The sequence below is a fragment of the Pollicipes pollicipes genome, unplaced genomic scaffold, assembly GCF_011947565.3.
Source record: "Pollicipes pollicipes isolate AB1234 unplaced genomic scaffold, Ppol_2.1 Scaffold_7262;HRSCAF=8765_pilon_pilon_pilon, whole genome shotgun sequence".
Lineage (NCBI taxonomy): Eukaryota > Metazoa > Arthropoda > Thecostraca > Pollicipedomorpha > Pollicipedidae > Pollicipes > Pollicipes pollicipes.
The window spans coordinates 17,659,993-17,730,831 of NW_023597055.1; the positions used below are offsets into that span (position 1 = coordinate 17,659,993).

Below are 70,839 nucleotides of genomic sequence, written 5' to 3' on the forward strand. Positions count from 1 at the left end.
CTGCGACTGTGACCGTTACTAATGACTATGACTATGACCGTGACTGCGCCTGTGACCGTAACTATGACTGTGACTGTGACTGTGACTGCGACTGCGACTGCGACTGCGACTGCGACTGTGACTGTGACTGTGACTGGACTGTGACTGTGACTGTGACTGTGACTGTGACTGTGACTGTGACTGCGCCTGTGACTGTACCTGTGACCGTGACTGTTTCTATGACTATGATCATGACCGTGACTGTGTCTGTGACTGCAACGCGACTGTGACTTGGACTGTGTCTGTGTCTGTGTCTGTGCTGTGTCTGTGTCTGTATCCGTGTCTGTGACCGAGACTGTGCCTGTGCCTGTGCCTGTGCCTGTGCCTGTGCCTGGTGCCTGTGACTGTGACTGTGACTGTGACCGTGACTCGTTTTGCAGCGGGCCGACCTTGACCCGTGAGCCGAGTCCACAGCTCATCCGATCAATATATATGACTATGCGTGACCGGACGAAGCGGCCGGCTCTGTTTACGGACCAAACTTCTGACCGCGGGCCCTCTCAGCGGTGAGCCAGTCACGACCGGTCTCTAATCAGATCTGGTGGCCGCACGCGCCGCCGCCGTGCCGCGACGGCCCCGGGCGCGGGTCCCGGGCGGCGCCGATCGGACAGCGTGTCCGTCGCTGGCTCCAGTCTGGTGACTTACGCTTCGGTCGTGTGGCGGTGTGCTGAACGTTCTGGGTTAATTTGCTGTTATGAGTCGGTGTGTGATGAGCGTGGAATGGACGCGACGAGTGAAAATGAAATTGCTGAATGCGTTCAATCGCAGAACAAGTTTCGGGTTGTGTGAACTGCGGGATAACATTTATTAATATGCCCAGGCAGTTCGCAAAATGCGAAATTTCTCACATTGCCCATTGCGCATGTAACGCGTATTCCTTTGGTCGATTCAATGGTAAAAGTGCATACTGTTTTTATCAGTTTTCGGAAGTCAGTGTACCTGCCCTACAATCTTGAAGACTTGTGGAAGAAAAAGTCTCAAAAATATTTGGTTTCGCTGAAGCGCAACAAGCACAAGCGTTGGTCGAGCACATTGAACCCCGCGCAAGCAAGAATGCAGTGAAATACGGTGCAACGCATTGCCTGGCGGAATATGCCTTGCCACTGGCGGCCACTTTCGGTTTTCGTTTGTGTGCGCGTCGCCATGGCAACAGTCAGGCTGTTGTCACCCTCGTCGTTTCCTGCGCTGCCCATCGCGGTAACAAGCAGAAAGACAACGAAAACTCACTAAATTAAACATTTACTCATGAGGAGCAATCCATACTCTATGCGAACAATCAAGAAGTGTCCGCCCCGGCTGACACTCATGATTGGGCTGACTGTTCAGATGATCCGGTAAAAAACAATACGGAGCGCTAACACGGCTCAGAGTATTGGCAGCGCTCCAAGGCCAAGCACTAGAGCAACTTTGCATCGACCCGAAGGGGCAGGCAGACCGCCTTCTGACCTAGACGACTTTGATAACATCACAGTGTGCAGTGTCTTTGTGCACAAGCGTCCGTATTAAGCGGTTTACGTGCTGAGCAAATTGAATCACACAACGCGTGACGAGTCAAAGCCCTGAACATGCATCTAAGTCAAATACCACTGCCAGGTCAGTATATCGTATTCCCAGCAGTATGGTAGGTCGCGTGACCGGTGCGAAATGTTCAGCGCTTTAAACACCCATTCAGCGAATCCTTCACGGTAAATATGTCGACGTATATCATTTAAAATTTTATAAATGGGCCTCACGCTATCGGCAGTCCTCCGACAATTTATTTTGGGGGCCGAGGCGGCGAAATAAATGGGTTACTGTGCATCGGATTGGCATGGCCATCCTCGGGTATTTCAAAATTCGGATGGATGACTTGACGAGCCGAACTGAGGCACAATGCGTGCGTTGGTAGCAGACAATAGTTGCCCTTGTCGCACAGCCGGCACTGTCGAGCAGGTTCGAATCAGCGAAATAATGTCAAAACTTGGTGCTAATGAAATCTTGTTTTATCTCGAAAGCCTTCACACACCATTGGACAAATAAACCGTTTGCAAAAGGTCGGCTAGGATCCTGCCCCAGGATCCTGTAAGTCTGCACTGAAATGTGAATTCGTCCTGTCTCAAAACTGGCTTGTCACCAAAAACTGCTCCCACGTGCCATCGCTTGAACTTGGAAATACCACACACGTGCTTGCTTTTTACAGCTCTTTGCTGTAAGAACAGAGCAAGGCTACAAACTGTGCTTACCTCAATGTCAACTACCGGACATTCCAAAATTTCGGCGGCCTGACACGTGTTAGCCCTGCCAGTCAGGTTTTGACATGCTTGTATCATTTCAACGATATATGGTGCTGCCATGCGGCTTCGGCGAGAAGAAGATGAATTTTGTGAGCTACACTAAAGGCTATGCTAAAAAGTTGTCAAGCATTTTCCGTGCAAGTAATTTGACCAGAGATGATGTTTCACACAAATCGCAATACCACAGACATTCAGCCATTCCTCCTAATGAGCATTCATCACGTAAAATTTGCAAACTGCAAAACTATGTCATCACGGATGGAACCTGACACAGATTTTTCGGCACCGCAACACAGCGGCAATTAGTCAGTACCGTTTGACCGAGGAAACAATGGGTGATTGTTTTGAACAAGGTGTGGAGCGAACCGTGCAGTCAGTTACGAGCGCACGGGCGTAAACGACAAAGCTGCCCATAATTTGGGACGGTTTAACCCTCGCTCTGAAAGAGGAAAGGTTCGGTGCACAACCAGCGGCTCCAGAATGCGTCTCCAGCATGCGACACAATCGGGCCCAATTTTTTGGTACTAATAAGGCATCTATTTCGTGTGGTGTGGCACCAAAAAATGTGTTCATAGCTTTTCTGGTTTCGAAGCAGCTGCGGTTTTTAGCATCACTGCATGGCGATTTACGTCCGGCGAGGATGCGCGTGGCAACCGACCTTTCCGTGGGTCACGCGATGCGGGCCGAAATTGTTATATTCGTGGAGCTATACATCACAAATATGGCCAAAATACATGAACCACAAAAAACTGCACTCATAGTTGAACAAGGAACACGCCTATTTAAGGTTCGTGTCACTGCAAGACATGACATTATCCAGGAGAACATGTAAAGCTGGAAAGTTTGATATTTGAACCTTTTTTGGCACATTGAGCCTTTGACCTCGCATAATGGGTTCATTTATTCACTTAGCACTATACAGTTAGTACTAATCGCGATGTTATCGAGACCACCCCATTGATGTTTTTCCTAGGCGTTGTCTTCATTAGTTTGGAAACGGCAGGGGGTCACATCGCCCCCTCCCTACCAGTCCGCATTGTAAAGAACAGGCAAATCAGGGCGAGGGTACTGGAATGACGACAGAACTCAGCAGCGGGAGGAAATAATAACTGAAATCGGCTACATGGCGTGGGTGGATGGGGATGCAGTCTTGTGACCAATGCCCTTCGCGGGCCGAGAGAGAGATATATATATATATATATATATATATATATATATATATATATATATGCATATATACGGAAGGCAAATTTCGTCGGCCCGCGAAGGGCATTGGTCACAAGACTGCATCCCCATCCACCCACGCCATGTAGCCGATTTCAGTTATTATTTCCTCCCGCTGCTGAGTTCTGTCGTCATTCCAGTACCCTCGCCCTGATTTGCCTGTTCTTTACAATGCGGACTGGTAGGGAGGGGGCGATGTGACCCCCTGCCGTTTCCAAACTAATGAAGACAACGCCTAGGAAAAACATCAATGGGGTGGTCTCGATAACATCGCGATTAGTACTAACTGTATAGTGCTAAGTGAATAAATGAACCCATTATGCCAGGTCAAAGGCTCAATGTGCCAAAAAAGGTTCAAATATCAAACTTTCCAGCTTTACATGTTCTCCTGGATAATGTCATGTCTTGCAGTGACACGAACCTTAAATAGGCGTGTTCCTTGTTCAACTATGAGGGCAGTTTTTTGTGGTTCATGTATTTTGGCCATATTTGTGATGTATAGCTCCACGAATATAACAATTTCGGCCCGCATCGCGTGACCCACGGAAATGTCGGCTGCCACGCGCATCCTCGCCGGACGTAAATCGCCATGCAGTGATGCTAAAAACCGCAGCTGCTTCGAAACCAGAAAAGCTATGAACACATTTTTTGGTGCCACACCACACGAAATAGATGCCTTATTAGTACCAAAAAATTGGGCCCGATTGTGTCGCATGCTGGAGACGCATTCTGGAGCCGCTGGTTGTGCACCGAACCTTTCCTCTTTCAGAGCGAGGGTTAAACCGTCCCAAATTATGGGCAGCTTTGTCGTTTACGCCCGTGCGCTCGTAACTGACTGCACGGTTCGCTCCACACCTTGTTCAAAACAATCACCCATTGTTTCCTCGGTCAAACGGTGCTGACTAATTGCCGCTGTGTTGCGGTGCCGAAAAATCTGTGTCAGGTTCCATCCGTGATGACATAGTTTTGCAGTTTGCAAATTTTACGTGATGAATGCTCATTAGGAGGAATGGCTGAATGTCTGTGGTATTGCGATTTGTGTGAAACATCATCTCTGGTCAAAATTACTTGCACGGAAAATGCTTGACAACTTTTTAGCATAGCCTTTAGTGTAGCTCACAAAATTCATCTTCTTCTCGCCGAAGCCGCATGGCAGCACCATATATCGTTGAAATGATACAAGCATGTCAAAACCTGACTGGCAGGGCTAACACGTGTCAGGCCGCCGAAATTTTGGAATGTCCGGTTAGTTGACATTGAGGTAAGCACAGTTTGTAGCCTTGCTCTTTCTTACAGCAAAGAGCTGTAAAAGCAAGCACGTGTGTGGTATTTCAAGTTCAAGCGATGGCACGTGGGGAGCATTTTTGGTGACAAGCCAGTTTTGAGGACAGGACGAATTCACATTTCAAGTGCAGACTTACAGGATCCTGGGGCAGATCCTAGGCCGACCTTTTTGCAAACGGTTTTATTTGTCCAATTGGTGTGTGAAGGCTTTCGAGATAAAACAAGATTTCATTAGCCCAAGTTTTGACATTATTTCGCTGATCGAACCTGCTCGACAGTGCCGGCTGTGCGACAAGGGCAACTATTGTCTGCTACCAACGCACGCATTGTGCCTCAGTTCGGCTCGTCAAGTCATCCATCCGAAATTTTGAAATACCCGAGGATGGCCATGCCAATCCGATGCACAGTAACCCATTTATTTCGCCGCCTCGGCCCCAAAATAAATTGTCGGAGACTGCCGATAGCGTGAGGCCCATTTATTAAAATTTTAAATGATATACGTCGACATATTTTACAGTGAAGGATTCGCTGAATGGTGTTTAAAGCGCTGACATTTCGCACGGTCACGCGACCTACCATACTGCTGGGAATACGATATACTGACCTGGCAGTGGTATTTGACTTAGATGCATGTTCAGGGCTTTGACCGTCACGCGTTGTGATTCAATTTGCTCAGCACTTAAACCGCTTAAACGGACGCTTGTGCACAAAGACACTGCACACTGTGATGTTATCAAAGTCGTCTAGGTCAGAAGGCGGTCTGCCTGCCCCTTCGGTCGATGCAAAGTTGCTCTAGTGCTTGGCCTTTGGAGCGCTGCCAATACTCTGAGCCGTGTTTAGCGCTCCGTATTGTTTTTTACCGGATCATCTGAACAGTCAGCCCAATCATGAGTGTCAGCCGGGGCGGACACTTCTGATTGTTCGCATAGAGTATGGATTGCTCCTCATGAGTAAATGTTTAATTTAGTGAGTTTTCGTTTGTCTTTCTGCTTGTTACCGCGATGGGCAGCGCAGGAAACGACGAGGGTGACAAACAGCCTGACTGTTGCCATGGCGACGCGCACACAAACGAAAACCGAAAGTGGCCGCCAGTGGCAAGGCATATTCCGCCAGGCAATGCGTTGCACCGTATTTCACTGCATTCTTGCGTTGCGCGGGGTTCAATGTGCTCGACCAACGCTTGTGCTTGTTGCGCTTCAGCGAAACCAAATATTTTTGAGACTTTTTCTTCCACAAGTCTTCAAGATTGTAGGGCAGGTACACTGACTTCCGAAAACTGATAAAAACAGTATGCACTTTTACCATTGAATCGACCAAAGGAATACGCGTTACATGCGCAATGGGCAATGTGAGAAATTTCGCATTTTGCGAACTGCCTGGGCATATTATAAATGTTATCCCGCAGTTCACACAACCCGAAACTTGTTCTGCGATTGAACGCATTCAGCATTCATTTTTCACTCGTCGCGTCCATTCCACGCTCATCACACACCGACTCATAACAGCAAATTAACCCAGAACGTTCAGCACACCGCCACACGACGAAGCGTAAGTCACCAGACTGGAGCCAGCGACGGACACGCTGTCCGATCGGCGCCGCCCGGGACCCGCGCCGGGGCCGTCGCGGCACGGCGGCGGCGCGTGCGGCCACCAGATCTGATTAGAGACCGGTCGTGACTGGCTCACCGCTGAGAGGGCCCGCGGTCAGAAGTTTGGTCCGTAAACAGAGCCGGCGCTTCGTCCGGTCACGCATAGTCATTATATATTGATCGGATGAGCTGTGGACTCGGCTCACGGGTCAAGGTCGGCCCGCTGCAAAACCGAGTCACGGTCACAGTCACAGTCACAGTCACAGGCACAGGCACAGGCACAGGCACAGGCACAGGCACAGGCACAGTCTCGGTCACAGACACGGATACAGACACAGACACAGGCACAGACACAGACACAGACACAGTCACAGTCACAGTCGCGTTGCAGTCACAGACACAGTCACGGTCATGATCATAGTCATAGAAACAGTCACGGTCACAGGTACAGTCACAGGCGCAGTCACAGTCACAGTCACAGTCACAGTCACAGTCACAGTCACAGTCACAGTCACAGTCACAGTCACAGTCTCAGTCGCAGTCGCAGTCGCAGTCGCAGTCACAGTCACAGTCACAGTCATAGTTACGGTCACAGGCGCAGTCACGGTCATAGTCATAGTCATAGTAACGGTCACAGTCGCAGGCACAGTCACAGGCACACTCATAGTCACAGACGCGGATACAGACACAGACACAGGAACAGTCACGGTCACAGTTCCAGTCACATTCGAAGTCACGGTTACAGTCACAGGCACAGTCACGGTCATAGTAATAGTCACAGTCACAGTCACAGTCAGTCACAGACGCGGATACAGACACAGACACAGGCACAGGCACAGGCACAGGCACAGACACAGGCACAGATACAGTCACATTCACAGCCACAGTCACAGCCACAGTCACAGTCACAGTCACAGTCAGTCATGGTCACGGTCACAGTCACAGGCACAGTCACGGTCGCAGTTACAGCCGCGATTGTAGTCACGGTCACGGTTGCAGACACATTCACAGTCACCGTCATTGTCATAGTCACAGTAGGTCGGTCACTAAGTCACAATCGGAACCCGCTCTACCGCCCCAGCCAGCAACGTGCTTTGTTAGGGAATGTCGAGAAAAGACGAAGAGAGGTTGGGAACTCGAGGTTTCCCCAACCATTTGTTCCCAGTGCTTGGGCTTCCCAAGTTTTCCCCAATCGAGCTCTTGCCACCGGCAATCGTTTGCGGAAATTTCAGGTTTCCCCGAGGCACCCCAACCGCCAGATTTCAGATTTGCTTGAGGCGGTCATTTCCGGTGCGTAATCGCCCCCGGCATCTGGGGGAAAACTCGATAAAATTCCCTGATCTGTCTGGGGAACATTTGGCTGTTTGGGAAACATTTTGGCGAATTCCGATCGGCATCGGCCATTTTTTAAATAAATCGTCATTATGGAGAGCTCGGAGACAGCTCCGGATACGCCGCTGGTTGGGAATTATGGAAACGGCCCGGAATAGATTTAGAGCACCGACCTAAGTGTCTCACTTTCGTAGCTGGTCCCAAGCTTTCCCCAACTGGAGAGTTGGAAACAGTAGGGATGCCTGGTCGAGATCGGACCGAAATTGTTGGCTCGGGTCGTCCAGTGACATCAGAGGGCCTCTGGGCTCATGACCGTGAGTTCTATCTTTACCCGGGACCATGTCTAAAGAACCAGAGACGGTTGACAGGTGCGACATTCATGGAACACGACTGACTTTTCTGTCGCAACTGCAGATTTATCACGCAGGAGTTTTTCTGACTACTGAATCGTCAAGCACACGGTCATCCAACTATTGGACCGTCCAGAAAATATTAATTCGGGCGTCTGAAAAACGATTTTACCCCATTGAAACGGACAGACGCATTTGCCACGAAGGAGTTTGGCATTGGCATAATGAATCCTTATGGTCGCTTGATGTGGGTGTTTAGCCGGTACCACCCGATACATTGAAAGTCAGCTAATTCAGGATAAGAACTCGTGATGCACCATTTCAGTACAGCGCCACCTTCCACATGAACAGGGTCACGTCCTACACTGCACTTCGCCAGTGCCATGTGCGCACACCACCAACGTCTGCAGAGTATAGGCTACAGTGGGTCGGCACATACCCCAACGCATGAGGACATCTGACGTCCTTGTGGACGACCGCGCCTGTACCTCGGCGATCTCTGCGTCCACTCGGGCGTCTGTGCGCCTCGCAGACGGGCAGCTAGTTTGCGACCGGCGGCTGCTGCCGAGCCGCGGGAGGCCAGCGCCATGCGAACACCTGGCCAAACGCCCCGTCATATCGACCTGACCCGGGGGCGCCGCCGTTCGATGCCTGGAGCGAGACCCGAGGCGACCCAGCAAGTTTAAGCAGTCGCCAGCGTCCCTTATGGCGCCCCCGCAGCTGGGCCTGGCGTTTGTCAGGATGGCGCCGCGGCTGGGACTGCTGTTGGGATAGGGTAGCCTCTGCTGCGACTGCGGTCAAATCTAGGGTCGCTGTGACGTTACCGGGACGGCGATGCCTGGAGGAGATGAAGATTAAACATGCGGGAAAATCATGCGAGATGTTAAACAAAATGTACATTTTGAAAACTGTCATCCATGTTAAGAAGAAAAGTATTTTGTACAAATTCGTGCTGCTCTAGGCAGATATACCCAATAGGCCTATCACCCTGTCTTATCACTATGTAATATTTCACCCACTTTTGTATTCGCCATTTTCGCCGTTATGTCCAGCAATAGGACTGGCTCTTTTATTCTGTGTCCTTGGGCACACGTGGTAGGTCCTGATGCGTTGCAAGCGTTTTGATAAAACACTTCAAGACGTGTTGCAAGTGCCGCACGCGTTCTTGGACATGTGGTGCAAATGATGCAAGCATTTCTGACCTCTACGACTGGTTTGCATCCCTAGTTCGAGACGCCCTGTCTAAGAGCATTTCAACGTGTCTTCAGCCCAGGTGTCTAGGGCTATTCGACCCCTTCAGGGCGCCTTGGTTACTTTGGGTTAGCACGGGTGTCTCGGTCCCCTCGGCATTTCACGTCTTTGGCCGTACCGTGTCTTTTGGCCGTTTGACGGTTCAGACCGATATGGGCCTTTCCGCACGCATATGTCGGTGCGCCGGCTCAGGAACAGCCAAGCACTTCAGAGCCCCTGGAGAGTCTCGGGTCCCGTTGATTTTCTCGAAATTCGGAACTTAAGCGTCCTTTGATCCCTTGATGCCATGTGTGCCGTGGTATCGTTTCGAGCCCTATAGCTTTTGGGGGTCTGGTGACCGTCCAGGTACCCTAATACCAATCACGAGGTCAGGATTTCACGCAAAAGGGAGCAAAGCCCTTTCAAGCAAAGCGCCCACTTTGTTGATGTGGAGACCTGTCTTAAATCCGGGTGACAACTTCGGCTTGTGATCGTATCGTGATGTTTCGAAGGCCCGCTTGTTTCTAGGGCCGCTGCAGGCGTCTTAAACACAGTCAAAAATGTTGTTGGGTCTTTTGACCCGGGGGTCCCTCGCCACCTCCAGCAGGGAGGGGGGGGGGTCATGGCCACAAATTTCCTCTCCGCCATTGGATACATCACAGTCCACGACCCATGATCGTGTTTGTCCTATTGACAGTTTAGAGATCTTTCCGAAATTCAGAGTTCTTGTTCATCACAGGGAACCTTAACCGTCCACCAGCCGCTATCCCCTGTCGGACCCCAAAGCATTAATGATTCCTGAGCGCATTGGGGTTATCTGATCATCTCGGGGCCTCTGACAGCGTTGCAGCTACCTAAATAAGTCAGTTACTAGACCTCCCACCACACCAGGCCGTTCGGCACTGAAAGTATCATCGGGACCTCAGTCCCCTCGCCCAGTCTCCCCTCAGTCCCCTCGATCCGTGGTGGTGTCGGGGATTCAGGACCGTTTCGGGGCCTCTTGATCACTTCACCTCTAGTATGCAGTTGTCAGGTGACCTGTCCTGAGCTCAGTCATCAGGTGACCTGTCCTGAGCTCAGTCGTCAGGTGATCTGTCCTGAGCTCAGTCGTCAGGGGACCGGCCCTGAGCTCAGTCGTCAGGGGACCGGCCCTGAGCTCAGTCGTCAGGTGACCGGTCCTGAGCTCAGTCGTCAGGGGACCGGTCCTGAGCTCAGTCGTCAGGGGACCGGTCCTGAGCTCAGTCGTCAGGGGACCGGTCCTGAGCTCAGTCGTCAGGTGACCGGTCCTGAGCTCAGTCGTCAGGGGACCGGCCCTGAGCTCAGTCGTCAGGTGACCGGTCCTGAGCTCAGTCGTCAGGGGACCGGTCCTGAGCTCAGTCGTCAGGGGACCGGTCCTGAGCTCAGTCGTCAGGGGACCGGTCCTGAGCTCAGTCGTCAGGGGACCGGTCCTGGGCTCAGTCGGCGGGGTACCGGTCCTGAGCTCAGTCGTCAGGTGACCGGTCCTGAGCTCAGTCGGCGGGGGACCGGCCCTGAGCTCAGAGCTCCGCACTCTGAGCTCCGTTCCGTTACGTGATCGGTCGGTCCGTCACGTGACGGGTCCTAAGCTGATCTCCCTCTGAGCTCTTTGACCGTCTAGGAGTCCGGCCAAGGGCCTCCTCTAAACCTTTGACCCTCCTAAGGTCTGCGTCACATCGGGGCCACCTGGCGGCCTCGAGACACCGAGATTCTCACCAGCTTGACGGCCTGCATCGCATCGGAGCTCGCTAACACTCTTGACCGTCTCTGGTTTCCTGAGTAGCGCGTAGGGCTTGGTTCATTTGCTGAACACCTCCCTTGGGCACGATTGGACAAGAGTAACACACTTTTTATACGAAGCACGACGATTACTCTCCCATCGGTATTGCTGGTAATTTCGAAGACCGCTTTCAGCCCCAGTCAGTTTCTGGAGCTCGTGACAGTCAGACATCCATGCCAACTGCATCAGCTTGTAAATTAACCCTCCACCCCTGGCCAATGGTGATGATCCATTGTTCGCGCATGTCAGATGGGGTCGTTTCTGACTGTGCCTGCGAGAAAGACTGCAATTGAGGCGGACGACGCCAGTCGGGGTGCTTTTAGCTCCAGGTGTCCTTTCACCGGAATCCCTCGACTCCGGCACGGCGCACATGAAACCTCGTTTTGTGCGAGTTCTCCACCATGCTCTCCGTAATCCAATGTGTTTGTTCCATGCGTATTACAGTTACCCACCGACCACGATTTTCGGAACCTTGCTTAATTCTGCGCGGCAAGTACTAACGCAAGAGATCACTCCAAGGGTGCATACATAAGTAAACTACACGATAAATCTGCGTTAACGCGATGGATTCATTTCCTATTCGCCTACTTGTTATGGGGTCTAGCAGCCTAGTCCACCCAGTCTCCGCAGCTTTAAGGCTGCTCTATTTTTGGAGCTAAGTCGACTGAACCACACGTTATGTTAATCTTCGTGCAATAATTTTGATCCCCTGGCCACCGTACAGAAGCACGTGAGCTCAGAAAACGACGGGCAGGTGTTCTTGGCGCCATGCTAACGGTACGTTTGATCGCATTGGGGCGGCCCGTTCGTACGATGATAACTCGTGCAAATGGACTGTGTCGCGAAAAGCATCGTTAATTTATCACGTGAATTATAGCGCACGAGAACCAAGATGGCGTCCGTCACCTGAAGTAGAGCCTCCACGAGCAGCGGACTGACGGTGGTAAGGAGCCTGAACCTCACGGACCGCGACTGTGCTGCCACGCATCGGAGAAGCCAAAAACCAATGATGGACTGGTAATGCCACCTGTGGGAAGGAGATGGAAGCTGAAGTTCCGCGTGCGCCATGCATGCTGCAATCCTCGTTAGGAACACTCGGAAGACTCGAAAGAAGAAGAAAGGCAGCGGCAAGTTCGACCCTCTACCCCGGCACGTGGCTACGCGGGAAATCCCCCCGTTTCCACCACACCCGCCGTTCAGAGCGTGGGGCACCGAACCTCCACCTCCGAAACCAAAGGTGAGATGAAACCCATTGCACCCAGGAAGCCGGTTGGGGTCGTCATGCACGGGGGCGTTACAGTGGTCCACGCCAGGCGCCAGCTGACGACGCACGGCAAGTGAGGATAACTAAAGAGGACGATTCAGGTGCGTGTGCTCCCCCCCACCTATTGGAACGCCACAGCCAAAACGAAAACCGTCAATATTTCCCACTGGGGAACGAGACCACCCCGTCCTCTTCGCGCTGCCCTACTCTCTTGAATGGCATGACTGTTTGTATTATGCGCCGCAGGCGTGACCGTGAACGTTGATGTTACGAATGAGGTAGGAGATTTTTGTCCACCTCCCGCTGGCGGCGCCTGGGAGGGGAGGGGGGTCGAGTCCCTTTTCCCTCCCAATTCTTCCATCACCCATCTCTCCAAGCTAGAATAGCCGTAAGAAAGCTCATACTTCGTCTGCTTTATGCGATGCATCTAAGGCCCTTTCGCGCAATGCGCAGCCCGCTCCAGTAAGCGGAGTTATTCCCCGTTTGCGGCAGGGGTGCAGCCAGGATTTTCTTAAAGGAGGGGGTGGAGCTCGGTTAGTACACATCATGCCAACTTTTCTTATTTTCTGTCGGGAGTAACCTGAGGTGACAAACGATGAAGTCCGGGGAACAGGCATCCCAGCCATCCCCCTTGGAGCGCCCCTGGTTTGCGCTAGGATTCCTGATCACACTTTATTGCTTAGTAGCTGCTGACTTAGTTCTTAATTGCTTAGTAATTGCTTTATTACGTAGGAATCACTGTTTGTGCTAGTATTGCTAGACGCACTTTGCTCCTAAGTAATTGCTGTCAGCAGACAATGAAGCCATAGCTCAGTCGATAACCGACAACGTTATAGCGACAATACCATCTAGCGAACTTATGTGCGATCGCACTGGTCTTGGCCACCAGCTCATCCAGCCCAGCCACATTAAAAATCCAGGCTAGCGACATGGAGGTACTGCAACTTGCTTTAGACTTTTGAAAACAAGTTATTTTCCCGTGATTTTCACCAGCCCATAAAGCACGTTTCAGTGGGTCTGTGTGTCTGATATCGTTAGCATTACAACATTATTTTAAGTTTCAAAAACTGTATCTTTGAAATGTGCTATAAACTATGTTGTGTGTGGTCATTGCAATCATACGTCACGCATACATGTCTGTGTTTGTTCACTATGTATTCATTCCGAGTTAATGCGCTTCACGCCGTAAAACGAGTAGATTCTGAGTAGTTCTACTTAAACTGTCGTCCTTTTCTTATAAAGACGCATTGTTGAGAAGTGCCTGTGCAATAACCAACGGAGCAAAAACAAACCTTAGTTGTCGCTATCCGCTCGATCCATTGAAATTATTATTAAGTAAACAAAACAATGGCCTTCACAACTATAAGCATTATCCTTTAGATACTCAGAAGGTTCATGGCAATGAGAGCATGACTGTGCCAAAAAGAAACTAATAATAAAACATGACACTTATACTGGTGGTTAATTAGTTAGCATGGTTCTGCTGAGACAATGCTACGGTATTTTCCCTATCCAAATGGTGGTTGGGTTACAACTTTCAGGAGTACATTCGACAATGGCTTTTCCTGGTGTCCGCGGCCGACTACTTTCAATCAAATTGAAGGCAAGACCTCGCTCTTTTTCCGTTTACTGGAAAAAGCAGAATGAGGTTTGAAATGGTGTGTGAATTGTTGTATCATAATGGTATCATCATGGAATTATATGATAATGGAATCATAATGGACACGTGGAACTTAAATGTCTGTCTTGCATCCTTTTTCATTGGCACTGCCCTTGTTCTCATCTATATCGTCTCTGAAGTATCATTTTGCGTCATATTATTCATATCAATACACACTATGATATGATATTTTGTTATTGTTGATTATCTTAGCCTCTCATTATATTATTATTGTCTTATTACAAATATTATTATTCATGGCGATGATACCAGCGTTCAGCAGAAAAGAAAACTCAGATCGTATTCCTTAACGGTGTAAGTCAGAATGCATGTCTGGTACATTGTGCTGTACAGGTGGCTATCGCGGTCGTCTGTTCCGTAATTAATTAAGCCACTCGATCACACTGAACTACTTCGTGCGTTTCCTTGAGGTTACGTTTATAGCATGCCGTAGTCGTGCGTGGAGCTTTATAAACCTTGTGTTATCTAGCTGTATGCCTGCTTGATTGAGTGCCACATACATGTTCCATTTACATAGATACCAGGACTGTGGAGTCATTTGCCACATCATGATGGCCACCAAAATGATTAATATTTTGATATCTCTTGTGTATATCGTCTTCCCACGTGTACGTTATCAGTAGAAATGCAGCAAAACAATCGCTAACATTACTGCCCTCCAAGGCTTGGCATGTTTGACCTACAACTATGCGATCGCGGTCAAGGTCAGATGTCTGGACATACTGCGATGCGCACACTGAACACGGGGTATATAAAGCTTATTTAAATGTATCCGGTTGCCGATTCAAAGAGTCACGTCGGTAATCCCCACTCATATGTCTTCAGAATTAATCATGATTACGTTAGCACGCCCCCTGAATGTGATTATAGACCTGAAATGGGTGAACAAGCATGCAAAAGGGTACAGTGTCGCTACAGTGGCCCTTGCAAACACTACCTGCTGAACATTTTGTTAAGCGTGGGAGTTAGCAACACAGCTACAGCTGCTGCCAAGCCAGCTCAAACCCGCACAATATCTTCCAAAATTGGCTGCCCGCATTGTCCATTCCAAAGGACGGGGCCCATTCTATTAACCACTGCCTGCCAGCTCCAAAAGAGCAGCACAGTCAGACATGTACGGCGCAAGCCCGCGACGGGCAACAACAATGGGCTGCTGCCCCACGCTGCCGGCGTGATCGACCCTCTCTAGCCGGCCGCCCTTCAAGTCGACTTACACTCCTCATAAGCCGCCCGGTCCGCGGCGACCACAGCTCAGCCAGGCTTGGCCGGTAATCGATGGCGCCGTGCCGTGTCGGAACCCGGTATCGGCGCGCTCGTGAGGCGTGCGCACGGCAATAGGCGCGTAACGGGTGCGCGCCAACTGTCGCTGCCGTCGGTGTGCTTCAAGGGTCGTCGCTGTGCCCGCCCGTGATTGCTGCCGCCAGCGGCGGGTGTGATATGGTGCGCTGAGTGGTGAACGGAGCTGCGGCTGGGCTGGACTGGAGCTTAACTGGACTGGGCTGAGCGGAGCTAGAGGTGAGCCGGACTGCACTGGATCTGATCTGAAACAGAACAGGTGCTGGGCTGAAGTCGGACAGGAGACAGTCTGAAGACGAGCTGAAGTTCTAGAGATCTGGAGACCTGGAGCTGATTTGAGGCTAATCTGGAGCTGAACTGAGCTGGAGCTGAACTAGAGTGAAGTGGAGCTCAACTGGAGTGAAGCGGGCCGAACTGGACTCGAGCGGAGCTGAACTGGACGCCCGGGATGTGGCCGTATATGTGATTGCGAATCTGGACGTCAGAAAGGTGTCGCCTGCCCCCTGACCTGCATCTTTAGCCTGGCGGCTTTGTCGCGAGCACCGCCCCTCTCGTCTTACCATCTTCGAGCTCGTCTCGTCCTGTCGAGATGGCTCTGCCTGGTAACGTTCGATGATGCGGGGTGCCGCAGTGCCCGTGTGAACACAAATTCGGGAGTCGGACCACCTACAGGTGGACGCCTGAGAGCACCAAGGAAGTGGGACACCGAGAGCAGCCAGCTTGAGGATGCTGAAGTACAGACCTCGCCTGCCGGGGGTAGCGCAGAGACGTCAGTCGACACATTCGAACTCCGCCGCGAACTCCGCGGCGGTCTCAGACCCGGTACGCTGTCACCCACGTGTCCGGGCTGTAGGAATAATTGCTATTGGCCACTCATATCTGTCATTGTTTTGTGGCATTGCCAAGCTGATCGCTGCTCCCGACCAGATTTGCCATTGTCCGTCTGGCAGCAGCTTCAGGTAACAGGCGGGCATTGATCTTTTCACCGCCGTTGCAATCGCGCCAAAGTCTACATCAGCGCGGTCTTATAACCGCATAATTCAAAGTTTGTAACTTGGCACGTATATTGCAGCGGTTGCAAACTAACTGGAATACCCAAATTACAAATGCAATCAATGTATGTACGAAAATCGTTGAGGTACCCCTGATTTATGATGCATTCTTGTCTGTCGTAAGGTTGTTCCTTACCTTAACAGTTCTGCAAGGTTTTAGCCTTACCCTGGTTTGGAAAGCCAGCAGGCGTTAATATATTTTCATAGTAGAATTGTTTTGGCCGTCATGCGCAGAACGTGTAAGGTGGTAACATTTTAGTTTCTGGGGATTCTGTGGACGGATGCGGGCTGAGAAGATGATTTGGGAACAATTATTTTACCCTTTCCAGAACAATAGACTCAAGCTACTCTCAGGAATAGGGCATAGCACGACTTTCAGTTAAAACTGCTTAAGGTAACATTTGCAGTGCCAACAACTATGATTTAAATTAATACATACTTGTACTATGCATGACTGCACTTGTGAGCGCGCTTTTGGCCGTATTACAACTGGCTCCTGAAACACGTGACAGAGCTGTCATTTGCTGCAATTTTAAAATTTAAGGTGGCTAGGGCGGTCCATTTGTATACCATGATCCTAATAGCTTTGTGGTAAGAGAGTGGTATTGTCTACCGCACTTTTCCTGGATATGTCCCTGAGGTCAGTTTGGGCCCACAGTTTAAGTTTAATGGGGTGTTGTGTACAGACCCACTACCAGAAGCAGCGCGTTTCGAGGCCAAAGGAAGGCTTTACTCACAGCCTCTTGACCAGAAAGGACTGCGGATGGATGTTTCAAGAAGATCAGAACACCTAAAACAAGTACGGTAATATGCCTGAGGCTTAAATTCTGCTTCATGCCTGTTTCAGCTGGCGTCAACTGGCGTAGCGTCCTCAACAGCTCTCGTTCAGCTGGCCGCTTTCTCCAAGCGGCCTTTGTTGTAGTGGTCATTCTTCCCCGACTATGAGTCTTAGGATGCCATCGAAACCGTGCTGGGTGCATGAACAGCATCAACGGTTTTCAAGTCTTGCAAAATACCTGCCTTTCTGACATCAGCTTCCGCAAACTGAAATATGTGTTTGCAATGTGTTTGGGCATCGGCCGGATGGCACGCTTCCAGTGTCCTGTTGTGATCGCCTGCCATGGCTCAAGCGTCGACCTCCCATATGGGTGATTAAACGCGGCTGGGGTTTCCACCCGGACTATACGTAGCCAGACCTTCGGAAATTCCTCCTCTGAGACCATGTGCAAGGAATGCTTAACTGGCAAATGATCCTAACAATTTCGTTTCATTCCTAATTGAACCTTGGCCTGGTTTAATGAAGCGAGTTTACGCACCCATAAACTTACGCCACGTAAAAGTACGAGGCGTAAATAATTCAGCTTCGTTACAGTTTGTAGGCTCGTAGGGTCGTAATTTTGTATTCGTAATTTTTTATTCGTAATTTCGTCGTGCAGCGTATGTTTAGTTTTAGTGCTGTCTTGGTACCGCTTAAGTTGGGAAGTAGTTGGAACTGTAGAAGCCAGTTCATATTTACATGTAATGTCGAAAGTGAATCGTGCATTACAGGTTAAATGGTTCCAAATAATTGGACGAATTAATAGTTAGCAAAAATTCCTTGAGCGTAACGTAGGGAAAGCAAATTATGGACAATGTTGACCGGAAGTTTTGGAGCGCAGCTCAGAGAATTAGCCTTAAAATTTGTCTCAAACCCTTTTGGAAGATGGAGGATGGCTCCTCCACGACCCCGCGTGCTTAAGAAAATAAACGCCGACAACTCGCCGAAAATCGCAGCAACTTAAGAGATCGGAATCGGAAAGCAATGGAGTGCATCGGATCGCAACAGATAAGTTCTAAATTATTTCGAAGGGGCTGCTATCGGTCTTCTTGTGAGTTTTCCGCACCCAAAGTGTAACAACGGCCACATTTTTGTTTTGTTTTACAAGCAACCACTCATGGAACGGAATTAATTCATAATACACCTCTTGAACTGAATTTTTGTGTTTTGTTGCATTAGGTTCCTGCATTTTTCTGCTAGAAATGAGCGAGCCCTTAGCTAGTCATTTCTGCTCCTCCGGCACCAATTCCTGTAAATCAATGCAAGATTGTGTTACTGCAGTACGGTTTCAGCTTCGACAGCACAGGAGCCATATTCTGGGTGGCGACACTAGCCTGAATCAAAACCATGGCAGGTCGGTTGATGTCTGGCCCTCTTTTCCTGAGATTCACAAGAAGCAACAGTGGAGCAAATATACGGTATAACGAATAGAAACGACGAATATAACGAATTGTGAGCTGACAAGTTGAACTGACGTAGCTTGTGCATAATTTCAGACCCAGTTTTACAGACCATAATCTTGTATTTCGCATGCATCACCTCTTGTAATCAGAACTTTCCAGATTGAGACTTTTCTGTTCGTTAGCTGTTTCTAAAGCAGTCACCAAAAAGCCGGCAGGTGGCCGGGTGTAACCGTCAATAAGGTATCAGTTCACAAGATCAGCTGACGTGGCTGCCACAATTTCAAACTTTTTTCTAATGCATATTATCACATTATATTCTGCGCAGATGAATCCAGTCAATGTGAACGGTTTGAAGTGAGAACAATTTACTGTGAGCAAGTGCCCGAAATGTCCCCCAATTCCCGAAAAAAACCGTAGTTGACCCAGCCATCAGTCGGGTATATGTTGTCTGGGTATGTTGTAGCCTCGGTTGACCGTTACGTGGTGTTTCTGTTACCTGTGCCGTAGCTGGACCGAACTTGCAAAATCTGCACATACTGGTGTCGGCATGACAAATTACTCGTTTTCAATCTCTTCGCCGGCTTGTTGGGCCTATGACTTACTGTATTTGCTATTCATGAGTTTGTTTTTTTTAAAGATTTAGTCCGAGACTTCTGATTGAATGAATTTCTGGGATCAGTACCTTCGTAAGCAGCTATGCTTGTTGCACGAGCTCTGACCCCTCCCCCCTCGTCCGATCAAGTTCCGGGTGAATGACAGGGTTTTGCGGCGAAAGGTTGACGTGCTGCAATATTTGGCGCGGCACTCTGACGTCATTTGGCCTTTAGCGCGGCCGCTGCCACCAGCCGCAGGCAATCCCAGTCAGAGACAAAAGAGCCTCGCGTCTGAAGAGAATCGAACCCACCCCGTCACAGTTGGGTGATCGGAAGGCAGGCACTCTAACCCATTGGACTATTGGCGACGGGTTGGCCGGCGGACGAGCGGAATCCTTTTATCCGGCTTTGTCCCATTTTGATTGGCTTAGGGCAGAGCGGTCCCCATGACTGAGGGATATTTTTCCTAATCAGCCTGTTGTAACCAGGACTTGGTAGTTAATGCCTCCCGACAAGCTCGGCCGTGTTCAGATCAGCTAGTAGATGCGCAGGAAGATCTTGTGTAAAGACGACTTGACCTATTTCCGTTTTTCGTGAGGGATTCCATCATCGTCTTCATATCGGAAACAGCTCATTAGGGCGATGTTCCCAGCGTCAGTACCTGTGTCACACCACGCCCGCGCCCACAGTCCTCAATAATGCACCACCACCGCCCGCCTGTACCTGTGCACTGCCCGACTGTCAGTCGCCTGACAGCTACACTGGTGTCAAGCACATCGCCCAACACGGTCGCCGCAGTCCGCGGTCCGCAGCTCGTGCCCGTGTCTGTGCGTCAGCGTCTGACGCTGTGCGGGGCGGCTGATGGTGCCCGGCTAGAGCGGGCCGCCGCGCTGTTTCGACTGCGTAATGGAGCGAGGAGGAGGAACTGTGGTGAGTTGGCCAGCTGTTGCGAGGAATGCCGCGAAATCTCAGCGGGACGTTTCGTGCAGTTGTGGTGATTTGCGCAGCTTTTGCTGCAGTTTACCGCTTTGACAATCAACGGATTATCAGAGACCTCGTTCTCCTCAGTAAATGCACTTCGCGCCTTCAAAAAGTGCAGGAGTCTGCGGTTTTTTAACATTGGTATTGGCAGCATTATTGGCAGCATTGGTATGCATTCTGAAATGTATGCAACCTCGCAACCCAGCCCGTTATCGTCTTTGCACTGACAGTAGCTCAGATACGCATTGCGTCCAGAGATCAAGTTACGCTTGTGTACAGTACCGCATTTATTCTAAAGATCTTACGTTCAGAATTATCATTGGCTCAGTTTTCTCGAACAATGTATGAAGCTTATTAATTTCTCTTCCTTTGGCTTAGTATGGTCACGCAGCGAGATGTCGTTATGATGTATATTATGATTGGGTCGAGTCAGCCGAATCCGAACCAGAATAGATGTGGCAAGTCAAAAAGATGTGGGATGATATTAACGCGTTGTAATCACACTTTATGCAGTGTTACGGAATGATTGGAGGAAAGGCGTACAGAACGTACGAAGCGATTAGTACGACTTAACATGGCAATAATCGCCACGCCTCGGGCAAGGTCGACATTATGCAAACGCCAAGGTAACTTGCAAATTACCCAGCCATGTTGTCGTAACGAAAATCGTCTTTTTGGGAGTGATCTCACGTGATGCGTCAAAGCCAAAACACTTGAATAGTCCCAACGCCTTTGGGACCATCTGCTAATAATTTGAGTGTTTGTGAATGAGCAATCCAACCTCCGTTAAGCGGGCACCGTCAAATCATTTGTCTTAATCCACACGACGGCATTACGCTATTTCTAAATAGCCCGCATACTTCACTGACAAGTTCCACATTCATCAACAGCACCGTGGAACAGCCTTCCATCAAAGCAAAATAAATTACCACGAACGTGCGCTTGTCACGGCGCATGATAACTATCATCATCCGCAACAAACAAACAGGCATCCGCAGTCCTCGCACCAAATAACAACCATCTGCTTGTCAAACATCTGACATTTTTTAAACCCCACCCACCAGCAGCACATTCCACGTCGGAACGTGCGAGGAAGTTAGCTAGTCCCGCCCTCATGAAACGCTCGCTTTACAATATCCGCTCACCAGCCTCGGGTGCTTGAGCGCGTGTTGCTGCCGTCGTTGTGCAGGATGTGCCCCTCCCCACCAAGCCCCATGGTACCGATGCCAGCTGGGTATTGACCCGAAGTGCATGGGGTCGTGCGGGCAACACGAGCACACAAACGCTGACGTCATACGGAGAAATGTGGCCGTGACGGCGGCGGCGGCGACGGCAGCGCCCGTCCACAGGGACGTGACGTTAATCTCAAGTCCTCACGCTCGGAGCTAGGGGGTCTTAATCAAGGTCAGTGTAGCATATCCGCGGCGAAGTTGTGTCATGCAGCCAGTCTGAACTTTGGTGGCTCACCGTCTTTGCGGACCAAAAATGTGGCATGCCCTGATCGTGTGGAAATTGTACCGGAGGCCCCCGAACTCGATGCCTGGCTTTGCCCATAACTGCCGTCGGCTTCGGAACACTCGGCATGATAAGCCTGTCTAGCTTTCCAGTTCCTCAGGGCGAAGCTTGCACTTTGTCCGTGGTGTGAGTACAGGCGATGAGCGTCATCAGGCCCCAATAGCGTTGTTCTGTTCACGGTCGCACGGCATGCACTTAAGGCTGGCTTAGCGTCACGTGACCTTTGTTCATGAGTGGTGGACGTAAAGCCGGACTGGTCAGGTGAGCGGTGCCCCTTTGATCAGGCTGGGTAGGGTATAGCCAGCATAAACCCACCTCTGGCGTTCCGTCGCTTGCCTTCAACATGAAACTGGGATTTTTTTTAAATGTTAAAAAGTTAGGTAAAGTTAAGGTTAAAAAGCTAAAAAAGTTTAAAAAGTTACACAAATTGAAAAATGTAGCCGAGGTTGGCTGGATAACATCGACAAATTTAAAATGCGTCGCGTTCAGTCTAAACATTCTTGGGACAGTCTTTGCTCGCATTGGCTCGAACTGGAAATGCAGCCCAAGCTAAATGGCCTGTACCCTTCAGTCGAAACCAGGGCATCTGTGGGCGCCATGGATGACGGGGTTTGTTCAGCTAATGGGCGAGCTCTTTATGGCTCTTGAACATGCGCTAGATATCGCTTGAGCAGAATCGGCTTCAAGTGCGATTCGTCCCAGACTGAACAACACATCGCCGTTTTCAGTCGACTGAGATTTAGAGTTAGAGGTGTTTGCTTCGCGGAGTGTAGCAACAGACGAAAGCTTTAATAAAGTTGACATTAAAAGCACTGCGTGACATCTGTGGATGCACTGTTTGCCCACTGCATGGCCTTGATTGTGCGGTCACGGAAAAGACTAAGTAAACATATGATGAAACGCTTCACAAAATATTATACGATAGCTCGGTATGTAAGCTCCAAGGTCACAAAAACTTGACTGACCACATACGAAATGTCAATGCAGCGGTCAAATACCTTTGAGATATGTGTACCAAATAAGGTTCGTTGTTTGTCTCTTAACATCATGGTAAAATACTTATGCAAAATGATATATCTGGGATGGTCTGTGCGAAAATTTGAGACATTTCTACTCATTTACTTTGGGTCAGTTTTCAGATGAGCTTTCAGACCCTTTTAAAAGGGAAAAATACACATATGATGCACCCTTGCGTATTTCACCGCGTGAGGATAGGGTATTTATTTGTTGTGTTGGTGACAGTTCAGCACCTGCTTTTCTTTCCCCAAATACTTTTGGTGTACAACAACAAGAGTACAACAATCGGTTAATGCTGGGAAAGTGCTCATCGTGCGTTTCAGTGACAATTTACATAATGGTATGAAACAGTGGTTTTCCTGGAACCGCATTTTATCCTGAAGCACGCCAAGGAGCCGACAAAACAGCTCATCGGCGTGTGATAAACTCTGACCATGCTACGACAACACTAACCATCGATCCAAACCAAGTCGCCATTGCAATCGCCCGAAGTCATTATGACACAGCACTATTTGTTGAATGGCGAACCAACGTCAGTCCCCCATGAAGCCAAGGCTGGCGTGATACACTTAAATAGCCTGTAGCGGTATTCATCATCCCACTCCGGTCAAGAATAGAGGGCTAGTTGCAGCCGGGTCTATTACTGGCGTAAATTGAACTAACGTCAGTGGCGTTTACGCTCGGCCGAGACCGTTCTGAACGACCGTTGTGTCCATACCGTCCACTGCGTGCATTGCGCTCGTTACGCTCACATTAGTCAGCTTTTGAATGTGGCTCAATATTTGCTGCAAAGAACGCGTTGTTTAGAAAAGGGACCATGACCTACCAATGCGGCACCATTTCCACGCAATTTATAAACATACAGTATCACACGGTCATCGGAACGGGTACTGGCACAGGCAGATGTTCTTCATGTACATTCGTAAGAAATAGGGACCCTAAATGTTCGATTCTTCGAAGCATGACCCCCGCTGCGGTCATCACCTCATGTGAGTTGTTGGGTGATCAACAACAGCCCGGGAGAGGTTGCAGCTGCAATATCCTCCGGTGCTTGCTGCATGCACAGCTGTACACGCTGTGTCTGCCCTGTTGCAGAATGCATTATGTTTGTTCATGTTCATCAGGTATGTGACAAAGATACAATACAGAATTTCTTATCATTCATTCAATGCTGAAGACACGCGGAGATCATGGCTTCTAGTTGCATATGGTCTGTGGCGCCTTCTCCTGCTGACCTCACCTTCCAGCGTGTTCTTCACGGCTGTTGTAACGCTGGCCTAACATTTCGGTCTGTGACTGTGTCTGACTGGACTGTGTCTGTGACTGAACTGACTGTGTCATGTACGCCTGTTTGGCCGCTAACGTGACCTCTCAGCGCGTTCTGACCCTTTGCTTCGGCTCCGACCTGACCTCCCAGCGCGTACTGATCCTCTGATTTGGCACCGACCTGACCTCTCAGCGCGCCCCCTCCTGATCCTGCTCCGACCTGACCTCTCAGCGTGTCCTGCCTCCCGCTGATCCGGCTCCACCTGACCTCTCAGCGTGTTCTGTCTCCACCTGATCCGGCTCCACCTGACTTCTCAGCGCGTTCCCTCCCCCCCCCCCCCCCCCCCCACCCCCCTGATCCGGCTCCGACCTGACTTCTCAGCGCGTTCCGCCCCCGCTCCCCCCCCCCCCCTCCCTGCCTGATCCGGCTTCGACCTGACTTCTCAGCGCGCCTGCCCCTTGATCCGGCTCCGACCTGACCTCTCAGCTTGACCCGGCGCCCTCCGTTTCAGCTCCCGAACGGCAAGCAGGCTTGGGAAGGGACGCTCGAGCCGGGCACCGGTGGCGAGGTGAAGGAGTACAAGTCCCTCGCCTCGGCTGCACACAAACGCTGGCTACGGAAAAACCAGGTCAGCACAGCCGCTCATGCAGCTCCGAGTGAACAGCTCCACATCTGGCGACCCAGTTTTTACCTCTCTCTGTAGATGACCACGGTGTCTTGCATACTGAAAACGTTTGTTGGTGCTTTGCGCGTCACCGGCCGCCAAGGCCGTTTCCAGACGGGATGGCTTCATAAGGTGTCATGTGGGATGTAGTACTGGCGTGGCCGGGACCCGAACCACGGACCACAAAGTCCAGAGGCGAGAACCCTAACATTACACCGCCACGGCTCTCGCCTCTACCAAACAAGCCCCACACCATGCACCGTCAGGGACGTACAAGCAGCGTATGTGTACTCGGACGGCCGGTTTTATGCTTTGTTCAAGTGTGAGTGGACGCACATGCATGGTGACGCCATGGTAGCCGCGTGGGTGACGCCGTGAGGGCGGCATGGGTGACATCATGGGAATTGCGTGGGTGGCGATATGGCAGTGGCATTGGCCACGTCATATGAACCTCTTGAGTGACGTCATGGCAGTCGCATGGGTGACGAAATGGGAGCCTCATGGGTGACATCATGGGAGTCTCATGAGTGACGCCATGTGAGCCTCATGGGTGACGTCATGGGAGCCGCGTGGGTGACGCCTGACGCCGCCCGCCAGGTGGAGGACGTGGAGTCGTCGCTGCAGAAGGATGGCCAGGGAGGCTTCACGGCCTCCTCCGCGGCCAACATTGTGCTGTATGTCGGCCTGGGCATGGTAGCCGTTGGCCTCATCATCACCTTTGTCGGCCTCGGGGAGCGGGGGTGAGTACACGTGGATAGCGTGCTAGGTAGGGGTAGCGGATGGTACAGGCGGGGGCGGTTTCAGATAGGAAAGCGGGGGTAAAGGTGGGAGTGGGTGCCGACCTCGGAGCGGGGGTCAAGTCAGGTGCCAAAGAGGAAGAGCGCGGAATAGGGAACAATGGATATATGAATTTGAGGGGAGGGATGGGCTGCAGTGGTCATGAGCCATGGAAAGGAGCGAAGCAGGCATGGAGTCGATCTGGCTTGCTGTTGATACCAATGTTGGACGTCTTGCCTCACATACCCTGATCCTCTAATACTGCATCTGGTAGATTTACACCCCGCATGTGAATGGTGCAGCTAAAAGGTTACCCTTTCACGCAGTGAAGTCGCGGGTGCAGGTGTCCTACATGCTGAAGAGCAGGCGCCGGTGCAGCGAAAGTTTGCTGTAGTGTACCGCGGAGTGGGCGTGGTCGGCACCTGAAGAGATTTCAAAAGGCAACACGAATGATTCAGCCGTGGCCAGCGAGGTAGCATGCAAGCATCAGTCTGCCTGTGACCTGTCTATCTGACACGACCACAGGCCAGCAGCGGCGGTTTGGCAATGACTCGTGAGGCAGTCGCGTTCCGCGCGCACCAGCAGCAGCATCTGCTCGTTTTTCGATGCTGGGGGTCGCCGACTGGCCGCCGGCCCGGTTCCCCCCTTTTGCATCGATCAGAACACTGTCGTGTGTTACGACACGCACGACAATCGCGTCGTAACAGTGGACAGAACCGGCACATGCAACGGCAATATCTGACTGCTGGATGCCTCGCAGTAAACCGTACTGGGTCGCTTTTCTGAGCAAGGCTGTCCACGTAAACAACGTCTGGTGAAACAAGCCGATAAAGCCACCGTTGACACATGCGTGAGCCGCGCCGTTCCGCCGCGGCTTGTTTGCCGCGACCGGGCTCGACCGTTGTCCGACTTGACACGCCACGGGGGAGTGTAGAAGAACGCCGTCGCGGTAGTGGCGTTTGACGCCCCGATCAATGCCTGCGACGTCACGGCGCGACCGGGGCAAATGGCATCTAGCACTGGCATTAAATGGCATGGCATTAAATGGCATGGCAAATGGCATCTAGGGCAAATGGCATCTAGGGCAAATGGCATCTAGGGCAAATGGCATCTAGGGCAAATGGCATCTAGGGCAAATGGCATTAACATCCACCTTCAATCGAACGGTGCGGGCCTGCCGGCCATAACAGCGACGGCGGGTGATTCAGAGTTATCGAGTGCGTTGTATAAGTCGGTGGCGTGATTGGTGCTGAGCCCATTCAAGGGTTAAAAGGTCAGATGACAGGATAACTGACGTGTTGGAAACAAATCGGGTTGACTTGGAAGCGCAGGCACTGTTGACGAACGGAGCAAGTCTCTGGATATGGTCCAAAAGCGTAACGCCGGTTGAATGGGTCGCGGACGGCGTAATCGCCGTGAGAAACTTCCCGCGGCCAGGGATGTTGTTTTGTGAAATCAGTTTGGGGGCTGAACACTGAAACATCATGCAACTTACCGCTAAATTCAGCCAACAAACGACTTTCACGCCGGATTTCGCCCATTTCCTTTTTGAAGTTGGCGGGCCTGAGCACAAGTGGGGGAGGGGGGGGGGGGGCTGGGGATTCAATCTGAATGGAATGGAAAAAGTACACCCCTGCTCGCGGCCAACAGACTTGATTGGAGTCGCTTAAAACCCGCAATATCTCAAGTTCCATTAGCACAACATTTTATTTCTGCATTCATGGTGTTCTATCTGCCAAGGTCATTGATGGTTTTACTAACCAGGTGTTTCCGTTTCATTCGTTAATTGCGTTGGTAAATGGCTAATCAGTGCTCTTGTCCAGTTGCCCATCGCGTGGAGGGCTGTTGTCTAGCAGCTGACAGGTGTTGTGTGAGACATTGAATGCGTCGGTCCTATTGTTATTCTGGGGTCCATGCTGGTCCGGTGCCCTCGCCGCGCGTTCGGCAGTGTGCCCAGCAACGACTGATGCCACTGGCGAGTGTCCGCACCGATGCCACGTGTCTGTGCTGACGTCTTACGGTGCTGGTTACCAACGTCTTTTGGTACTGATGGCTGACACCTGTTGGGACTGGTGACTGACATCTGTCAGTGTCAGTGACTGACGTCTTTTGGTGCTGGTGACTGACGTCTGTCGGGACTCGTGACTAACACCTGTCGGGACTGGCGACCGATGCCTTTTGGTGCTGGTGACTGACGCCTGCAGATGCTGATTACTGACGGGACTGGTGTCTGACGCCTGTCGGGGCTGGAGACTGACGCTCGTAGGAGCTGGTGGCTGGCGCTTGTCGGTGCTGGTGACTCACGCCTGTCGGCACTGGTGATTGACGCTTGTTGGGACTGGTAACTGACACCTGTTGGTGCTGATTACTGACGCCTATCCCCCTCGTCTGGGCAGGTTTCAGACGGACGAGCTGAAGCTGATCGGCCCGAGCCTTATTGGCTCTGGCGTGCTCTTCTGCCTCCTCCGCATATTCTTCTGCACCATCGGCAGTTGTTCCTGCTGCAGGTCAGTGCAGTGCCAACATCGCCCCGCCGGTGCCGGCGCTGGCGCCGGTGCTGGTACCGGTGCTGGCGCTGGCGCCGGCGCTGGTGGTGCCTTCTTCTCCAGCTACCTAATCGCCACGAGGTAGGCCGACTGCCAGAGATGTTCTCCCGCTTGAGCAGCCTCCCGTTTCTGCCAGATTGCTTGCAGAGACGTCCGAGCAAGATGACCCGTCGCTCGCGCGGTGTATACATGTGTGGCTTGATAGTTCGGACCGCTTGCCTGCCGCCACAGATCCGTTGGTGACGCGCGTGTGCTTGGCAGACGGAATGACGCGCGGCGTATACACATGTGGCTTGACAGTTCGGACCGCTTGCCTACCGCCACAGATCCGTTCGTGACGCGCGTGAGCTTGCCTGCCACCACAGATCCGTTCGTGACGCGCGCGAGCTTGCCTGCCGCCACAGATCCGTTGGTGACGCGCGTGAGCTTGCCTGCCGCCACAGATCCGTTGGTGACGCGCGTGAGCTTGCCTGCCGCCACAGATCCGTTGGTGACGCGCGTGTGCTTGCCTGCCGGCACAGATCCGTTGGTGACGCGCGTGTGCTTGCCTGCCGCTACAGATCCGTTGGCGACGCGCGTCGGCTTGCCTGCCGCTACAGATCCGTTGGTGACGCGCGTGAGCTTGCCTGCCGCCACAGATCCGTTGGTGGCGCGTTTCGGCTTGCCTGCCGCTACAGATCCGTTGGTGACGCGCGTGAGCTTGCCTGCCGCCACAGATCCGTTGGTGACGCGCGTGTGCTTGCCTGCCGCTACAGATCCGTTGGTGACGCGCGTGTGCTTGCCTGCCGCCACAGATCCGTTGGTGACGCGCGTGTGCTTGACAGACGGAATGACGACCAGCGGAGCCTGATCACGCCGAAGCCGAGCCGCGTGCGGCGCTCCGCCGGCCCCGTGACGCGACCCTCGGCGCACCCCAACTTCATCAGCGACGGCGAGGAGGAGGAGGAGGCGCCCGGCGCCGGCAGCGGCGGCGGCGGACCTTCCGACCTTGGTAGGGCCCTCAAACCGACCTACCGGCCCAACCTAACCTAACCTAACCGAACCCAGTTTACTGAATGACCAGCCAGTTGGGCTACGGCCCCGGTTCTGACAGCGGAGGTGTGAGGCCCGCTGTAGCGCCATGGTGTCAGACTGCCACGCCGCCTGGGCCCGCGGACCAGCGCAGACTGACGCGCCACCTATGCCAAGGGCACGGCGAGCCGAACGCGCTTAGTCGACGAGCTGTGTCTGATCGACGCGCCATCTATGATGCCCTTCGATCCGAGCTGGCGTGTATGAGCCGGCTTCCAGCTGGCGAGACATAATTAAAACAGCAATTCAGCCCTAAGAAACAAAGAAGAGGGAATATTACCACGCTTGCTCTTTTAACTTCGGGTTACTAAGCCGTGACAGTGATCCAAAGCGGGCATACGATCTTGCAAGTTTGGGGTCACCGACGGTGTAACGCAGGGGCGTCACGTTAACTATTTCTACGGGCCTCAGCTTCCATTGAGCCCTCCCCCTCCCCCTCCCTCTAGGAGTCATCTGGGCCTGCTCAATGCAACTCTCAAGCGAGGTGATATCCTTAGCAGCTGAGCGTGGGGTAATGCCTCAATAGCGCACCCTGTTTCGCAAAACCTGCCCAGCTTAAAGAGCGCTAGGATGCGGATGTTTCTTCGGATTTGTGTCACCGTATTTTGTCATTTGGAAAAAATTGAGGCACACCTCAGAGCTTTGCCCTGCTTTTCAGCATTTGTATTTCATGGGTTATGTGAGAACGAACGGTGTAGCAGTTTTGCAACGACCCTCTTGCATGGTCCAGAGTTTTTCAATATTTATTTCGTTGTTTTTTTGTATTATTTTTTAATCGTCTACGAAAACGACTTCTAGGGTTGGATTGGGTCGCCGTCAACTTGTCAGAGTCCAGTAATAAGCTCGAGAGGTGGGTGGACTCTCCATTCAGACTACGAAGCTAATACATTTTGTTAGATTTGCTCCAATTTGAATCCGGCCTAAGAGGGTCCAGATCCACTCGAAACCCGTAAAATTCATGAAAGGCCGATCTGATCCGAATATAATCCACTCAGAATAAACCAAAGGCTAATGCAGCCAGCGTCGAAAAAAAACTGTTTGATGTAATACAGACATGAAGACTTAAACTAAAGGTTAAAGATTTGGTGAGAATGTCGTTCAATCTCAATACAGAGAAGCCCAGCTGTCAACTGTTTTGATTTCGGACTAAATATGAATTTTTCTTAGCTTAGCGCTTTGACAGTTGTCAATCCAAAGTCCTACCCGAATCCGTGAATTTGCATCCTTTACCCATCCAATCTGCATCGAAATGTCAATGCATCGGATCGCAAGATCCATGAATTGATCCAGTCCGTTTCATTTCGTCCTCTATATCCAGCTGGACACGATCCTACACCCCTGAAGTAAGAAGGCCTTGGAGCACTACCATAAAGCTGACACCTGATCGCGTGTATTGGAAGATGCCGCAACTTTCTACTCATGTAGCTAATGAAACTGTCTGGCTGGGCTTTTAAAAGAGAGCATATTTTGAACTGCCCGAAGAGGTACGTGTGAGCTCTAGCTTCCGAACATCGACGTTCAGCCTGTTCGGTTACATGCGCGCCTTGAATGAGGCCAGAATGACGGCAAGGCTTTCACGCTTGCCGTGTTATGTCATTGACGCCATCACCGAAGCAATCATTACTGCGACTATCCACTTGTATGTGTGTGCCATTTCAAAGCAACTTGTTGTCGTTCCCTCCCCTAAACACGTCGAGCAGCCACCGTGTGTTCTACAAGCACGCTGTCGATGAAGACTCCTGTTGATCCGCGTTGCCGTTAACTCGGCTCGCTTTGTGTGCCGCTGTCCGCCTGCATGCCTGTTTGAAAAGTTCTAATATTTCTAAAAGTTGTGATCGTATTAAAAGTTGTAATATTATTAAAAGCTATAATGTAATTAAAAGGGACATTACTAGGCTAGTGGGTTGATTTGCTAGCAGTCATGGACATAAAGTATTGCTTCGTTGTCGCTATTTTTCCTTTGTGCTTTTGTCACAGATGAGATCAGCAACGTGCCTGTTCTGCCTCCCATAAAGGGAGGGAGGGGCACTCAGCACGCCGGAGAGGTGCTCCTAGATCCCAAGGTAAGAGCTGAAATGCACATATAGAACAAGCGACATTGAAGTTCGTCGAACTGTAGCATGCGCTATTTACCCGGCCCCGTTTTCAATTGCGTTGAATCTCTCAATACTGCTCGTTCTGAGCGTTTGCCACCGACCTGACCGATGACCCCGTGACCCCCCTTTCGGTGATACCATGCTCTGACCGTGACCTCTGTGACCCCTGCGACCCTGATCCGTGCCCGCAGGGCTTGGACCGGCCGCCGTCAGGAGGCAGCGTGATGGAGCCGCTGACACCCGCGCGGCGGCGGGATAGCACGTCCCAGATCGAGAACGAAATAGACGATATGATCAAGTGATCAGACTCGGTCGAGTATCGATTTTTATCTTTACGCACGTGTTGTGAGAACCAATGGCCGTGGCCCGGCTTCGGATTGAGGATTATTGTGAGGACTATGCACCAGAGGAACTTGGAAGAGGGGAGCAAGGAGCCGGAATGGCGTGTCCTCGCGCGTGAACCGGCTGGAATCACCTGTGCTAGGGCTCTCGGCGCTCGTGACCTTCACCGCTAGCTGCGTGATGGATCTCTGGTGAAGCAGCGGGCGTGACGTCACTGAAGGTGCGTGACGTCAGTGGTGCGTGACGCCACTCATGGATCTCTGGTGGGGCAGCGAATGGCAGCGCTGGGGCGTGACGTCACGGGTATGTGACGTCGCAGGTGCGTGACGTCGCTGGTGCGTGACGTCACTGGTTCAAGCGCACCCTGCGATCAGCTGTTGGCCGTCGTTTCGATTTAGTCCGACCGCCTGAGGCTATAGCGGCGACTTGCGCGTCCGGAGCACGTGCGTCGACAACGCGACCCGGGACGACCAGTGAGCGCAACTGTTCGCTGACGCGATAGTTGTTTGTGGCGTAGCCACCGAAGGTGAAGCATTGGGTGATAACTTTTCCGTGGGTCTTAACTCTGGAACCAGAATGCAGAAGACGAGTTAGGCATCGATCTATGAATCTCACTTTCAGGACGGTTGCTTAGGAAGTGGACCGGACCGACACTTCACCAGGATCACCGCCCTGAAATACGCTGTAGACGATTTGGTTGGGTATCAGGCTCGTATAGTTCAGTGTCATGACATTTATGTGAGACCGCTGACATGAAGGATGCCGGATAGATCATTGGTTGGATTGATAGCAATACCAACAATTGTTTTGTGCCTACCGTTGAAGTGTAAATATTGACTACGGTATCTAACGATTTAGGCATTGCGAGCGGTAAGCATCTTGATACGTACCTTAAAAGAGACGGAGTTTTTTCTCAGGCTATTTCATTTCCAAATTGCTATTCAAAACGCGTTATTTTGTCCCTCTATTCCAATATGTTTTAGGTGTCAACAAACAGCCGTATTGCAGTAACTAAGTTTTGCTTACCGCATGCCCTGCGCCGACCGTTAAGCTAACTTAGTGTGCACAGCTCACCAAAACAATTCAATTGCGTACCGTTGTTTAAGCGGGGTCTTGACTGTTAATGTCTAACCCGAACAACAAACCGATACCAAGCGAAAAGCTCAATGCGTGATACTAGGTACCGATAAAATTCAAACGCTGCAGTTGGGCCACGGGATATCGCCACAAAGCCAACCACCACGAAGGCGTCCTCGCCGATACAAGAAACGATCGTCGGCGACGTCTCCCCCTCCCCCCCCCCCGGTGAAAAACACCAGCCGTTGTACAGGTGACATATGAACGGCGTCTCGTGATATGTTTAAGAGTCCAGGACAACAACGTTCTGTTCAGACATGCGTCTACCGCCTTGCTTTTGGGGATCAGGCGTGCTGAGCCAATAGGCCGTTTACGATTCGGCTTAGCTGCAAAGTGCGTAGCATTCCTGAAGGTGCCTGCACTTGTTTGCTTCGAGGACACTGTCTAGTTGACGTGTTTTGCGTTTGTTTATGTGGATGTTGCGCCTGGAGTTTCAGCAATACGCCCTGCGACAGCTATCTCCCGGACATGCTGAGCGCGCTTATACCGCATTCTCGTGAGAAGGGTCGGCGCGTTTTAAGAATGCCTACTGCTGAATGTTCCCATGGCAATATCTGTGATACCTCAACGTGTGTTGTTTGGATTTTGTGGTACCCGTGCGCTTCAGCTTCGGTACTGAACGTTCGAACCGCTCGTTACATCTGAGAATGGGGTATTGGAATGCCTTAATGCGAACCCTACCATTTACGCTATAATCACATGTATTCATGCATAATTAGCGGTTTTGTTCGTTCCGCAATAAATTGTTTGTTCTTCTCGTAAGTGCGCTAGATATTGACCGTTCTGTTGTTCATCAGACAGACAGACAAAAAATTTTTCGTACTGCGCATACTGCAGTCTACGGCTTTGAGGTGCCCTTAAAAGGGTGGAGACCTGGTCAACAACAAATAACTCACTACCAGAGCACAGATGTTGTTGGTATTACCAGGGTAAATGCTGTACTTGGTGTAAACAGGAAAAGTCTACAGCTTCTGATTTTTCGACATTATGAAATTTGATTTTTTATGCTGAGTAATCGACCTTTAATGAGCCAGCATGTACTGGTTAGGGGCTTAAGGAAACAAAGAATGATTACATTGTTAATACTCGGCGTTTCAATCTGTGCTTACCAGATTGTTTACGCGTAATCATAAGCTCAATTTGAAGCGTGGAGTGCTGGCAATATAATCAATTTTTGTTTTATAAGGTCGTTCTACCAGTACACCTAAGTATATAATATATATATATATATATATATATATATATATATATAGCTAAAAAAGTATAGACTTTCTGGCGTAATAAAGGCTGAAAATCAGCATCTCATTTCTGTACACATAAGGGTAAATTTCATTTTAGTTGGTTTACCTCCTTCAAGTGTTATTTATCACTCACCAGCAAGCTTGGATTAGGCACGTTATATTGATCACTGCAATGGAAGATAATCTCCAAAACGGCTGTGTTCCATTTCAGCTTCCTCCCGATTCCACGTGTCTTCTTCCCCCAATCCGAAATGCTCCGCATCTCCTCCGCGCTGAGCAGCGCCGAAAATCATTTCTGCGCCGCCCGTCCGATCGCGAGTCACTTAAGCTGGCACCGAACACAGCTCTTCCATCTGCCCGCGATTCTCAATAGCGGGGAGACTTCCGTCTGCTTCACGCGCGGATAGCTCGCCGTTGCGACGACCGGCGGCGGCCGAGAGTGAGTCCCGCGGTGAGGCCGACAGCTGCCGCTCCCAGGTGGCCGGCCAGTCGGTGACGTATCACGGCGATCTGCGCCGCGGATTTAAACGGCGTCGATTCCCAGACCGGACGCCGGCTGTCCGGAAGCAGGCGGCCCCGCCGGGTCAGCCGATCGACGCTGCGGCGCGGCGGCAGCGGAGGACCGACCAAGGCGCTCGGCGGATCGGAGGAGGGCTCGGCGTGGCCTGACTGTGGAGGCCGGGTCACGGCGTGGAGGCCAGGGTCATGGGTCATGGCGCGGGGTCGGCGTCACGGGTCACAGCGCGTAATCCAGGGTCACGGGTCATGGCGTGGAGCTCGGGCCACGGGTCACGGCGTGCAGTCCGGGGTCACGGGTCACGGCATGGAGTCCGGGGTCACAGGTCACAGAACGAAGTCGAGGTCACGGGTCACGGCGTGAAGTCCGGGTCGCGGGTCACGGCATTGGGTCTGCTGGCCCCGCCGCTGCGGAGATGGACGTCACAGCAAGAGGACATGAGCGGGGTCAAGGGCGGCGAAGTGCTTGGAAGGGTCTGCTGAAGAATTGTGGGACACAGGGCAAGAGCTTATCCACCGGGAGCTGCGGAGTCTTAGGATGTAAATGAGGAAAGAAATGAATGCGTAAAACGTTGACGGGACATTGTGCGGGGAGATAGACTATTTCAGTTGTATGGAAAGAGTCCCAGCACAGCGGAGGCTCTATGTATGTGAACATGAGCCGCTCCCTTCCATTATGAATGGCATATACCAACAGACGATGAGAACAGTGTGGTTACCATGGGACAAGTGAAAACACAGAACCCATCATCACTTCGTCAGCTTCAGGAGCATACCTGTAATGAGCACTATTACTGACGATCAGGATAGGCTGCCATCAGGGCTATTTCGGCAAGCATCTGCCGGGAAACAAGCCATGATGACTTAATTAGGAAATCATCTCCCACTCGATCAGAACCAATTACATAATCATTAATGTGCCCGGTCGTAACGCTCAGGTTGGCTCTGTGCATTTTTTGCTGCTAGTGCCCGAAATGAGCCCAATTGTGCTCTTTAAGGATGACCTGCTGAACACGGGTGAAACATGCCGAAAACATTCGCACTTCCAATTTAAGTGGTTGTAGTGACTAACCCGGCGTACAGAGTGTCTGCATAGCGTAGCGGGTGGCGAACATTTCCTCCCGAGTAGAAGCGGATGTGATGCCATTGACCAGTGCCGGGATTACCGTGGTGCAGCGACTCGTGTCGATGTAAGTGCGACGTTCAGCAGAAATTCTGTGAGGCGTGAGCTTGCTTGCCGCGTTAGCTGCTGCTCATAAATTACTACGTCGGATTGGTTGTGCCGCCGTATTTTGGAGGTTGCTGAAGGTATCTGAGGTATCTGAAGGTTGCTGCAGCTTTGGGCGGGATCTAGATCGCCGGCTGCGGGTCACGACGCCAGAGCGGATGTGGACGAGGCCAAGCTCCGTCCGGACGAGGCCGCGACGAGGCCGGACGAGGCCTCCGGACGACGAGGCCGCGCGAGTACGCCTCGCTGCAAACGGGGCGGACGTCCATGGGTGGCGCGCTGCAGGCACGGAGGCGAGGCGGGTGGCAGTCAGAGACCCGGCAGCGCCGCCGGTGCGGGTCAGAGGTCAGACCAACCCCATGTTGAGAACGACGAACGCGACCGCGGATGTCTGCACTAAAAGAATCACGGACGTTACACATCCGCTGCAGGTCACTAGGGTCAGTACGGAGCCTTACGTTCTCCCGGCGGTTACGGCCGAGAGTTCTAATCAAAGAGGTGGCGTGACCCACTGGACGCCGGCCAGGAGGCCAACAAAGGGGCGCGAAGACCGAGGGGTGGCCCTTGCACAGCTGCTTCCCGAAAGACTGATCCCTCCCCGACTCCCCGCCGCCCCCAACGCCACCCCAAGCCGCATATGGGCACGTGCGCCCTCTCATGACACCGGCCCGCCCGGCTGACCAGCGCGGCCTGACCAGATAGCCAACAAAAAAACACATTATCGGCCCGGTGCGCACCTGGCGCGCGCAGCCAATCGCGGCGCAGGCCAACCCTTCTGCCTCGGCCGCGAGGTCAGATTCGAAGACGCGGCGGCGGCGGCGCGCGCGCGCCCGGCGCAGCACCTGCTCTGACGTCACAACACGTGCTCGGCGGCCAGCTGTCGCACGGCAGCTGCTGACCGGGAGGAGGGGGGGGGGGGGGGGGTGCAGGTGGGGCGGGGAGACGCCGCCGCCGCCGCTGCCGCGGTCTCCCGCCCCAGTCGTGCGCTGGCGGCGGCGGCGGAGCGGTGACCGTAGCGGGCGCTCGGGATCACGGAGTGCGAGGGGTGCGGGAGTCGGCCTGGACCTGCTGCTGCTGTCGGGTCGGCTGCTGGACCTGTTCCGACGTCTCAGTGCTGACGACCGCGCAAGGTGAGTCCGCTGTCTTACGATGACCTCATGGCGTTGGAATCTTTTAACGAGCATTTGGTTGATATTGTCTTGTCTTGTTCGCTACTCTGCTCTGGCTCAGTCCGAGTCTGCTATTCATCACTGTGCATGCATGCTTTTGACCCACGATTTGCGGGGTTTTGTCCTTTTGGGCTTAAGCTGTCAGTAAATATGTCTGATGACCGTCTATGAAACGCTCGTCGACCAACTGTCAAGCATGAACAGGCGAGCCAGTGCCTCTCCACAATCCACAACCCAGGGGATCGTCTGCTTAACCCGGGCCATATTTTCAGTAAGGCCCTCCCTTCCCACCAGATCTCCCACCAGGTCAGCAGATCATGGCCTTGGGTCGTCCAGCAGGCAGACTGGGTGCTGTACGCGTGACACACATAAGTACTTAGCTTATCGCTGTCTTTATTGGCCGGTCAGATTATTTGATACCGACATGTTCTGAGCCTAATAAAATATTTCAAATGAGCGCTTGGTTTCGAGAAGCGTGAGAAGAACCACCGGCGAATTCATGGGCACCGGATATTCCATATAGCTCATGAAACCGATTGCATCGCTCACATAGCCTATATCGCCTTCAGGAGAGCAGATAACAGGGCTAGTTGAGGCGTTTTTGATGACCGCTCACACGAACTCATGGCCGCTGGCCAACGGCCATTGCCTGTAGCGCGCCATTAAGTTAGCCCTGACAGCCAGACACAGAACCCGTTTTTATACGTTCATTCAACGCTAATCCTCCGGGGGTGGCCAATCGCATTACCAGGGAGCCTGCCGGACGCGGGACCGACACGCACGAGCGAGTTCCTTCTGCGACGCTCTGTTGAATGGGGGACCTGCAATGTCTCCATCACGGGTTTTTGGTGCCTGCTTATCGTTCATTTGTGTAACAGGGACGGTTTGTGTTCTCATTTCGCTAGAAGCGTAGGGATCTGAGATATGCGGCTTATGCAGCGGTGTAATGTGTCGAGGGTATTGTGGCCAGCAGTGATACGTGTTGTGACCAGCCGTGAGACGTGTTGTGACTGTTGCTGATGCATGTTGTGCTTGACATGGTAGGCAGTTGTGCTGGCTGTGGTTAGTGGCATCAGATTTTGCCCACCTGAATTCCATTGTGCTACGTTCCATAGTGGATTGTTGCAATGTCAGCTGTTGTGTGAGAGCTGGGGTAAACTGCGAGGAGCCAGGCAGCGCCAGGTTGCACGATGTGGTCCGCTGCGTTGTCAACAATGATGCTGCCTGTGCTCTACCAGCCACGAGGAAAGCTAGGCATGCCTTGGATGCCACTGACTAGGCAAGTAGACGTCCATAGGCATGATCGGCAGTCTTGTCTTCGCCGCAAAGATGGATTTACTCAGTCACGGATGCTAAGGTCTGGAGGCCTCGGCGTCTGCTCTTATTAATGAAAAGTGACGGAATTTGACGGATGAATGTGCACTCCTCTCGGTTAACAAGGTTCTTCATAGCTGCTATTAGATAGATTACATACCAATAACTGCTATTACATACCGAGAGAGAGAGATATATATATATATATATATATATATATATATATATATATATATATATATATATATATATATATAAATATAGTTAATATCAGTAATGTATAATTAATATATAAAATTACTCACCAATATATATATATATATATATATATACATATATATATATATATATATATATATATAAACATACCAATCAGCTGCTATTAGATAGATAGCCAAATGTGGCATGGCTAATGAGGAGGCAGCGTAACAACTCCGAGATGGCATTCAGATGGTATTCAGATGTAGGACGGCATTCCGAACTTGGCTGCTGAAATGGCCTGGTCACTCGGAGTACAAATCACAGGCGGCGATATTTTGCTCTCCACCGCGGTGTGTTTCCCAACTGATCGGCACCTCCGCAAACTTCAGAGAATGCGAAGCCGGCAAACATGTTGGGTGAAAGCATTTACCCCATGCATGCTTTTCACGATGCATGCATTTCACCATGCATGCATGACGCATGCAGCTATCAGATGCATCTATCATGCGGCTTCTATTAGATAGATGAAAACTAGCCGCCATACCAAACGCCGGTGGCAATTCCCACCAGAGAGTGGCCCCGTCGTGCTCTCATGCCATCGTCCCCACCTGCCTCGGCGCCGTTCTGGCTGAGATTTGGCGCGCCGGCGCCTTCACGAGCGGCCGCTCAGGAATGTCACGGGCTCGGAGCGGCGCTCAGGCTTGAAATGGCGCGGCCATTCCGCGCGCAACGCCCGCCGGCGGGCAGGGGAGCCGGGCGGGAGAGCGGCGGTGGACCAAGGTCCCGGTCCCGCGGTCCCGTGGCGCGCCGCCCCCTGCCCTGTGAGAAGGGAGCCGGGCAAAGGAGCAGGGCAGGGGATCCCATCAGGGAAGCGGGATAGGGGACCGATCAGGGACACCTGGCACGAGAGCCGCGCAGGTAGCCGAAGAGGGAACCGGACAGGAAGCGGCGCAAGGGAAATAGGCGTGAGAGCCCGGCAGGGGAGCCGGACAGGGGAGCAGGGTTTGGGAGCAGGGCAGGGAAATGGGCGGGAGGACCAGGCAGGGAGATGGGCGAGAGAGACAGGTAGGATAGCCAGCCACGTATGGAGCCAACACAGCTGTGGTGACGGTAAAAGTATGTGATTCGACGGCATTTTTGCATGTTGTTTTTCTGCTGCTGCGCTGGTGTTTGATGTTCACGGATTCTTTAGCTTCATGGCGTTCAGCGCTGTGGGCTTTCGATTACAGGATGCTCAGTGGAAAACAGACTGCAATATGTCGTACACCTGCCACCGATCTGCTTGAATGATAAGGTGCAGCCATTATTTTCCCTCGTGTCACCTGTCCGGCTAACAGCTCGTCCATGATTACCCCGCCGACAACGCCGTGGTGTGAGCACGGACCCAGGCCGTGACCGTCTGCTCTCGAGCCCCCGGCTGTGGAATGCGGCCGCCAGCAGCGCCCGAGTCGGCCCCGGGCGAGCCGCGTCTGATTGACCGGCGTGCCTGGACACGCCACTGCGCCCTGCGGCGGCCCCAGTTCAGGCGTCTCGCCCCGCCCCTGCGCCGGCGGCCGGCGGAGGGGATGGGCAGACATGAAGCGCGTGCCCTCCGGCACAGTCTAGCCGCCAGATCGGCACCGGCGCGGGCCCCGCCGCCCGCCACCTGCTGTGAGGATGGCTCGCGGGCGCGCTGTGTCTGGACGATATCTGTGCGCTCATGGGGGTTTTCAAACAGCTTTTCATTCCAAAAAGAGCGCAAACTGCCTGCCTGGGGATGACAACACTTCCGGTCATTTCGGAATAGGTGAAAACGAGGAAAGAACGTGAACGCGCTAGATCCCGCATGATTTTATGCCCGATGTTCTCCAGTTTATAACTAGCTCCACGTCAAAGTAGCAAATAAACATGAGTACAAAATCATGGCATGAAAAGGGGCGTAAATTGAAATGCCGCTTTCAAGCTTCAACGTAAGAACCTGCGCTGAGTGGGCGATTAGCTCCTATCTGGGCTTTAATGACCCGATCTGCAGTAATCACCTGCGTAGCTGAGCGATAAAAGACGAAACCCCGCGTTCTCTTCATCGCGAGCGTCCACCTGCCGCCGTCGTTCTCTTCGTATTACAAACCTTTATCGCGCTCTCATCACCGTGCGTGCTCAAAAGAGCAGCTCCTCCGCCCCGACACCCCGAGCCGTTAGCCCGTCGTCGGGACAAAGCCCCCCCCCCCCTCCCGGCCGTCTCCCGTGGACGGTCCCTAAACGGGCGGCAGCTGCGGCGAGAATGGAGGATTTCTCTGGTGAGGTATACGGAGAGCAGAACCGGTCCGGCCGGGGCAGCCGGGCGGCGCGGCGCTCACCGGCGGGCGGCCGACGCGCGCCCGGCTGTCGTCCCAGCCGACCGTAATTAGCTCGCGCTAATGACTGATGAGGCGTCTGGACCTGCCGGCCGCGCGTGCCGGTTGTGTTTTTGACGGCCTGCAACTGCCGGAATGGTTTGCATCGACCTTGTCGGTGTGAATGTGCAGGCTTTGCCTGTGTATTTGTCTTTCCTTCAGGCTTCAAGGAATGTTTTTATCAAGCCTGAAGGCTATTCGTGTTATCGTAATTTTTCATTCACCATAACGAAACATAAACAAACCGTAAGCTTGTAGCTTCGCGTTGCAAGCATCACTTGTGCTCTGTAACGCAACTTTGTCGTTTAACACGTTAACAGTTATTCTGTCGTATGTTAAGCAGCTTTGAAGCTTCCTGGGGCTCCAAACCTTCGAAATGAGGGGCTCCGACGCTGAGATGCTCCTAAGCCGTGTCTTAAGCCTCCCATATTAAGCCAGATGCGCACGGAGCGGTGCCTTTAACCTGAAGGACCGCTGCGCACGCCACATCCTCATCCCCATCTGGATCCTCCACTCACGGCGCGCCCCGCCCGTCACGCGGCGCTCGCCACACGGCGTCACGCACGCACCCCGGCGTCACGAAGGCGGCTACTCATGGCGCCGCGTCCCGGCCAGTTTGGCAAGCGTGCCGCAGCGTCTGACGCCCTCCCGGACTCGAGAGCGGGCTCTCGGCGTCGACGTTGCTGGGTGGCCTGCTGCGCACGACGGCGTGTCGAGCACTGCTGTAGGGGGGGGGGGGAGCTACTAAGCCGGCACAGGCCACCACGCCTCCTGACGTGAGCATTTGGTCAACCCCTGAACTCCCTGGTGTCTTCGCCAGCTGGTCGCGAAGAGGATTAGACCCCCCCCCCCCCACACCCTCCGCATGCACTTTGCTGGGCGCGCGCCTGCCGGCACGAGCCGCTCAAACCAGCACACACCGCCGGCGGCGCGTCCCAAGCCGCCCCCCTCCTGGCTGCCGCCTGGGCGCGACCTTGGCGAACCCCTCCCTTCCTCCCATGACGGACTGTTCTAATTACGCCGCTAATCGCCTCCGCGGCAAATTGGCCGGCCGCGACGTGCAGCCCCTTTCCGGTGCACGGCACTTGTTGCGCGCCGAAAAAAGCGCGCCAAGGTCCAGTCAGCCGCCGGCTCTGTGGAAGGGCCCGGCGGCGGCGGCGGCGGCGGCGCGCGCTGAGGCAGACGCGCCTCCAGGGCCCCACAACCGGGGCTAATCCCGGCTGGAAGCTCAAAACCGACGAGAACAAAGCGATGACAACGCAGAGGCGCAGCGTTGGCAGGAGGGGGTGCGCCGCCGGCGGGCGGACGGCGAGAGCGCCCCTGCTCAGAGGGGCGCTGTTTGGCCGCATTCCTGAGCGGCATGTGCGGCGGCGGCGGCCCGACCGGTCCGGCGCAGCTGCCGTCGCGGCCCGGCCATCTGATGCGGGCTGGGGCGCCACCAGATTGGAGCGCGACGGCCACACCTGCCGGGGTGGGGACCGGAGGGACCGGGCTGTCTGGGCTGAGGACCGGACGGACCAGGGTATCTGGGCTGAGGACCGAGCGGACCGGGGTGTCTGGACTGAGGACCGGAGAGACCGAGGAACTGGGGCAACACCTGAACGAGCTAAAATAGAAGAGAACGTGAATGGCCCATGCTTGCTTCAACTCGCCTGGGAATGAGTTGCGAAAATACCTCAGGTGCGTCGTCTGAACGAGGTGCCTGAGCTGCTGTGTCTTCCGCCTTGTCTCCGATGACACCTGATTGCCACCGGATTCCCCAGTCCTGCTGCGGTGCACTGTGAGTCGCGGTGCAGTCGCCGATTATGCAAGACCGCCGTCCAGTTGCTGAGTAGTAAAACGCCATGGCCAGCGTCAGAGGCGGACCAAGCGATCGTGGCGCGTGGGCCGGTGCGGCCGGGCGAGTTTCACGGAGCCGGAGGAGAGCCGCGTTCTGAACGCGCGACGTGATTGGTGACGAGCGGCGGGGCTGGGATGACCTCTACCGCTTGACGCGTCACCAGGAGCCCGTGTTTGACGAACGACCGCTCGGGCTGTAAAGGCCTCCAGAGATTACGCCGGCGGTGGCCGCCAGGGGGGCGTTGTCTCCGCGTGCTCCAGGGGGGAGGGAGGGGGGAGGATGACACGTGCTGCAGATCGGTACCGGTCCGGCCACCGCCGCCGAGCGGCCCTGACGCACCGTTTGGTCCAGCAAAACGAATATTTTAGTCCCTGCCATTGATCCAACAATTGGCTGCGCTAGGGTTGCCATCAGTCAGATCTGTGGTGTTATCCGCCATCTTCAGCGAATTCTTAACAAAGCTACAAATGACCTGTACACGCTGTTGAGTTTAGGGCTTGTCATGCATTTTTCACGCGAGGCTTGATATCACTTCGACGTTTTGGAAAGACCATGTGGTGACTTCAGTGACGTCCACCATGGTCGCAAATGAAGCATTCGTTGTGTAACACTTTTAGCACCTTATGCTTTAAACCTTTTTGCGGTTTGACGCCAACGTGTCATTGGACCAAACTGTGCAACACTGGCATGCACGTGCCGTGTGCATGGTCACAGCCGCCGCTGATGCCATGTGAGGGGTAAGGTAGGGGGACAAGCGCATGTGCGAAGAAGAAGGTCGCTGAGAAGAGCTTCTGGTTCTGGTGGTTGCCTTCAGCTGCAATTCTGGAAAATTTTTGCTGATGACGTTCCTTTGTTTCTGAAGCCCCTTCCTTTTTCTTCGGGCCGTGGCATGGGTCAGTTAAGTATTCATATTTAATTGATGTTGTCTCCGCTTTCGAATATGTTGCTTCTAGAAACATTACTATTATATTAAATAATAATATATTATTATCTAGTATGATATGTTATATAATACTATATATAATATGGCATATTTTTAATATATCATGTATAAGACAATGGTATTAATATTCTATAATATTCGAGCCTTCCTATTTGTCGACGCATTTCGAATGTACCCTGTCCCTAGAATTACATCATGATGAAGTTGACTTAGTAAATATCTGCGCTGCGGTTACAGGGGTGCACGCAAGATTTCACAGTCGTGCGGAAATGGGCAGAACTAAAAACTCCGCTGAAAACTGAATTTAGCGCGACCGCGGTGCTCGAAGATTGCTGCATACTGTTAGCAGCACCGCATGGTCCCGACCTCCTTATTTTCACGTGTCCACCAGGAATTCTTGACCATCAAAATTTAGTCGCGTAAATATGGTCACATGCTTTCGGTTTGGTAAGTTGGGTGGGGGCATGTGCCCCGTGGTTATGTCCGCGCGGCCCGTCGGTTATGGTATCGTTGTATTATATTTCCGCCTAGGTCAGCAGAGGCTTGATGGCCAGGTCACTGCAATAAGCACCTGTATATCTGCCTCGAACTCCAGTCATTACTGATGTCCCAATTTTGTCCTACGTTACATGTCCTATCATGCACCACACACTCCTTGGAGTGTTCGCTTCATTCCAAATGTAGGCATTTCTGCTTCTGATTCCAGCGATATTTGGTTTGGCGTTGGGCATGCCGTGCGGGTGATAATTTCTCTCCTTGGCAAGTGACCTCGTTCTTAGACTTCAAACCTGCCTTTTCAGAAGAAGCCCAAGCCTCGTAACTCTGTCCTTGTTTGGCATCGCACTGAACCTGCCACTCCCTTTGTGTTGTGCTGACTCTGGCGCCCTGAGAGATCCACATGTTTATGGCATTTCAGCGAAAAGGAAAATGTGATTGTGTCGAGAGTAACAATGACAGGATTACGGGGTCGGTGTCAAGACCTGTGACCTTTCCTTCACAAACTTGTGACTACAAGCGGTCATTGACGTCTCTGATGATGTTGCTAGCGCTGAGTGCGTTGCACCACGAGCCTCTTTGAAAGCAGTCACGTCTAACGCATACGGTACAAAGAATACGCTTTTTAGGTACGATATCACGCTCGATTGCGGACGGACCCAGCGCTTGTAGGACCGCACAGTTGTACCAAATTGGCGGCAGGCTGCTAAGCCGTAACTGCGTCGTTTGTTGCCATTTCGCGGTGCATGTGTACCAGGACAGCAACGGTCCAATTAAAGCGAAACACAATAACCAAGGTCGCAAGGGTCACTTGCAGCGGGCGTGTCGTGTGCTCCATGAGAAACGGAGAGCCCTTTGTGCGGCCGTCCCGTGCATCCTCGCTGTCACCCCTCGCCGCCGAGGCAGCGGACAGCCCAGCGTGCACCGCTGCAAGGCTGGCGCTCGTTAAACCTCTGCCGCTTCGCACCACTCACCTTCCGCCCGTCAGCCCCGTCTGTTCTAAATCAAGCGGCGGCGTCTGTGGCGCGCCGCCGCCGGACCGGGCCCAGCTGCGCCGCTCGTCGTCGCTGCAACGCCGTAACGAGCTGTCGCGTCTGCGCCGCATCCGCCGCCGCGACCACACGCCGCTCATTAACGGCGGCGCCTCACGCTGAGGCTTGTCCCCGCCTCCCCCGGGAGGGGGCGCGTCAGCCGAGCCGCCCCTCCCCTCCCCTCGCCCGTGGAGGCATCCCCCTCCCCCCACCTGAGCTGGTGCTGATGTGTGACGCGCGTGTTTCGTCTCTGTTGCAGGTCCCGATAAAAAGCGCGCCGCTGATCGTCCGTCCTCGCCGTCGTCATGGTGAGTAGTAGCACACGCGGCCGCCAGGAGCGCTGGGTGCGTGTTTTTGTGGGGAGGTGCGGGAGGTGATGGGTCGGCCGTTTTAGCAGGGCAGATGGGTGAACACCGGATGGGGCGCGTTTGTCGTCAGCTGCGCTGCTAATGCGTCCGGGCGACGGCCGCCATGTGTCACGGAGAGTTTTTACCGCCAGGGGGGCGACGGGGAAGATGTTTAAACGGTCTACTACCCGAGACCGCAGTGTCCCACCTGTTCATCGTGTTCGGGAAACAAGGACTGAGCCACACGCCAACCACCTTGTGACTGACTTCGAGAGGGGTCGGGACTGGCTCCGAGGTTAACCAATTTTCTTTCCAGTTAGGATTCGATGATGAGCAGTTAGTGCACGGGCGATGCGGATGTCCAAATTTGTTGAAAAGCGACGCGTTGACGTGTTGACAAAGACGCGCTGTGTCATGCTGCGGTGCTGAATTCAATGCAGGAGTGCACCACACTCACACGTTACATCGACCACAACCGCACCACTAACACGGTCGTTTCTCTCGTTCGCCCAGAGTCAGCCTCTTCCCGTCATAAATCATTCAAGGCAAAATGGTGTGCAATTTTCATGATGGCCTTGTGCTGATTGCGCTTGTGGCAACATTTTTAGCAGCCCACCAAAGCCTAACATGCACAGTGGACACGGTGAGTGACCACATGGCTTTATTAGCAAAGGCTGCCCCCCTCCCCCCTCCCTCCCCATGCACGGCCGCCTGCCTCATATCAAGCGCGCGGCCACTCTAGCCGCAATCTGCATTGCAAGTAGCAATGGTGTTTCTACCTGAGGACGACGTATGAAGTGAGCCAGACGGCGGGCCGGGGAGAATCTGCCACCCTGGGGGGTCGGGGAGGGTCTGCCGTCGCTCCGGCGGGCGGGGAGGGTCTGCCGCCGCTCCGGCGGGCGGGGAGGGTCTGCCGCCGCTCCGGCGGGCGGGGAGGATCTGCCACCGCTCCGGCGGGCGGGGAGGGTCTGCCGCCGCTCCGGCGGGGGGGAGGGTCTGCCGCCGCTCCGGCGGGCGGGGAGGGTCTGCCGCCGCTCCGGCGGGCGGGGAGGGTCTGCCGCCGCTCCGGCAGGCCGGGGAGGGTCTGCCACCGCTCCGGTGGTCCGGGAAGGGTCTGCCGCCGCTCCGGCAGGCCGGGGAGGGTCTGCCGCCGCTCCAGCGGGCAGGGGAGGGTCTTCCGCCGCTCCGGTGGTCCGGGGAGGGTCTGCCGCCGCTCCGACAGGCCGGGGAGGGTCTGCCGCCGCTCCGGCAGGCCGGGGAGGGTCTGCCGCCGCTCCGGCAGGCCGGGGAGGTCTGCCACCGCTCCGGTAGTCCGGGAAGGGTCTGCCGCCGCTCCGGCAGGCCGGGGAGGGTCTGCCGCCGCTCCAGCGGGCAGGGGAGGGTCTGCCACCGCTCAGGTGGTCTGGGAGGGGTCTGCCGCCAGTCCGGCAGGCCGGGGAGTGTCTGCCGCCGCTCCGGCGGCCAAAGAGGGCCTGCCACCGCTCCGCCGGCTGCGGCCGTCTGACAATCGCCAGAACATCCCGGGCGACGGTTCGGCTCCTCCGCTGTCCCCTGACGGGTAGCCCCGCCAACTGCAGGCCGGGCGCGGCTGCAGGCGCCGGTCGGGCGGCGCACGAGGGTCACGCCCGCATGAGCCGCCGGAGCGGCCGGCCTGCCACTCCGAGCTGCAGCTTCCCCGGAGGCAGGTGCTCAGTGCAGCGGCGCGTGTCAGCTGGAACCTCGGGTGATTGGCAGTATCTGGAATCGTGTCGCCCAGACACGACGGACGGCGCGGATCGCGCCGGGCACGTGGGCTGAAAAGGGCATCGGTGACTTGGAGATGACCCTCCCCCATTCCGAACTGTGTCGCGGGGTCAAATGTCTGCAACAGACACGGCCAAGCGACGGGTGGGTCTGTCACCTCTGCTGAGGCAACTGCTCGGTCACCTGTCATTCCGTGCGCGTTATTTGTATTTCGGAATAACTATCGCAGTGTTGTTTTGCTTGGTTGAGCTTTGCTGTCTAAAGCCATTCGTACCCGGTGATAGATGACCAAAGCATGCGCAATACATTGCCGCCAGCAGTACGTAATTGGAGGTGACAGAGAGCTCAGTTGTTCGCAAGAGCCGATCTCACGCTTGGTTTGCGGCGCGACAGATCGCTAGTGTCTGCAGCCAATCGGGCAGTTCTATGTTGCGCTGCAGCCAATCACGCGGCATCAGCTGTCGCGCTATCAGCTGGCGGCGAGGTCGGTCGGCTGACCCCGGCCTCGAGCCATCTACGGCGCAAACACGCGCGGCGGCACCGCTGCCGCAGATGCCGCCCCAGTCGGAAGGCGCGCGCCCTGATCGCAGACGAGCAGGTGGTCCTGCCTCCCCTCCCCCTCTCCCTGCCGTCAGATTGTGTGCCGCGGATTATTCGCGCCAGGTGCCTGCCGAGACGGGGGGGGGGGGGGGGCGTAAACACGGGCCTGCGCGCCGGACCTCCGGCTGCCGCTGCGGCGGAGCGGCGCCCGTGGCGGCCCTGTTTTTGTCGTTGGTCTGGTTAGTCGTCAGCTGCCGCCGCCTGGCTAAGTGGTTTGTCTTTGTGAGTGCATCCGACGCGCAGCGGCGTCATAACAAGGCCGGTGGAGCCGACGTTGTTCTAATCGCCCCCCCCCCCCCCCCCTCCCCCAGTTTGATGTTATCTGCTAGATGCCATCCGTTTCCGTTTCGGAGCAGCGGCTGAGTTCATTCGTATGCTACGCCCTTGTTTTCCCCAGGTAGGAACAAGTCAGCACTGGAAAGTGGTGTCACGCCACACGCCTGAAACGCATTTTGCGAATCACCCGCCTGCGGCCGTATTTATGTGGTTCCGAAATATTTTACGTCTTTGCCAAATGCCCATCTCCCGCAGCACTCATGCCTACGAATATATATATATATATATATATATATATATATATATATATATATATATTGAAAACGTATTCTTGTGCGGAAGTTGGCGTTCGAACTGCTCACATACACACGATTGCATAGATCGTACACTAGGATCTACTTCACACGGTGATCTACTCATCGCGAACTACTACACACTACGACTAACCTCGTCGGCATCAACCCGACCTTGCTCGAGGGTGGGGTCGTCCGTGCCACTTGTGCCGGTCGAACAATACCAAACAGTGGCGCCGTCCTGCAGACCCGGTCGCTGTGCCGCACAGCTGCCGTCGCCCGTAACACGCTCACGAGCCGTCACGTGACGTCACGAGTCAGTCACGACCATGCGTCAGGTCACCTGTAGTCACGCGCCTGAACGCTTGTGGCGAGCTGGCGAGGTGATAACGCACTTGACATCTCCATTGGAAATGTGTGTGTGTGTGTGTGTGTGTGTGCCATTTTTTAAACGAAGTCATGTAGTCATGTTGTCACTGGGGTCATCACCAGATTGCCACAATTTTTCGTCACGTCACGTCATGTCACGTCACGGTCACGTCCTGTGATGTGTGCGCTTTGACGGTGAGGGCGTGGGCGGTCTTTAGCACCTGTGCCTTCGTTCGGGAGAAGACGATGACATTACATTTGGAAACGTGCCGCAAGCCTACCACTGTCATTACCATGATAGTTGTGGACAGTGCAGTTGTCCTTGTCCTATGCTGACTTCGTTCGGCCATCCACTTTTTCTGTGCTTTGGTGCACGGGTGGAACGTGCTTGGGAGTGTCAGCGCAGCAAAGCTTTCGACACGAGCATGGCATGACGGTAAAGTGTCAAAAGTGACTCAGTTTCAATGCGAGTTGGTGAGACCGCCGCCACCTTTGACACATCGAATCCTTCACCGGTGTTTGTCTGCGCGCAGTCCGCGCGTGCACCGAATCCAGCGGCGGCTCCGCCGTCCGTCCTGATCGTCGCGTCGCTAACCGACTCTCCTCGTCTTCGACAGGACGAGAAGCGGCTGCAGGCGGCCGGTCCGGAGCGGCCGCTGCCGGCGGCGCGGGCCGCGCGCTGGCGGCGGCCGCGCGCCAACGCGCTCTGGTCCTGCTGGTACGGCGTGCTGACGTGCGCGCTACATGCCGGCCTGGCGTACCGCGCGCTGCTGGCGTACCGCGCCTACCTGCGCCTGCCGTGGCAGACCACGCCCGCCGAGCTGGCGGTCTACCTCGGCCTCGTGGCCGTGTCACTCGCGCTCGCGCCGTTCTTCCTCGTCGCCAGCTGCCTGCGCGTCGGCAACCGCGCCAACGACGGCGCGCGCTTCGGTTCGCCGCGCGTCCGCGGCGCGGCGCTGCCATCGCCGCGGCCCGGCGCGCTGCGGAACATGTGGCGCCACGGGCCGCCGACGGCGCCGCTGCTGCACGTGCTGATGGCGGCGCTGCTGTGCGTCGCTGAGCTGGTGATGGAGGCCAGGCTCATTGGCAACGGTTTCCTGCCGCCAGGTGAGAAGCCGATGAGTGAGCGGGTGAGATGGCGTCGCGGCGCTGACCGGGTCGTGTGAGTCGAGCCAGGAGAGATGTCGGGTTAGGCCTTTGTGATCCCAGGTAGATGACCATGAAGTGCATGGACGTTCTCAGAGAAGGGCAGGTGTGCGGTCCACGCTGTGCTTTCGGCGACGTCACGAAGGGGAGATGGTATCTTGACAGGATAGACCTGAGTAGTAAAGAATGTTTATTGGCATCAAGGTAAGAACGCGCCTGGATGCGAACCCCATACTATGCCGTTTGGAGCCGTCTTCTTCGGCGCCCTGCCTCTTGTACTCCCCATTTCCACACCCGTTTTGCCCAATGTAATATCTTTTTCGCTAAGTGGGGGTAGGACATGATAATGTACGTTGTGACTGTGACATCCAAGGGACGGGGTGGAAAGATTGGGTGTTTGTGCCGTGCAGTGCTCACATTCAGTAATTTACCCATGCATATACAAGCACACCCCTGAAACAAATATGTTCGCACTTACTCCCAGAAACTCTTATTTATGCCGTGGACAACATATTCAGGGTGTCAAGCAAAATGTTCCCTGACGCGCCTTCAAAACCAAATACAACCACGCCACTAGCAACACAGTTATTACCGCGTGCCCCCCCCCCTCCCCTCCCCCACGGTGAGATACCCAGCTCCGACTGACAGTCCCGCCGCCTTCCAGACCTGGTGTGGCGCACCGAGCTGGACGCCTTCCTCGACCTCACCACGCGCGTGCTGCCGCTCAAGTTCAGCTCCCCGGCGCAGAACGTGACGGTGGTGGCGACGGCACCGCCGCCGGCGCTCGTGCTGGACCCCGTCAGCGGCTACCTGCGCCGACAGGCGCCGCTGCCGGTCGGCCCCGAGTTCCTCCACCTGGCCGCCGCCCTGCTGGTGCTGTCGGTGCGGTACGCGGCCGTCTTCTGGGACTGCCAGCGCGTGCTGGCGGCCGCCTTCTCGGCGCAGCTGCTGCTGAACGGCGCGCACTTGCTGCTCTCGTTCTGCGGCTTCTCGGTGCTGTACAAGATCCACGTGTACGGTGGTGCTGCGCTGCTGAGGCTGCCCGACCCGTTCCTGCTGAACGCGCCGCTCACAGCGCTCCTCTACGGCATCGCGAGCTTGCTGGTGCTGCTCTCCGGGACCACCGTCTTCCTGTACGGCTTCCAGAAGCTGGCCGCCTTCGTGGCCACGCACCGCCGGCAGCTGCCGGAGATGGCCGAGGCGCGCTGCCGCCTTTGGGGCTACTTCGCCCACAGCGCGGCGCTCTGCCTGCTCCTTGCCGTCGGCGTGGCAGACGGCCCGCTGCTCTACGACCTGAGTGCCGTCTACCGCGGCAGCCTGGATCCGGCCAGCTTGGCGGCCGTCATCGGCGCCATCGTGCACCATTTCCTCTGGGTGGTGCTGTGGCTGGTGCTGACGCTGCGCAGCCGGTGGCAGTTCCGCCTGCGCGTCGTCGCCGGCACGGTGGCCGTGCCGGACGCGCCGCACCTGCAGCTCGTGCACCGGGTGGAGCTGGGCCGCCGCACCGGCGCCGCCGCGCCGCTGCTCGTCGTCGCCGACAGCGGCGCCTTCGTCGTCGGCGACACGATGGCGCAGAACCTGATCCTGGGCGTGGCCACGCGCCGCTGCGGGCCGGCCAAGCCAGTGCAGATGGCGCCACTGCGGCAGGCGGCGCTGCCGCCGCGCCGCGCCGCCCGCCAGGAGGAGCAGGAGGACGAGGAGGAGCGTTACGTGCAGCTGCCACGCGGCTCCCAGCAGCGGCGGTCACGTGTCACCTTCGAACGTGACGGATCCGGCAGGAGGTAAGCCACGGACTCATAGGCGCCCAGACAGCAGTGTCATCACATAGGGGTCTCCTCGTGATTGGTGCGTATCCCGAATCTATTGCAACGGGCTTGTGGCTAAGGACACCATTTTTATAGTTTGACTTTGTTTAGTTTAGAAGAACCTGCTCTTTGCCTTTGGCAGAGCACGAATGCGTCATTTTATCGTGTGTATTTTTACAAAGAGGTATGCAATACTTAGCCTAGTCATGGCAGCGTTTTGCAGTTCGCTAAACAAACTGCCACGTTGTGTCCCCATTCCAACTCTTACAAACACACCTGATGACTATCGCAGCGTGTTAAGATGCCTATCAGCAGGTGTAACCGCCGTCTGTCATCCTCAGGTGCGGTGGTTACCAGCCAGTGCCCACGGACGAGGTGCGGGAGTCAGCCCCGTACGGACAGGCGGGCGCCGAGGAGGGCGACTACGTCTGCCTCTACAAGAGCCAGCAGCAGGTGTGTGTCAGGGGAGGAGTCATGCCAACAGGCCAAGGCGTGAGGAGGTGTTGATCCATACCGTGTCAGCAGCGAATTGAAAAAATATCGCTGTACCTGCGGTGTGGGCTTATGAAGAAATCGTTCTGGGATGTAGCCAAGGAGAGGACCACAGCGACCATCCTCCCCCCTCTCCCACACTGAGCAAAGGGCTTACACTAGATACTGGACGAGTGCACGGAAATGCAGTCTAACTTCACAGAAGCTAGGAGACAATTCGATATTTGTGCCACCACCCTCATACTTCGAGGCTAGGGGCCTGGAACCAACCTGTTGACGTTGCCAACCTGTGCTCCAGCTTGACGCGTCGTCTCCGTTGCGTTTGGCAGATTCGTCGTGCGGCCGGGTGCGAGGTGCACCAAGCGGCACGACAGCCGCTGCTTCCCGCCCGCTACGCAATCCGTCCCCCTCCGGAGAGCGTCTACATGACCCGCAACGAGGTCCGGCCGCCGGCCGTGCGGCGCGCCAACAGCTTCGAGGCGCTCCCGCGCGCCTCTGGCGGCCCGCAGCGCAGCTTCTCCTTTCGCGGGCCACCGGCAGGTGGCAGGCGGATCGCCAACACCGAACCGAAGGTGGCGTTCGACCTGCGCACGACCGTGATTGGCGAGTCGCCGCGCTCGCCGCGCGCGCTCGTGCCGTCGCCGAACTCGGCGTTCTCGCCGCCCGAACCGAGCATCGCTGAGACGGCGCTTAATCACCTCCCGCCACCGCCGCCATCGCTGCTTCCGCCGCCTCCGTCGCCCATGAGGCTCTACGAGGAGGCCGACCGGCTGAGCGACATGCCGCGCATGCGCAGTCCGCGCTCGCTCGGCGTCATTAATCAGCTGAGCTCGACCGGGAACAAGCGGGACTCAGCGAACTTTTCAATGAGCGTGAGCAGTGGCAGTGACGCAGGGTCCACGTGATGAACACAGTGTTCCGTGATGAACACAGCTCCGTGTTCCGTATGAAACACGGTGTATAATCATATCCGTCGATGTGTGATTTTACGTTTATTCGTGGCGTTCACGTATGCTGAGCTGTGTGATGTTCAGTTGAGTCGTTGTATAGGAATGCTCCCTAGAGATTAGTGACAAACTGACTGGCATGGCTGCGTCGTGTCATTCCCTTACGATGCGGTAACTGCCGCTGGTCCAACCGCCCGCTCAGGCGTGCGTCACAACAGTGAGCGATCTAACGATTTTAACACTATTTATTTGAGTTATCGATGTAGTCCTGAGATTGTGTTACAAATTACTGGACGTTAAATGATGGCTAATGGATCGATAGCCATATGCCGAACTGGGTGTCCAAGCATATGTTGCCAAGGACCCCTAGCTAGCGATGGCGGATGAGAGGGCAAAAGAGAGTCTTGAGAAGCCGCGGAGAATCGTTCAAAGGCTAGTGAAAGTACAACGGCTGCCATCCGGAGGCTTCGTGCTACGTTGCGATGGTGTATCGTCAGAGCTGTCACTTAACGTCAGTTAAGTCTTCATCTGACTGAACACCCGCATGCCTGGGTGTGAGTGCCATGACCAGGAGTGTCGGGAGCGGGGGTACCGCGAGGTGATCTTCAGACCGCTTTCACCCATGGCTCAGGGTGCACCTGTGGGCTGACATTATCAGAGGCGTGCAACAAAATGACTGTATTTAGCTAATTGTTAATGAACGTACGTACATGATAATGCGATCGGTGCATACGAGGCATGGCATTGTACATACGGCGCCAAATATAGCTGGACCATCTACATGCAGTACATCTGCAGCATTCAGACGAAGATGTCACTATCATTTCATGGCTGGGGCGACAGCCCATGGTCAGGGAGCTCCAAGTGCTGGTCTCAGCGCCACGGCACAGTGGTGACACGGAACACGGAACACGGACACTGCAGCAATAGGATCGTCGCTGTCTGCAATACTGTCGTCGCTGTCGCAGGGAGTCTGCAATACTCCGAAGTATGTCCGCTCCAGATGCTCATCGACCGGCGAAACTTCTGTCCAAATTTGGGAAGTTCGGCTTGTGTCCGAACGTGTCCCTTGCGGGCGCGTGGCTTGAATGACATAGACAAGATCATAAATCGAGTCGGCCGTGAATAGAAGATGGCATCCCGGTTGTTGCGATCGAGGACGACTGAGTACGAGGTGGATGACGAAGGAGGGCGAGCGAGGACAGTCAGGTGCGACATTCACGCGATGGATGCAACCTCATGATAGTGTGCCTGACGGTGAGGGCGGAAAGCACTGCCCTCTGGAAGGTGCCTCCCTTTCTTTCCCTCCCCGAAGATACTTGTTAAGGCTAGTGCTTACAGAAGCAGACAATTATCCTTCCTGAGGGCGGAATAACTGGCATCTAAGTCACCTTTAGTTCTTATGCTTAGATGATGATCTAAAAAGCACTTGTATCATTTAAGTTATTCGTTGTGATGCGTTGGGCCTGAGCCTGTAACAACGCAATATGAAGCACCAATTATTAGGCTGGAGCTAACTCGCGTGTGTAATACAACGCAGGGCTTCAAACGCACGCACTGTGGGTCTGCGGCTCGGATGCTTACCTGTCACCCTGTGCGATACGCGTAAGGAGTCCGCACATTGCGAAGGCCACAAACGATGTATTCGCTAACCCCGTGGTTTGCTGTTTAAGCGTATGAGTTCCCCGCTACCTAAAGCGTTTTTGTTCTGCATAGCCAAAGTTTAAGCCAAGGTCAGAAACCTGCTTCGCGAATGCATGCTTCTCTGATGTGCAATATGTGTTGCTGGACTTTGGCGTGGCACATTTAGAGTATGCACTGGTTGGGGAGAACTATTACAAGCCCATTGACACCTCGATGCGGGTCTCGCCACAGGTACACAACCATGTGGACGATGTATAGGCTGCAAAAGAGTGAGTTTTTCATTGTCATGAAACGTGGAAACACGCATGTCTTATTGCAAAGCGATATCATCTACGATAACGCGGCTTTTTGGCAGGGCATAGCGCAGCTTTTAACACAGTTCATGCATTTATGCACTGTAAAAGTACTCTAGACTTATTTACATTTATGGCAGATATACAGGCCTGGGGAGCTAGCATTATCTTCGTACTCAAGGTTCATCTTTGCCGTTTGCAGGATGCAAAGGTTTTCTTTATCCGCATCCTGCGCAATGCAAGACAGCTGCACATAGTATTTACATTGAGAATGAGTACATCAAATGTGTTTAAATGTTTCAGATGTAGTTAACATATACCCGTCTCGTGAGTGCCTCCAAAAGAAAAACATCGCTCATTTGTAACTCGATTTTCCAAGCCTGCCGCGGCAAGAAATATTTCAATCTTACCCTCGCCACAGGAAAGTTACATCATTCGAGACAACATCAATCTGACAACCAGGGTGGCCAATTCCATCACCAAAATGCACACCCTGATCATCAATTGAAGTAGCAAGTCGAAACAGCCAGTTTGTCACCGGACGGCCGAGTCATCACCATTGGTATCAGTTAAAATATGGTATGGTATAGTAAACAGACCAGACAGCAGAGCTAAACCTCCGAGTATGGGTGGAGGAGCATTGACAAGGGCAAGATCGAGGTCAAGGGTAGGGATAAGGACATGGGCAAGGTAAAAATCACCAAAATTAACAAAATTCAGCTCCTCTGAAGACCTCTGTTTGGTCCTAGAATCCGTGACTGGCCAGACCCTTCTATTGCCTCATCGTAGTCTATTTCATTGAAATTTCTCGTATTTTCAGTTCATGTCAGGTAATGAGGAACTCGACCTAGGCAAATGGCTCTCTGACATTCAGGTTCCCGCCCCGTTCTTTTTCAGCAACATGTGCATCTTGTCGACTAGGAGCTTCTTGTCGACATAGGCCCCCCTGTAAACCACGCTGTGCCCTGATACAGGTAGCCACTTTGTATCAGAGTCCCAGTCAACGCAGGAGGCTTTCAAGAACATTTGCAGACACTGGTCTTGTCCCTGCTCCGCAAGTGGGACCCCAGGGTCCAAGCCGACTCTGAGCCAACTGTCCAGCATTAGTGGTCTCAGGCGTACATAGACGCCTTTATCGTTCGGGGACCCTCGCAGGCGCGATGAATCCCTTTGGCTGATCTTTCATGGTCAGGCCTTTGCCTCGAGGTCGTTCCCCGGCCAGCCCTTTGGGCCCTCCGATCGGGCCCTTAATACTTTGAGCCGATGGTCCTGAAAGCCACTTAAGACCTAGCGGGAGGATATGTCCCCTGTGCCTCCCCCCCCCCTTCCCCACCAGCTGGCTGCGCTCCTGAACGTGTAGTATGTACGAAACTCAATGCTAGTCAGCGACTCGCTCCCACAACGCAATTCCAAGGTGAATAATGGGGTCTGCGTCCAAAAACGTTATATTCCCAAGTTGACACCAGTTTAGTTTGAAATATGGTCGTTTTTTGCTGGTGGGCTGAATATGATAAATTCTGGCACAAATTCGTGATTTCCTGCTGTATCTTGGTGATGTATTTTATCTGTTTGGTGAAACATCAGTCAGTCTCGTGGAAGCTTTTCTTTCTAGACGTTTTACTCGTGTGTTTTGTTACTTCAGTAGGCATTATGGTTAGCAAATTCGTCAAACAGGTGGTGAAAACGTCCATATTGATGGCAATAAACCGATCGGTTGTGAGGTGTTCGTTTTGGTTGTGATTCATCCAAATTGCTGGAGGTGACCATTCTGGTCATTTTAGTTCATTTCTGGTGACCGCTTAAAAGGGAGCCATATCATTCGCAATTTCATACTAGATACTTGCCTCTGTCGTCTGCATGATGCACGGACTTCCTACCTCTGCATTTTGCGCAGAGCAAGAAGCCCCGCGAGGTATGAACCTAAAGAACAAAAGTCCTAAATCTTGTTCCACTGTGTCATCATTATTTTTACACAATCCTTACTTCTTTATTCACCATCACCTTCTGACATCTCACGGTGGATATATTTTCACTCCCCACTGGCGAGCTGGAAAGGAGTCATACATATCTCAATCACCATGCTTAAGGGAGACGTGACCGAGCGTTTTACGTTTCAGGTTTGACGGTGAAGGTGGTGATGTGATCAGGGGCTTCGTTAAGCGTAGCCTGCTGCGAGGCCTCCGACTTTGGATTAGATAGGTTGGCTACTCCAGCGGATTATTCGGGCGTTGCAGGCAATCTTGCCGAGCGATTGTGACGGGCCGGGTGAGATACGGCACAGCGGTCTCGCTTGACCACATCTCTATGCAACGCTCTCGTAGTTCGCTAAGCTCTGCTACACGGGGAGCCATCCGATAAGATGCTGCGATTGTAAGCCACCACTTTGGATAATCCCTGCAGTTCGTTTTTTAAACACATCTATGCATGCACGCCACCATTCCTCACACGGCACATCCCCACAAAAGTGTACAAAAGTATTCGCGTGAGAAATAAATGCCGCAGGTGCCGGCAAGTGGGAGTCACACCACTCGTCGTCAGCAGAAACACACGTGTCGGCATCCCGTCACAAAACAGAGGCCTAACCAACGGTGGGCAGTTTCACAAAGCCATCTCTGTGCGACACATAGCGCGAGTCAGTTGTCCATCTTCATTCCCCGGCCACCGTTCAGCCTGACCTTGACCTCGGGCTGCGAGCCGGAGAAGGAGTCATGCTTGGCCGAGACCCCGCAGCCGACCTAGCCAAGGCCGTCGTCGGCAAACTGTCGAAGCGCTGTTGGCAGTGCGCGACCGTCGCGGGCGGGGACGTCAGACCCTTGTCAGCTGGCGTCCACGCTTCATGCAGACACATTCTTGATAAAGCGCTGTATTTTTAATAGTGAACGTAGTTTTTTGGTGTTATTGTGGAGAAGCAGGCGTAGGTTCCAGATAGAAGGGTACAATATTGAATCTATGCTCGAATTTACCAAACAAAAGCCTTAGGCAGGCGGAGTGATCACGGCTTCTTCCTACTATGAGTGATTGACATATAAACCCATGGAAACCTGCCTCAAACTGTTCTTGCGTCACCTGTGCGGTAGTGAGCTAAAGCATCTGCCTGCTGTCATTGCTGCTGCTGCCACTGGCTCAGGCATGGCGACAGGCTGCGCGCGACTGCGCCTCTGCAGCCGCTCTCGGCTTCCGCCACCTCCCCGAGCCGAAGCGCATAAAGAGGGCGCCACCGTCGGCGGTCGGCCGGCCTGGCCCCTCAATGGCGCCAGGCCAGTTCATCATGCGGAGGACCGGCTTCAGGTGCATATCTATGCCATCGGCCGATGTTGGCCCCGGGTATTTCTTGTGATGGCTGTGCGGCGCGCCAGCCAAGGGTGCTGGGCGAGCCGAGACGCAGTTTGTATCGATGCGGTGCGGGGTTCCGGGAACCAGCAATGCCTTGGTATGACGCGGTTGCAGCATGCATTTTCCGAGATAGATTCGAAATGCTTGTCATTGTACGTCCATATTTTGTGTATGCAAAAAGCGATTAAAGGTATAATTCTTTTTTAGATATGCTATCAACCATTCTAACGCGTATTTCATACAGTTCTCGCGAGGTTCGTAAATTACGGGCATTTGTAACCAGTTTGATGGCATGGCGGGATGTGCGGGCACACTTGCTAACCAAAATTAGTGGCAAATAGCTCCTACCAGCGAACTTCGCGCACTCGTCCATGCGTTCATTTCTTATTTACGTCCATATCTAGGTGTTGATTTACATCTATGAAAAGTGTTCTCATGTGGCGGCCGCCCACCACCGCCGGCACAAAACCACGCTCGTCACGCTTAAAGGCCCCGCGCCACCCAAACCTTGGGAGGGAGTGCTCCAAATTTGCAGGTGAGTCTTGAACTGAAATAGCTATCGTTACGATCATTCGGTGCAACCCACAGCCGCACCCTTCTTAAGACTTAAAAGCCTCTAGTTTCTGAGTTGCAAAACCGCAAAGATGAGCAAATTATTTCGTGCAAACCATTTCAGGGTCACTCAAACGTGCATGACGCCACAGAAATGTCATTCAAAATATGTTATCCCATTGGCCATGTGGCGTTCAAGGCCAATAAAAATACAATCATCAAATAGTTCGTGATTGGCGTTTGTGGGCACGGTTTCCAGATAAAACTAATTTCAACTGGCTCTCAATCAATGGTGCGCGTGCAGTGCGAGATTCAAACACCAATCACGTTTTGTGCTACATAATTCAGGAGGCTTGTATTGGAAAAGGGTGATGTAAGTGCAATTTTTGTCGCCCGCCGAGTTTCTGCGAACAAAATTGTCGCCAGCAACGTAACGCAATAACATATGACAAAATGGTAGTGAAGTGGATGCTCAGTGGAGCCATCAGGGATCAGCCATCACCGAAATACTTTTTAATCGCTGTAACTTTCAAAAGTATGCACACAGCCAAAACATACAACCTATAATGTCATTCAACTCACGTCAGGATAATTGCTGTTGCTCGGAAAGCAGACACATCGGCCTTGGACTGGGGGATAGTTGAATTACGAATCCTGGATATCCTTCCACCTTCTGGACTTGCCGGGACCTCACATTTAAACTCGATCTACGGCTGGCTCTGCTTTCCTCGACCACGAAAATGAAAACAGTGAAGGAACTCGACAGCCAGGGCAGCAGCTGAATACATGTTTAAATTTGAACATGGCCCGGAGCGCTGTGAAATGACGTACAATTTGTGGGGCTCCTCGAAGCCATGTCCCCGTATGAAAATCACGTGTGCACTTTGAGACCCCTCTCAGCTCCCATCAAACTCTCCACCATACCTTAGGCATGCATTAAATTACCAACTTCACCACACAAACAAGACTTCCCGACACAATTTCCCACAAACGCTGGCTTGCATAATAGCACAAAAATATTGAGAGATGATCTATTAGTACGGGAGTATTTCTAGATTTTAGATATATATTAGATATATCAAATTCTAGACACACAAGAGGTCTAGATATAATGTCTACAAATGATAATCTGCATGAAAACGTGTCATACCCAGGCGGCTGAATTAACTGGACATGGTGGGCATTAACGTTAACGTTAACTGAATTAACATCAACCGACTTAACTGAATTAACTGGAGGGCATGGTGAGCATCATCGTGGGACTTCTTGCTGTTGGTTGTCGACGGACCGTAGGACTACAGCTTTACCACATAGGTGATGGTTTTATGTGAAGTGATCAAATTCCAAGCTTATGAATTTTTAAAAAACGCGATAAAAGCGACAGGGTTTGTGCAATACGTGTCAAATTAGGCATTCATCACCTCGCGGTCGCGCCTGTGTTTTAGTGATTACCCTTCCAAACGTTACGTCGTCTGCTAGTAATTTAATATAGGAGCCAACGATCTAGGGGCATGATATATCTCACAGATTTTCCAATGACCTCTAATGAAAGCCGTGAGGTCAGCATGTAGAGTGACTGCCTTTCGGAGATTTATTTTGCCTCTTCTCAAAGGAAGAGATCACGTCCTTGATCGGTGTCTGACGGAGTCTTCTTCGTATTGATAACTCGTCTGCTGACCCAGCCTCCGCGTCACTGAAAATGTTTAACTCACCCCACTCTCACTCACTTTTAACGCAACTGATCTCTACTTACTTCTAAAAAATACTTTTCGACTTTTAGAGGTTCAGCTCTGTTTATAGACACCAAGATCTTCCTCGGGGCATCGTGCAATCAAGTCGCTTGCAGTAGCGGCTGCTGCTTACATAGTGCGGTCCCCCACAGTGCTTTCAGTGTCTGTCACAATTCTTACATTATGTGGTCCCTCACAGTGCTTTCATTGTGTGGCCATTTTTCTGAAAACGCCTCAGCCGGTACTGGATTAATCTGCCGACTGCCGAATTTCCCAACCAATCCAATTATGTATGCGATGTTGGTACATGCCCGTCTTTGATTTTACAAAAGTAGGTATATTATGCCTGGCGTGTCATAATGCCCAGTCTATCGAGTAGAATGCGTATAGGCACTGCTGCTGAGTCCCGCCAAATGCCTGCTCCTGTTAAAAATGAATGACGCGGGGTTCCTCGCATTACAGTCGGTTCGTGCAGGAAATACCCGCGCATTTGCTACATATGATGATGTTATATATATATATATATATATATATATATATATATATATATATATATATATATATATATATATATATAATATGTGGACATATACATCACATGTGTGTGTGTATGTGTGTGTGTGTGTGTGTGTGTGTGTGTGTGTGTGTGTGTGTGTGTGTGTGTGTGTGTGTGTGTGTGTGTGTGTGTGTGTGTGTGTGTGTGTGTGTGTGTGTGTGTGTGTGCGTGTGTGTGTGTACTTGTCTTTGCGGCGAAGTCGGGACAAACGCCCGCTAAACGTACGCCAAGTGGGGACCGTTCCGAAGTCGGGACCGAAAAATCGGTCCCCACTTTGTTGACCATTGGGTGATGCTTCTCAACTCATCAGACGACGCTCCTATCAATCTCAGACCGGTCCCCAGGAAGTGGGGTTTAATCAACTTGTGTTTATCCGCTGGTCACGTGACCACCCCTCGCTTTACACAAATCCGCCGGCCGCTACGGGAAGATTCCCGCGGAAATGTGCGACGTCATTGTGTAGCGCGCGCTAATTGGCTGAACGCAGTAGTATCAACCAATCAGGAGCCGTAATCATGTGATGGACAAAGCAATGTTTGGTTATGTTGTAAGTATCATTTGTAAAGATGGCATACTTCGATTTTTTCATAATAATTTAAATTAAGATCGAAGGAACTTTATTTAGAAGGTCATATTCTGTTCCTTGGTTGTTAAAAAACCATTCGCTGGCCGGTGCTGCTATCAGACAGATTATGTAAGTACCAGATCAGTTACCTTGCCTGGTGCCGTTCGTTCAAGGCCATCCCTATTCCCACGAACCGACTTCCGCGTTATCGTGACCGGTACGGGAGGGAAGTGCGATTAAGAAATAGCGATCCGTGGAGTGAGGAACCGGTTGAAAAACTCTAGGTGAGTATGAATTCATATCTGTTGTAAGAAACGAGGCTCGCACAGTTTATATAATAGAAGAGGTGGCTCTTTTGTAGGTTATGTGGCAAGCCGGCAGTTTGGTTGTGAAGCGATTAGTCGCAGCTTCTGTCGTCATTGCAATTCAATAGGCATAGATTATAGTAAGCTCATTGAATCCATGCACAGGCAGATCCAAAAGTTTGTTTATGGGTTATCAGCAGTCTGGGGGACAGTGTATCAATACTGCATGGTTTTTGAAACTCAGATTTTGGTGATTATGCCTCTCTAGCCAAGTTAAAATGGTATTGGTATAGATGTGTACCTTTTTCTGATTTATCTTTAACTTTAATATGTTACTCATGTTATTCTGTCATGGTTAACATTACTATGATGATCAATTTGATTGTAAACCAATTATTAAGTTATTTTCCCATACCCCATCTGATATGAGAAAGCAGTGCTATGTTGTGCCATGTTTGGTTAGATTGTGTATTGTTTGGTTTGAGTTGTTAGATGAGGTTAGGTTAAAAATGCCCAAAGTAATTGTCAAACCCACTTTTCTTTGAAAATGGAGAAGGGTGTGGGGTATTCTCCAGGACTTTTGCCGCTAATGCAAACACTGAAATTTCTTAAACTTTCTCCTATTCATAAACGTGTGCCAATTTTGCACCAATTTCAGTCATTTTTCGAAAGCACAGACTGTCCCCCTTGGGGTCCACAAGTGGGTATTTTAAATGGAATATGGCTGTGTCTTTGAATATACACATGCTATTAAATAAAGACTCATGTTTATTACTTCAGGGGTTGACGGAATCACCTCCTCCCCCTTGCATGCACCAGTTTCCCATTATTAAAGCAACTAAATAGTGTCTGTGTCAATACCAAAAATTAGCTGCACCTTTGTGGCCCCTTGTCTGTGTAATTCATAATCACTAACAATCATTGTGGACATTACTTGCTATTGCAGCATCAAGTCTGTGACAGGTTAAAGTGTCCATATACAGTGTGATTTCATATTCCTATGGAGCCAGTAAGAAAGCTTGAAGAAATTAATTAACCTTCAACATGGGGAATAGAACTGAGATAGTCACCTTGTAGACAGTGTTAGCCCCCCACCCTGCTGCTCTAGTTGAAAGCACTTTCCAGCCAAAGAGCTTTGAACTTGAGAACTTGAAATGAAGTTCACATGAAAGAGTGCAGGGAAATTGTGCTTATAGGCCCATCAGCAGACACTACATAATCAGGCAATCCTGGGCAGAATAACAGCCTATTAGCTCATCAGCCAATCAAATTGATGCTTCTCCACCACTTTCAGCATTGATTGGATGAGCCACAGTGTTGGAACTTGGATCATTTTCTGCTCTCTAAGAGGACCAAAAGATTTTGCTCCCTTCAAAAAATTACCTTTTTTGGTGAAGTTAAGATATGTGTTAAGAATATTTCTTAGGGTGAACTATTTCCTTTTAAGGGAACAAAGTTGCCTGATTTGTTAGCAAGATTTATCTAACATGTGCACACATGTCTGACATTTTATTGTGAAAATCAGTCTCTGCGAGGTCGTGTTCCTTTTTTTAAACCTCTGAAATGGGGTATTTTGTTTTTGCATTTTAGTTGTTCTGGTATTGCTTTAAAAACACTTCTTCAGAAATAAAAGGAACTATATCATATTACCCATTAAGATAATTGTATATGAATATGGAACCAGATAGGAGTGACTGAAATGCTTGTTCAATTTTCACTGCTAAATATGCTGCAACTGTGGGATCCTAATGGATCTTGGATCTGTAGGATGTGTATTGCCTTGGGATTCTGTGAATGTATTTGCATGAGATCCTGTGCATCTTGTGTCTTGAAATTTTGGTTTGTAGTAGCATCTTGCATATCCCAGATCCCGATTTTTGCCACCGCACAAGTCTGGTGGGAACTCAGAGGGTCCCTTGAAATTGCAGTGTTCTTTGTGTTCCAGAACCATGCGACGGAGGAAATTCTTTTTTACTCGTGTACAGAAGAGGAAACGCAATTATCAGGTAAGGCTAGTGGGGTCAACAAACATATTTGACCTGCAAAGGTTGTACTGTTTCATGCCACTTCAGGTCGCTATATAACCAATTACAGTAGGCGAAGGCTATCCCTTACATAGCTCTCAGTTTCAGACCCAATTGGGAGTATATCCCCTCGCTTAGATGAGTGTCAAAAATTGATTCAACCAGCTTAGTTCTTGAATCAGTTCCTTGCTGCCAGTGGAGGAACATTTCAAAAGATGTATAGGTACGACTTTCGTGGAACTGTACAAATCTGACTGGAACGTGATGGTTTCCAGCCGCGCGCTTGGCACCCTGCATGAGAGGCGGTGGAACAAGGTTGAAAAACTGCCAAAAAATGACGATGCACTGCGCCTGCAACTGGAAATAGACGGTGCCATGGAGAAAGTGAGGGATAGCTTGCAAGAAACAACCAGTCTGGTCAACTGCGACAAGCTGGCTCAAGCTGCGCTCACTTCGCTGATCTTGTTTAATCGGCGGAGGCCTGGTGAAACAGAACGACTGACGGTGGATGATTATCGGGCGAAAACCTACGAAGTTAATAAGGATATTACTGATGATTTGTCTGTGCTCGAACGCGAACTATGTACAACCCTAGGTCACGTAAAGATACGCAAAAAGCGAGGAAGAGAGGTCCCAATGCTCCTGAAAGGCAGGATAACCGAGGTCCTTGACCTTCTGGTTGCCTCCAGAGAGGCTTCTGGCATTCATGAAAGCAGTCCGTACGTTTTCACTGGTGATGCAGTCAAGGACGCCCGGCCACTGAGTGGGAGCAAGTGTATTTCTCAGTTTGCTGAGCGTGCAGAAGTTGTGAATGTGACAGCTACATCTATGCGAAAGCATATCGCAACAATGATACAACTTTTGCATTTGAGCGAAACGGAACTGGACGTTGTCGCGAGGTTCATGGGACATGACACCAGGGCTCATCGGGAATATTACCGCTTGCCCGAGCGGACGGTGTATGGCGCTTAAGTCAGCGAGCTGCTCCTGGCAATGAAGAAGCCTGGCAGTGCATACGTTGGTAAGGCGTTGGAAAAACTCGACCCCTGCACAAGTGATGAAGACAAGAGCGTGGTTGAAGACCTAGGTGAGAGCTACGACAATGAGGCGAAAGGACCAAAACGACAAATGGAAGAAAGTGAAGAGGAAAAAGGAAAACGTAAACGGCAGAAGACAGAATGTGATGTGATGCCTGAAAGTGGTGGACGTGATGATCAGGGCTCACCTTCCACTAGACATTCCACTAACCGCCTTCCTGTCCCCGAGAGAAAGATACGAAAGATCTCATGGACCGTTCGTGAAATGCAAGCAATTGAAAGTCAGATGTCCAGGTCTATGAGCGACTTGACCTGTCCCGGTATGGCCGATTGCATCGCCGCTTTGCACGCCGAGCCAGATTTGTGTCGTCGCTCCTGGACCGACGTGAAGTACTGTGCATATAACCTCGTCGTAAAACATAGGCGTAGCCTGAATCTGTGAGACTAGTTTCACCATGCTGCAGCAATATGCAAACGGTCAAGGGCAGCCACCCGTTGAGGCCGTTCTTTGACCTGTGCTCAAGGTTTTCCCAACTGCATTGTTCAGATCAGACTAGACCAACTTAAGCGTTGGTGGCATGTGGAAAAGTTCTTGACACAAGCTGTCTTGTGTTGGTGAACTCGAGAGCCGCTACGTAATATACCAGTATATTACCAGCATGCTCACGTTTTTCTCGATACCTGGGCCACACGGATTTGTGCTTCAATGTGAATAATGGAAGTGAGCGCAGCACGGGCCAATATAACTATAACATTCAAATAGCAATTTAAATTTGCACTGCGCTAGTTTCGAAGCGAGGTAGTTTGCGTTGGTTATGCTGTTTTCTCAATGCCTTCTACAGCACCATGAAATGTGAAACATAATATTGAATCATCTGGCTATAAATGAAGCAGCGCTCATTTTTGGTGTTCAGGGATATTCACTGAAAACTAGATATCCAAATACATTTAAGTTAGTAGAACTTTAATGTTGAATGACAGAGTAGAGTTCATTGCATTCTTCTGCGGCACGCGATGTGAAAGAGCAAACGCCCCGCGCATGTAACATCGTTTTAAAATAGTCGTAGTACGGACATTTAAAATGTCTGTTTGAATACCATAGTTGTCTGTACCCATTGTAAACATGACCATGTCGTGTATACCTTCATCTTCTCTGGAGCAAGCGTATTGTGAAGTATGCGTCGTTTAACGCGCTCACCGATACTGGAAAATGCATGTTTCGCTGTCTGACATTTTTGAATGTATAATTTTTTTCTGGACACTGCAACAGAAAAATGACCCTGGGCGCGGCGTACGATACTACATTATTGTGCTCCGTTTATCGTAAGAAAGAACGGAATTAAAGTGCTGCCAACGATTTTGCACGGTTTTTTGCGCGTGGGTCATTATTCGAGTGCGCTGTAGCCCCAAAATTACCGGTGTCATGACCGGCGTCATTTTGGTGTTGCCGTAATGTTTTACGCGGTGAAAAGTTGTTATATTGTTTTACCTGTATATTTCATTGTCTTTTTATATCTTTGATATGTTTTAGTACCTACTTACCAATGAATGAAAAATCTAATCTAGCGTCTGGAAGGATTCGCGGGGCACAAAGCAGGGAAATTGTTTATAATGTGTATCAACATTTTGTCGAAGACTGGGACATGAAGTTGAAGGCGGGAGACGACGACGCCGTCCGGGAGAGTCCATTATCAAGAACTGCAGCTGTAACGGGCGTTGGGAAGACTACAGTCTACCGCATACAACGTGAAGCCCAGAATGGTGCCAGACTGAAATCTCCAAGCCGATCCCGACCAGCTGCAGCAAGACCAAGGGTGGATCTAGATCCATTCGATGTTTGCGCGATGATGAGAATGGTGCACCAAATGTACATCGATGGAAAACATGTTACTCTGGATACCATCAAGGATGCTCTTCACGAACAGCTCGGCGTCACCATGTCTAGATCCACCGCAAGAAAACACCTACTCGCGAACGGATTTAAGTACGGAAGGATCGACAAGTGCGAGATCCTGATCGAGAAACCTCGTATTGCAGCAACGAGATGTCAGTTCTTGCGGGAGATGAGGAGGCTGCGTAGAGAAGTTCCCGATAGCAAAATCATTTACACCGACGAGACATGGTGTAATCAGTATGATATGGAGGACTTGCGTGGCTGGACGGCAATCAAATTAACGGACGGAAGAACGCCGTTGGAAAAGGAGCACGTTTTATCATCGTCCAAGCCGGCTCTTCAGAAGGATTTATACCGGGCGCACTTCTCCACCTCAGGACCGATGGCAAGAACGCCAACTATCATACGTCGATGCACGCCGACTGCTACGCTACGAGAACTGCTACGAGAAGTGGTTCACCGAGTGTCTGCTTCCGAACGTGCCCGAGCACTCTGTGATCATCACAGATAATGCCTGATATCACTCCCGTTTGTGCCCAAAAGTGACAACTTCTAGCTGGCGTAAAGCGGAAATCCAGGAGTGGTTGAAGCAGGCAGGTGTGACCATCCACGAAGAGATGCGGAAGGTGGAGCTGCTGGAGCTAGTCAAGTCCCAGAACCGGAAGAAGGAATATCTTCTGGACAACCTTGCTAGAGATCATGGTCATCGGATCGTTCGCCTGCCGCCGTATCACTGCGACTTGAACCCGATGGAGTTAGTGTGGGCACAGATGAAGCGCGTGATAAGACGGGGGAACTTGACGGGGCGGATGGAGGAGGTGGAACGGCTGGTGGAGGCAGGTGTTGCAGCTGTCTCTCCAGAGGACTGGAGTAAGTGCTGTGGGCACGTCAAAAGGCTGGAGCAGCAGTACTGGACGAATGACGGGCTGCTAGAAGATCTCCCACCGGTTGTCGTAACAACCGATGATAGCAGCGACTCCGGCACCGACTCTGGCAGCGACAACGATGAATGAGAACAGTATGACACATCGATCATGACAAGTGTTTCCGTTTCGTTCTTTTCAACTGACTTCGTAGCGTTTACGTGGATGTGGCATGTAGTTACGTGTGGGGTGTTTGAGCTGGATGTATTGTACATATATCTGCAGCTGAATACTCAGCGTTTTGTGGAATACCTTCAATAAAACTGAGCGAATTAATTTTCTGTGTTTGGGATTTTCCCATGTTATTCATGTAACAGCACCAGTTTGGAGCAATTACCGAATGAAAGCATAGCATAACTTGCTTCAAAGGTAGGCAATGAATTTAGAACGTAAAAATAATTGCCAACGAAAATAACCCCAGTGCCAATATATATATATACATATATATATATATATATATATATATATATATATATATATATATATATATAAATCGATCAACCATATGAACATGAAGTTGCCGCAAGCAATGCAAACATCCAAAACTGCTATTGCTTCGAGAGATCCGCAGTGCTGTCCTGCAGGCCTTCCGACCAATTTTGAGTTTGAAAAAAATTCAGCGTGATGCTCGTGACGAATTGATTGACCAGCTTTAATTCCGTTCTTTCTTACGATAAGCAGGGCATAGTAGTGCTCCCAGGGCCTCGTTTGTCTTCTCCCAATGCTTGTCAGTTTTGGTTTGGATTAATAACAAAAGCTGGGTGGTTCAATGCTATGAATGTATAACTCAGATTCGGAAACCCCCAGAGAGAATCGCGACGACGGTGTAACTGGCTGAGTACCCCAGCGCGGCACGGGGTGCAAGGTTAAGCCATCGATATATATCACACCGCTAAATGATAAAAACTATAAGATGTCGGATACACCAAGCAAAATAGGAGCCGGTCCCTACATTGCGGTTTGTGTAAACCGTGACGTCATTGTGACGTCATGCCAATCGGTCCCTACTTCACTGCATTACACGGGTTCGTTTCCGTCGTGCGCAGCCCTTTAATATGTTTGCCATCGCAACCTACTCGTCTCCCGGGTATCAATGAACTTATTCCCATCGTCCTGCGACCAATGTAAAGGGGCGTCGAACCGGTCCTCGCTTCGCCGCATTTCGATGGGGTCCCGACTTCGCCCCGCAAACCCGTATAGGTGTGTGTGTGTGTGTGTGTGTGTGTGTGTGTGTGTGTGTGTGTGTGTGTGTGTGTGTGTGTGTGTGTGTGTGTGTGTCAAATGACGACTCTTGTTCCAACTCTTTACCTCCATTCTTCACCCACAAATAACAGGATCTGCTTTCTGCTGTATTGCAGGCATTCCTATGTTGCCATTGACATGCATTAAATTCATGATTTTTTAATGTTGGGTATTGCTTTTCCGAACGTAACGAAAGTGGGCGAGTATTTCTATGCTTATGTTAGGTTAGAAATACTGAAAGAAGATCTAAGGTATTCATCTGTTCGACTTTCAACCGGGCCCAGGCAACCATAACTTCCGCTAAGATATAGATCACGTGCGGCATTAGGTAATTGGCTTTTGATTTCGGAGCCTTGCTTTTGTTTGTGCATAAATGTCACGGCATAATTTGCTTAATTTGATTCTTACATTTATCACAATTATGTTATACCTTTTCTTGGGAGGGTGGTCTTCAGCGGGCCGTCCTATGTCAAACACAAATATTATTAAAGCATGTATGGCATGGTTCAGTATTGAGTACTGTTGTTCTTATAAAGCAATTTAGGAAAGCTCATCTTGGTATGAAAGCACAGTTGTGTATGGTCACTGTGTGACATGTGCCGTGTGGCAATAAGCCATAAAGTCAAGATGTCAAATCGTTCGCGATATTTAAAAACGGATGAAAATCTAGATGAAAATCTACCATTGCCAGCGCAATGTTGACTGCCCAAAGTGTCTTTTTATATTTATTTTTTCATGAAAGGAATGCAGACCGGTCAAGACAGCCCTTCATCACGACCTCCTCTGAGAAATAACCGAGTGCTGCGGGATGGACTAAGCTGAAAATAACACGGGCTAGTTCTGAGCCTCAGATAAGGACACAGACAGGTCTAGAAGGAAGTATGGAGGTGTTATGACCGAGTCGATACCTGGTGAAATGTCTGCATGTCGTTATTAACCGAGGGAGTTCAGTTCACTTATCACGAATTCATTCAAATCAAATAGACCAAATTGCAGTTATGACCTTTCGGGATCCACACCGCTGGATTTCCCTCGCTACATCAGAACGCTCCGCCCTCGTGGCGCCCGAACTCCCTCCTCGTCAACATGACGCCACGTTTCGTAACGCTGGGTGTGCTCCCTCAGATAAATATTGCAATGTCATCGAATTAGGGCCTCCCGCGAACTCCGGCAGCACTGTCCCGCGACATGGCAATAGTGCATGGGACGACACGGATCGTAAACAAGGCCCGAGGAGTATCGAAGCCGTGTAGCTCGCAAGTGAACCTCCATGAGTCCCCAAGACTCACGGGTCTCGTCTTCTTCGTAACCCTCGCGCACTGACATGGCGCAAGTAAATTCGCTTCTTGTCGACATCGGCTGAGTGAGGAAATTGTGAAAAATCTACGTTTTTTGTGTTCGGTCGTCGCGCGTCATAAGCTGCTTTTTCAGACTTGGTTCCCCCCTTCCGATTGCATGTATTTCTGGGTTCAACGCCACACTAAGCTGTGTTTGCTGTATCATGTCTCACCCCACCATTCGATCGTGACATTCCGCGTCAACTGCGGATTTTGCGGCGGAAGCTCAGTACCGCAATGCTCGGCACGGTCCGTCTGACGTCACCTGACCTTCAGCGCCGCCGCCGCCGGCCGCAAACCATTGCAAGTGAAGAGCAAACAGCGATCGCCTGATGCAGGGGCGCAGCCAGAGCCATGGAAGAGTAGGGCACAGGGCCCTTACACAGGGCCCAGGTCTGGCG

The 70,839-nt window shown here is 52.2% G+C and overlaps 3 protein-coding genes and 1 long non-coding RNA gene across 5 annotated transcripts; all 4 read left to right on the forward strand.

The window, feature by feature from the left end:
• The first annotated feature begins 12,072 nt into the window (after positions 1-12,072).
• On the forward strand, positions 12,073-33,401 carry LOC119114351 (uncharacterized). Of its 2 annotated transcripts, none has more exons than XM_037238551.1 (7): positions 12,073-12,353; positions 24,514-24,630; positions 25,264-25,406; positions 27,840-27,950; positions 28,814-28,980; positions 31,038-31,123; positions 31,348-33,401. In XM_037238551.1, exons 1-7 carry the CDS (start codon positions 12,183-12,185, stop codon positions 31,456-31,458), a joined length of 906 nt encoding a protein of 301 aa, XP_037094446.1. In that variant the 5' UTR covers positions 12,073-12,182; the 3' UTR covers positions 31,459-33,401. The 2 variants fall into 2 exon arrangements, with proteins under 2 accessions (XP_037094446.1, XP_037094447.1); XM_037238552.1 differs by lacking the exon at positions 12,073-12,353 and adding an exon at positions 20,055-20,152.
• A 3,217-nt stretch (positions 33,402-36,618) lies between these two features.
• Positions 36,619-49,253, forward strand: LOC119113683 (uncharacterized). The gene is made up of 3 exons (XR_005095920.1): positions 36,619-36,750; positions 45,245-45,293; positions 49,231-49,253. It is a non-coding gene; the product is annotated as an uncharacterized LOC119113683 (long non-coding RNA).
• A 389-nt stretch (positions 49,254-49,642) lies between these two features.
• On the forward strand, positions 49,643-51,341 carry LOC119113515 (protein tincar). Its single transcript, XM_037237818.1, has 3 exons — positions 49,643-49,720; positions 50,424-51,254; positions 51,301-51,341. The coding sequence occupies exons 1-3, from the start codon at positions 49,648-49,650 to the stop codon at positions 51,339-51,341; spliced, it is 945 nt and encodes a 314-aa protein (XP_037093713.1). The 5' UTR covers positions 49,643-49,647.
• Positions 51,342-51,413: 72 nt separating this feature from the next.
• Positions 51,414-53,461, forward strand: LOC119114291 (formin-like protein 16). The gene is made up of 3 exons (XM_037238488.1): positions 51,414-51,540; positions 51,906-52,017; positions 52,386-53,461. The coding sequence occupies exon 3, from the start codon at positions 52,482-52,484 to the stop codon at positions 52,959-52,961; it is 480 nt and encodes a 159-aa protein (XP_037094383.1). The 5' UTR covers positions 51,414-51,540; positions 51,906-52,017; positions 52,386-52,481; the 3' UTR covers positions 52,962-53,461.
• Positions 53,462-70,839: the final 17,378 nt, after the last annotated feature.

Excerpts from the sequence above, each read along its gene's own strand:
- LOC119114351 (XM_037238551.1), top strand. The coding sequence starts at position 12,183 with ATGCATGCTGCAATCCTCGTTAGGAACACTCGGAAGACTCGAAAGAAG. Across the intron at positions 12,354-24,513 it reads CTCCACCTCCGAAACCAAAG|CTCCCGAACGGCAAGCAGGC; the intron begins GTGAGATGAAAC and ends CCTCCGTTTCAG. Across the intron at positions 24,631-25,263 it reads GCTGGCTACGGAAAAACCAG|GTGGAGGACGTGGAGTCGTC; the intron begins GTCAGCACAGCC and ends GCCGCCCGCCAG.
- LOC119113515 (XM_037237818.1), top strand. The coding sequence starts at position 49,648 with ATGGCGGCGCTGCTGTGCGTCGCTGAGCTGGTGATGGAGGCCAGGCTC. Across the intron at positions 49,721-50,423 it reads CAACGGTTTCCTGCCGCCAG|ACCTGGTGTGGCGCACCGAG; the intron begins GTGAGAAGCCGA and ends GCCGCCTTCCAG. Across the intron at positions 51,255-51,300 it reads CGTGCACCGGGTGGAGCTGG|CGGCGCCTTCGTCGTCGGCG; the intron begins GCCGCCGCACCG and ends CGTCGCCGACAG.
- LOC119114291 (XM_037238488.1), top strand. The coding sequence starts at position 52,482 with ATGACCCGCAACGAGGTCCGGCCGCCGGCCGTGCGGCGCGCCAACAGC.